This window comes from Cannabis sativa, chromosome 3 (assembly GCF_029168945.1).
Source record: "Cannabis sativa cultivar Pink pepper isolate KNU-18-1 chromosome 3, ASM2916894v1, whole genome shotgun sequence".
Taxonomy (NCBI): domain Eukaryota; kingdom Viridiplantae; phylum Streptophyta; class Magnoliopsida; order Rosales; family Cannabaceae; genus Cannabis; species Cannabis sativa.
The window spans coordinates 57,300,550-57,372,638 of NC_083603.1; the positions used below are offsets into that span (position 1 = coordinate 57,300,550).

The 72,089-nt window shown below is 34.8% G+C and overlaps 2 protein-coding genes across 2 annotated transcripts; both read left to right on the top strand.

The window, feature by feature from the left end:
* The first annotated feature begins 26,897 nt into the window (after nucleotides 1-26,897).
* On the top strand, nucleotides 26,898-27,760 carry LOC133036188 (uncharacterized). Its single transcript, XM_061112698.1, has 2 exons — nucleotides 26,898-27,410; nucleotides 27,506-27,760. The coding sequence occupies exons 1-2, from the start codon at nucleotides 26,898-26,900 to the stop codon at nucleotides 27,758-27,760; spliced, it is 768 nt and encodes a 255-aa protein (XP_060968681.1).
* A 3,770-nt stretch (nucleotides 27,761-31,530) lies between these two features.
* On the top strand, nucleotides 31,531-33,084 carry LOC133036189 (uncharacterized). The gene has a single exon (XM_061112699.1). It carries the CDS (start codon nucleotides 31,531-31,533, stop codon nucleotides 33,082-33,084), a length of 1,554 nt encoding a protein of 517 aa, XP_060968682.1.
* Nucleotides 33,085-72,089: the final 39,005 nt, after the last annotated feature.

Consider the following 72,089-nt stretch of genomic DNA (forward strand, 5'->3'; position numbering starts at 1 on the left):
CCAGAAACCTCAAACATGAAAAATGCCATTGGAGCTCAAGCTTTGAGTTCTAAACTCAAACTTGAGCAAAACCACCTAATCAAGCATTCCACTAGCTTAATTCTACTTAATCAAGCTTATCTAAGCCTCTGAAAACAATTAAAAATAACAGCAACATCACAGAAACAGATTACACAATATTCATGTTGAAAATCAAACTTTTGCATAATAAACCTCTAGCATGCTCAACCTAGGAATCATACTTCACAAGAGCTTAATTACCAACTAAAAAATCATGCTTTAAACCACAGAAAACATCAACAAAACACAACAGCAACAACAACTAAAAATCATGCATGCATCATCAATTTCATCATTTTTTTCCAATAATTTAAAGAGAGAAAGTTAGAGATTACATACCACAACCAAGAGTTCACAATTAGGTTGAATCTAGCTTTGAAAATTGAACAAAAACCCAGCCTTTGCACCCCAAATACCCAGCTGAAATGGAGAGGAAAAGAGAGAGTTTTTTGGAAAATTCTATTTTCTACACTTAGTGATTTTTTTGTAAAAGGCATAAATGAAATCAAAGCCACTATTAATAAATCATTTCAGCCATAAAACACTTAAATAAATATTTATTTTTCAAATAATAAACTCACATAAGACAAAACACTAATGGGGCAAAAAGACCATTTTGCCCCTCCACCATAAAATCACATAAATCATACTAAAGGGTATTTTTGGGACATTCTAAATTCCCGGCCATTCCCGACATTCCCAATGTCTAAAACCCGTCCCCAAACTACTAACATACTAAGTTGTGATTTCTACTGAGCCAAACGTCGAGTTCCAAAATACCGGACACCGAAAATGCAAAATATGCAAGCTACTGAATAACATAAATAACAGTATAATAAATTATTTAAATAGCTATAAATAATTTCATAATTAATCATAAACAACTGCTAATTTCCAAATTAACTAAGCGGGCTTTACAACTATCCCCCCCCTTAAAAGGATTTCGTCCCCGAAATCTAACCTGAATAACTCTGGATAATGAGCTCTCATATCTGACTCTAGCTCCCAGGTGGCTTCTTCCACCTTACTGTTTCTCCAGAGAACCTTGACCAATGCTATGGTCTTATTCCGAAGGACTTTATCCTTTCTATCCAGGATCTGCACTGGTTGTTCCTCATAAGTCATATCTGGCTGTAGCTGAAGACTCTCATAACTGAGTATATGAGAGGGGTCTGAAACGTATTTTCTCAACATTGAGACATGGAATACGTTGTGAACTGCTGATAAGGCTGGAGGCAATGCTAACCGATATGCCACTTGACCTACCTTCTCGAGAATCTCGAAAGGTCCTGTAAATCTAGGGCATAACTTGCCTCTTTTTCCGAAACGTTTAATCCCCTTCATCAGAGATACCCGTAAAAACACATGTTCCCCTACTTGGAACTCAACATCTCTGCGTTTCGGATCTGCGTAACTCTTCTGTCTGCTCTGTGAGGCAAGCATTCTAGCTTTTATCTTTTCTATCGCCTCATTGGTCCGCTGAACTGACTCTGGACCTAGGTATTTCCTCTCCCCTGTCTCATCCCAGTGGATAGGGGATCTACATTTCCTACCGTACAACAGTTCATAGGGAGCCATCCCTATCGTACTCTGATAACTGTTGTTGTAAGAGAATTCTATCAACGGTAGATACTTACTCCATGAGCCTTCAAAGTCCATAACACAGGCTCTCAACATATCCTCCAATATCTGAATTGTCCTTTCGGACTGACCATCTGTCTGAGGATGGAATGCTGTACTGAATTTTAGCTTTGTACCCATTGCCCGTTGCAAACTTTGCCAAAATTTGGAGGTGAATTTCGGATCCCTGTCCGAAACTATAGACTTCGGTACCCCGTGAAGTCTCACTATCTCTCTGACGTACAGTTCTGCCAACTGATCCACTGAAAATGTTGTTCTAACCGGCAGAAAATGAGCAGATTTCGTAAATCGATCCACCACTACCCAGATGGAATCAAATAAACCCGTGGTCCTAGGTAACCCGACCACAAAATCCATCGTAATATCCTCCCATTTCCATTCTGGTAGGGTTAGAGGCTGCAAAAACCCTGCTGGTCTCTGATGTTCAGCCTTAATCTGCTGACAAGTGAGGCATCTCGATACGAATTCTACCAAATTCTTCTTCATACCGCTCCACCAGAAGTACGGTTTCAAATCTTGGTACATCTTGGTGGTGCCGGGATGCAGAGAATACGGGGTAGAATGAGCCTCCTCAAAGATCTCATTTCTAACTTCCACACTGTTCGGAACACAAACTCTGGCTTTATACAAAAGCATCCCACTATCTGACAATGAAAAGTCCTTGGCTTGACCAGCCAATACCTCATCTCGGATTTTCACTAACTCCGGATCTGTCCTTTGAGCGACTTTTATTCTTTCCAACAGATCAGATTGCAGCGTTAAGTTGTGAAGCTGACCTACCACAAACTCAATGCTGGATCTAACCATATCCTCTGCTAGCTGAGGTGAGATTTGAACCATATTAGCTACTTGCCCGGGACCCTTTCTGCTCAGGGCATCGGCCACTACATTGGCTTTTCCGGGATGATAGAGGATCTCACAATCGTAATCCTTCACTAGTTCCAACCAACGCCTTTGTCTCATGTTCAAATCTTTCTGAGTAAAGAAATACTTGAGACTTTTATGGTCGGTATAGATCTCACACTTCTCCCCATAAAGGTAATGCCGCCAAATCTTCAGTGCAAAAACCACTGCGGCCAATTCTAGATCATGAGTCGGGTATCGCTGTTCATAATCCTTTAACTGACGGGAGGCATAAGCGATGACCCGGTCGGCTTGCATCAATACACACCCCAAACCCTGTTTGGATGCGTCACAATAGACTACGAACTTTTCCTTGTCCGAAGGCAAAGCTAGCACCGGAGCAGTAATCAACCTCTGATTTAGCTCCTGAAAGCTAGCTTCGCACTTATCTGACCAAATAAATCTCTGATTCTTCTTGTAAGCTCGGTTAGGGGCATTGAGATTTTGGAGAACCCCTCCACGAACCTACGGTAGTACCCAGCCAATCCCAAGAAGCTTCTGATCTCTGTCACTGTCTTCGGTCTCGGCCAATCCCTGACGGATTCAATCTTCCCGGGATCCACCTTGATCCCATCTTTACTCACAATGTGCCCTAGGAAGGACACCTGAGACAACCAGAACTCGCATTTCTTGAACTTGGCGTAAAGCTTATGTTCTCGAAGTCGTTGCAGAACCATTTGAAGATGTAACTCATGCTCCTCTTCTGATTGAGAGTACACGAGGATGTCGTCGATAAATACAATCACACAGATATCGAGGAAATCCTTGAATACTCTATTCATCAGGTCCATGAATGCTGCAGGAGCATTGGTTAGTCCGAATGACATAACCAGAAACTCGTAATGTCCATACCTAGTGCGGAAAGCCGTCTTCGGAATGTCCTCCTCTCGGATTCTCAACTGATGATAACCCGAACGGAGATCAATCTTAGAAAAGACCGTCTTCCCCTGAAGCTGATCGAACAAGTCATCGATCCTAGGTAATGGATATTTATTCTTCACCGTCAACTTGTTCAACTCCCTGTAGTCAATGCACATCCTCATAGATCCATCCTTCTTCTTGACGAACAAAACCGGGGCTCCCCAGGGTGACACACTGGGCCGAATGAACCCTATGTCAAGCAACCCTTGGAGCTGAATTTTTAATTCCTTAAGTTCAGCTGGAGCCATCCTATACGGGGCTTTGGAAACCGGATCCACCCCTGGTGCCAAGTCAATCACGAAGTCAATCTCCCGCTGAGGTGGTAACCCTGGAAGTTCTTCGGGAAAAACGTCCAAAAATTCCCGAACCACTCTGATGTCCTCTGGCCGAATGGTGTCTGGCCGAGTGGTGTCCACCACCACGGCCAGAAACCCTAAGCACCCGCCGTGCAACAATTCTCTCGCTGACATAGCCGAGATCACCGGGATCCGAGATCCCTGAACTGAACCCACAAATACAAACGGTTCTTCACTTTCCGGTTGGAAGACCACCATCTTCCTTTTACAGTCAATGCTCGCCGAATATTTAGATAGGAAATCCATTCCTAAAATAATATCAAATTCGACTAAGCTCATCTCTATCAGATCAGCGCTTAACTCTCTACCATCTATCCTGATCGGCATAGACCTAATCCACCTATTAGAGATAACCAATTCTCCGCCAGGTAACAGGGTTCCAAACCCTGATTCATATCTATCACACGGTCTATCCAATTTACTAGAGATTCTAGCAGCCACACAAAAACAACCTTGACCCAAGCACTCACCCGGAGGATGCCTCTCACTAATGAGACACTCCAGTAGGAACAATGGGTCTCAACACTACCCTGACGATCGTCTTGATTCTAGTTCCCTCGGAACCTCTTGTTCTGCCTCGAGCCACCGGATGCAGTGGATGATTCCTCTTCCATTCCATGGCCGAACCACTACCTCCCCTGCTGAAACCTGACGCAGGAGGGGTAGGAGCCCCGCCACATTCCGGAGTCCTAATTGATTCCACATACATCTAGCTGCGCCCTCAGCTCACCATGCTTTCTTCGCCATCTCAGCTTAGATGGTCTTATCGTCGGTAGTGTTCATAAGGTCATACTTGATCTTCACATTAAGTCCATCGGGATATTTTCTTTCTTACTGAAATCGGTTGGCGCAAATCCCGAGGCTAACCTCGCCAACCGGCTAAACTGAGTAATATATTCCGTAATGCTCATATTCTCTCGCTGGGTCAGGTGGGCGAACTCTTTCCTCTTGGCGCTTCTGACCGCCTCGTTATAACATTTAACGCTGAAGAGTTCCTAAAACCTTTCCCGGGTCATAGTGATGACGTCATGGATCTGAGATACCATGTCCCACCAGACCAGAGCGTCTTCTTAAAACTGAAAAGTGGCACTCACCACTCTGTCGTTCCCGGTGACACCCATAAAGTTTAGAATCTTGGTGATCACCGTCAGCCACTACTCGGCTTTCATCATGTCCGGACCTCCCAGGAAAACCGGAGGTGCCTGCTTCCGGAACCGTTCGTACAAAGGTTCCAATCTATTGGCCGCCACCACTATCTCGGCCTGGGCAGCAGGGGCAGGTGCCACTGGAACTACGGGCACTGGAACCGCGGAAGCACCCTGCTGTCTCAACCTCTGAATCTCGAGGTCTTGCTCTTCTATCCGGGCTTGCATTTCCGCAAACCGTAACTTCCCAATTCCGGGCTTCCTGATTGACCTGGGCAGCCTGCGGCGAGTTAACATCACTCCAACCGCGAACCCTGCCCCTGGGACCTCTACCTCGGCCCAAAACACTTGAGGGGAACTGAGCTCCTCGACCTTGATCTGACCCGACTGAGATGCCCTGACTCCTAATATTTCGTCTGGCGTCCATCTAGTCTGAACCGCCTCGAAATCCCGAGTTGGCACTTCAGGTCACGATCATCGAGAGCTTACTAATGCCGCTTAATTTGGAAATTAAAAACGAAACATGCGCCTATTCTACTATCAGGCTACTAACATGCTTCCTAACAGGCTTTTCTTTTTCATAACTGAATAAAATAAACTACTAAAGCAATAAAGGCTTACTGAACCGTGAACCGAGCTAACTGCTGATGATGATTGTACATGTCGTGACGATCTTCGGAAGACAACCTGGCGGCTCTGATACCAAATTGTAACACCCTAACTAACTTAGGCGTATTACGTGATTTTTAAACGTACTGTGCAGCTCGTTGCTAATCAACGAGGTTTATGGAAAAACGTGATTAATTAAAATTTTGCTTTTTAATTAAACTGATAAACCATATTACAAAAGACTCGGGATCCCGATTATAAAATCATTTAAAAAAAGATTTAACTATTTAACCATTACATAAAAATAAAAGTCGTCTAACGACCAGTTACAAAAATTCAGCCTTGCTGTCCCGAGGATCGTATGCTCCAGGCCTAACCGCCCCGACATGTACAATCTCATAAGCTCGCTCACGGTCCATCAGCTATAGCCTTGCCTTTACCTACACATGAACGTAAACTGTGAGTCGACAGACTCAGTAAGAAAAGCATAATAATATCATACATAATACTAACTGCCGTGTCCAACACGATACTGAGTCCCGCTACTGCCATGTCCAACATGGTGCGAGCCACTACTGCCATGTCCAACATGGTACTGAGTTCTGAACGTTCATAGGGACGGTACTATTGACACGTAACAACCTGATCGGTCGAACCGGTCATACTTCGGCTGCTGGTCATACTCCAGCCTGTACCGACGTGTTACTATATCCTACTGATCGGTCGAACCGGTCATACTCCGGCTGCTGGTCATACTCTAGCCTGTACCGACGGGATACGTCAATAGCACGTAACCACCAACCAAGTGTCAGCCTGATCGGTCAAACAGGTCATACTCCGGCTGCTGGTCATACTCCAGCCTGTACCGACGTGACAGGGTTGGATGGTTCGAAGCCAACATACAACTAATGTAATCTAATAGGCTTCCTACATGCCCGCTAAACATGTAATCTACATATGCATACTGTTATACTAATCTTACCTGGATTCCGATTTCAGGTGTGCCGTCAACTCGACCGGAACCGAAGCCGAGCGGACATCGGCTCCTAAACCATAAAAATCACAACGCTATAAGTGACACGCTAAATCACTTCCCGGGGACTAAAACTAGGAACTAAAAGTTTCCCTATCGATAAAAAGCATGGCAATACCCCCTAAAACATAAAAACGAGGAAAACACGGGTTCTGAAAAATTCCCCAACCGGTAGACCGGTTGCCCAACCGGAATTCCGGTTCGGGAATTCAGGACCCTCATCCGGAATTCCGGATGCACAACCGGAATTCCGGTTCCTCGCAGGCAGCAACATCAAATTCTCATAACTTGCACAATTCAACCCCAAATCTCCTCAAACTTTCCAGACCTGTTCTATACCTTCCCTAGAACATATCCAAGGCATCAAAACAACCCAGAAACCTCAAACATGAAAAATGCCATTGGAGCTCAAGCTTTGAGTTCTAAACTCAAACTTGAGCAAAACCACCTAATCAAGCATTCCACTAGCTTAATTCTACTTAATCAAGCTTATCTAAGCCTCTGAAAACAATTAAAAATAACAGCAACATCACAGAAACAGATTACACAATATTCATGTTGAAAATCAAACTTTTGCATAATAAACCTCTAGCATGCTCAACCTAGGAATCATACTTCACAAGAGCTTAATTACCAACTAAAAAATCATGCTTTAAACCACAGAAAACATCAACAAAACACAACAGCAACAACAACTAAAAATCATGCATGCATCATCAATTTCATCATTTTTTTCCAATAATTTAAAGAGAGAAAGTTAGAGATTACATACCACAACCAAGAGTTCACAATTAGGTTGAATCTAGCTTTGAAAATTGAAGAAAAACCCAGCCTTTGCACCCCAAATACCCAGCCGAAATGGAGAGGAAAAGAGAGAGTTTTTTGGAAAATTCTATTTTCTACACTTAGTGATTTTTTTGTAAAAGGCATAAATGAAATCAAAGCCACTATTAATAAATCATTTCAGCCATAAAACACTTAAATAAATATTTATTTTTCAAATAATAAACTCACATAAGACAAAACACTAATGGGGCAAAAAGACCATTTTGCCCCTCCACCATAAAATCACATAAATCATACTAAAGGGGTATTTTTGGGACATTCTAAATTTCCGGCCATTCCCGACATTCCCAATGTCTAAAACCCGTCCCCAAACTACTAACATACTAAGTTGTGATTTCTACTGAGCCAAACGCCGAGTTCCAAAATACCGGACACCGAAAATGCAAAATATGCAAGCTACTGAATAACATAAATAACAGTATAATAAATTATTTAAATAGCTATAAATAATTTCATAATTAATCATAAACAACTGCTAATTTCCAAATTAACTAAGCGGGCTTTACATAGACTATGTCTACTTTATGAATTTTCACTAAGCAAGGGTGAAATTATAAAGAAAAGAGATTCTAGGTTTATTTATTAATTAAGATACTTTACATGTCTAAATTAATAAATATATTAAATGACAATATTATTTAATAATTAATTTTTAGTTATTAAATAATTAGAATTGGCATTTAAATGGTTAAATTGGAAAATTGACATTTTTGAGAAAATGGGAATGAAAAATAACAAAATGGGAAAGTTGCAAAGTGAGGCCTAATTTCCTTATATGGCCGCCCACTATGCAAAGCTTTTACCATTTTATTTTTTCCATTATTTTAATGTCATACAATTCTAACCTAAACCTAGAAGGCATTCTATAACTAGAAAGTATTGGCTTCAGGAAACTCATGACTTTGCATATTGTTCCTTTCAGAAAAAGCCATGCACCACCCTCTCTCTCTTTTCCTCTCTTCAATTTCGAAATTCCTTGAGTGATAGAGTAGTGCCCAGACACATCAAGTGGTATCTCAATCATAGTGTGTAAGACTGTAGGAGAATCCAAACAACAAGAAGGAGAATCATCATTAAGGAAGGAGAGAAAGAGATCCAGGTTCAGATCTTGATTATGCTCTGCTACATAAAGGAATCAAGGGCTAGAGATCTGAACGGAAGGAGTCATTATATTCCGCTGCACCCAATGTAAAGTTTACTAAACTTTATGTGTGTTTATTTCATTGTTTTAGAATTCATATTAGGATGTTAATAAAACATATTTGGTAGTAAATCTAGATCCTGGTAAAAGATTTCCAACAGAAGCTATCCTCCTGATAGTCCTAGTCGCCATCGAATGTGTCGCCTCCAGACCCAAGCATTTGGCTGTCCGACAGATCGCTCATCTGAAAGATAGAAGATCTTTTCAGCGTGGTGGATGTGCGAAACTAATATAAGTGACCTCACCTGCATACAAAATTCAAAATCTCCTTCAAGGCTGATTTGGATTCTCGCGAAAAGCCAATCAGCCCACTAAAGCACAAAATCGCAGGTGTGCGAATAGAAGAATCTCTCAAAAAATGGCTGGGTGTATCCCAGTAACCCAAGGGGCATGCATTTTCGAGCATGACCCTGAAGTGACTGGGAAACACCCACTGTTTCGAGGAATCTAACCAATCACAACCTGCAAGTTTGTCACGCATATCCGACTAGCGATGTACCTCAAAAAACGATTGGGGGTTTCCCAGTGACCCGAGGTAGATGCGTTTTGTAGCATGACCCTAAAGTTACTGGGAAACACCCACTGTTTCGAGCAAATCTACTAGTCGAAGAATACGCTTATATTGGAAAAGGAAACATTGGCGTATGTCGCAAATGGCTGGGCGTATCGTAGTACCTCATGGAACATACGATCGCATGTATGAGCATTGGAATACGGCGACACGCCCACCATTTGAAAGACTTAACCAATGTTCCCACAACAAAATATACAGAGAATATAAAACCCTATGTTCTAAACAACGACTAGGAATGATAAAGTCTCTGTAAAATCTAAAGGAGGCAGGTATGCGAGTATTCAAAGTGTTCATCCGAATACCCGCGTGTATTCAGGAAATAAACAAGTAAGAAAGGTGTGAATATTCAAACTGTTGGGTTTTATGCCCTAAATAAAACTCATTTCAATATAATCAGATTTACTGTAAAGCCCGCTTAGTTAATTTGGAAATTAGCAGTTATTTATGTTAATCAGGAAATTATTTATAGCTATTTAAATAATTTATCATTGTTATTTATGGAATTCAGATATGCATGAGTATGTTATCAGTAGCTTTTATATTTCGCATTTCCGGTGTCCGGTATTTTGGAACGCGGCGTTTGGCTCAGTAGAAATCACAACTTAGTATGTTAGTATTTTGGGGACGGGTTTTAGACATTGGGAATGTCGGGAATGGCCGGGAATTTAGAATGTCCCAAAAATACCCCTTTAGTATGAATTATGTAATTTTATGGTGGAGGGGCAAAATGGTCTTTTTGCCCCAATGACTTTTTGTCTTTTGTGACTTGTAAATGGAAATTAAATGTTGATTTTAATTATTTTCTTGGCTGAAATAAAGTATTATATGCATGAAAATCTTTGTTTTCTCTCAAAACTTTACACTTAACAAAAAATAGAAAAACTTGGAAAAAAGAAGCTCTCTTTTCTTTCTCTCCATTTCGGCTTGGTGTTGGCTGCTAGGGCAGGATTTTTCTCTTCAATTTCTTGTGATTTCCTTCTCCTCTAAGTGTGATTCAATTGTAGGTAAGATCCTTGAACTTGTCTTTCTATGTTTTCTTGATTTTTTAAGTGAAAATGGATGAAAATGCATGTTGAATTGAAGTTCTTGCTGCTGTGTTGTGATGTTGTTTTCTAAAGTTTATCTTGCTGTTTTTAAGTAATTTAAAGCTAGTGTATGCATGTTGATTACTTGAAGTTATGTTTTGGGAGTTTTTAGTTCAAGAGCATGATTTTTGAAAATGTATGTGAATCTGTAAATTGCTGGCTGTGGTTGATCATTTTCATTTTCAGAGGCTTAGTTATGCATATTTAAGTAGGTTTGATCTAGCTTGATGGCATGTTAGTAGTTTTTAATCAAGCTTGAGTTTTGGAACTCAAAGCTTGGTCTTTAATGGCATTTTGTGATTCTGTGAGTTCTGGGTGAATTTGTTGCCTTTGAATGGCTATTTGGGGTATATTGATCAGGTCTGGAAAGTCTTGGATGATTTGGGTTAGATTTGAGAGAGTTATGAAATTTTGAAAATTTCCTGCGAGGAACCGGAATTCCGGTTGTGCAACCGGAATTCCGGATGGGTGTCCAGTAATTCCCAGAACCGGAATTCCGGTTGGGCAACAGCCTACCTACCGGTTGGGGAATTTTTCGAACCCTAGTTTTCCTCGTTTTTGGGTTTTTAGGGGTATTGCCATGCTTTTTATCGATAGGGAAACTTTTAGTTTCAAGTTTTAGTCCGGGAAGTGATTTAGCGTGTCACTTATAGCGTTGTGATTTTTATGGTTTAGGAGCCGATGTCCGCCGTTCGGCTTCGGTTCCGGTCGGGTTGGCCAAGCACACCTGAAATCGGAATCCAGGTAAGATTAGTATAACAGTATGCATATGTAGGTTACATGTTTAGCGTGCATGTAGGAAGCCTGTTAGATTACATTAGATATGTATTAGGCTTCGAACCACCCAACCCTGTCACGTCGGTACAGGCTGGAGTATGACCGACGGCGGAGTATGACCGGTTCGACCGATCAGTGACACTGGTTGGTGGTTCAGTGCTATTGACCTATCCCGTCGGTACAGGCTGGAGTATGACCAGCAGCCGGAGTATGACCGGTTCGACCGATCAGGAGGATACTTGTCAATAGTACCGTCCCCTGAACGTTCAAAACTCAGTACCATGTTGGACATGGCAGTAGTGCTCAGTACCATGTTGGACATGGCAGTAGCGGGACTCAGTATCGTGTTGGACACGGCAGTCAGTTTTATGTATGATATTATTATGCTTTTCTTACTGAGTCTGTCGACTCACAGTTTATGTTCATGTGTAGGTAAAGGCAAGGCTGTAGCTGATGGACCGTGACCGAGCATATGAGATTGTACATGTCGGGGCGGTTAGGCCTGGAGCGTACGATCCTCGGGACAGCAGGGCTGAGAATTTGTAACTGTCGTTAGACGACTTTATTTTGATGTAAAAGTTGAACAGTAAAAACGTTTGTAAATATTTTATAAATCGGGATCCCGAGACTTTTTGCAAAATGGTTTATAAGTTTAATGAAAAAGCAAAATTTTAATTAATCACGTTTTTCCATAAACCTCGTTGATTAGCAACGAGCTGCACAGTACGTTTAAAAATCACGTAATACGCCTAAAATAGTTAGGGTGTTACATTTACTTATTAATATAGATCAGAAATAACATTTAATGTTGCATGGTTCACATGATTTATTTCATGATTATATGTACATAATGTATAAATTCATCTGAAACCCTTTTCACATACTTGATCCTGTTTATTGTGCCGTCAACACATTGGAAAGTAAACATGACTATGTGAATAAAGTTTCCTAGATTTATCAGACACAGGGTTTTACTGATATGATAATCTACAACAAGAGTTTACTTGTATTTGGAGAAATACTATGTTCTTTCCAGAACATTGGTTAAAGTAAGGCTCAGGTTGGATGCATGGAGTATGCATCGGAAGGGACCGATATTGAACTTTGACTTAGATTTATTAAACTTACCGTAATATCTATTCAAGTCAATATCGCCTAGTTGATCCTAGATCAAATGATCTTAATCCTGTTATGATTAGGCTCAATCTTGAAAGGCTATTCGTGTTCCTTGAATTGTTAGTTAAGCCTACTTTTAGGTCAGGGTGATACGTACTTTTTGGGAACACGGTAGTGCAATTGAGTGGGAGCGCTAGCATAAACATGGAATCTATAGCTTCTATCTGGCGAATAGTAAGCAAAGGATGATCTCCTTCGAGCTTGACCAAACAAAAATAAATAGTGGAGATCTCATTTCACATAAGTTGAAATATCATTTATACGGGGTCAAGTGTTTTAAGGAATAAATACATTGTAGGGTGTAACGGTAATTTAATCCCTTTATAGTGTAGATCATTCATATAGAGGATCATTGATCACATTAGGATTATAACAATGGATAACTAATGATGTGTCTATATGGTGGAACATATAGAGCATTCTATATACTGAGAGTGCAATTCTAAGTTCTATGCGTGGATTCAACGAAGAATTAATAAGTTAGTGAATTTTAGTAATAAATTCTTGATCTACTTATTGGAAGCTCGGTTATATAGACCCATGGTCCCCCCACTAGTTGAGATAATATTGCTTGTAAGACTCTTATAATTGGTTTTGATTAATCAATTATAATTCTCAAATTAGACTATGTCTATTTGTGAAATTTTCACTAAGTAAGAGCGAAATTGTAAAGAAAGAGTTTATAGGGGCATATTTGTTAATTATGATACTTTGTATGGTTGAATTAATAAATATGATAAATGACAATATTATTTAATAATTATTTATAGTTATTAAATAGTTAGAATTGGCATTTAAATGGTTGAATTTGAAAATTGGCGTTTTTGAGAAAATCAGATGCAGAAAAGATAAAACTGCAAAATTGCAAAAAGTAAGGCCCAAATCCACTTGTATAGGGCTGGCCAGTTTTGTAGGTTTTTAAATTGATTTTTTCATTATTTTAATGCCATATAATTCAAATCTAACCCTAGTGGAATGCTATAAATAGATAGTGAAGGCTTCAGGAAAAACACTTCTTCTGATTCAGAAAAACTGAGCTTTCTCTCTCCCTATCTTTAGCTGCCACTTCTTCTTTCTTCTTCCTTTGAATTTCGAAATCCTTAGTGATTAGAGTAGTGCCCACACACATCAAGTGATACCTCAATCATAGTGAGGAAGATCGTGAAGAAAGACATTCAACAAAAGGAGTTTCAGCATCAAAGATTCAGAGAAAGAGATCCAGGTTCAGATATTGATAATGCTCTGCTACAGAAAGGAATCAAGGGCTAGATATCTGAACGGAAGGAGTCATATTATTCCGCTGCACCCAATGTAAGGTTTCTTAAACTTTATATGTGTTTAATTTATCGTTTTAGAAAGTTCTTATTTAGGATGTTAATAAACATACTTGTGAGTAGATCTAAGATCCTGGTAAAATAATTTCCAACAACTGGCCTCAGAGCCATGGTAATTGATTTACTTGCAAGAAATTTGGACTTTAAAACGATTGTTTGTATGTTCTTTGGATGGTATCATGTTGTATTGAGTGTTATTTGATGATTGATTGATGTTTGTGAAATTTTCGTGAAAAATAATTGCGATTTCATCTCTGGAATTATTTTTAGTGGATAGTATGGAAAAAATTAAGCAAGTTAGCCTTTTACAGAACTTAATTTGGATTTTATTTGAATTAGTTATGATTTTATGAAGATTTGAAAAAATCGGGGTTGTGCTGATATTTTCCTGCGATCGCAAATCTGTCCGTACAGTTTCGAATTTTTTTGTTTTTCTTCGATTTTTCATGCTTTTTCATGGAATTAACTTCCGATTTTTGGTATAGTTTTGTATTTATACTATCACTATTCCTAATTCAATTCTAATTATCATTTTGAAGTAATTTAATATTTTTTAAATTTAATTCAAGATATTAGTATAATTTGAATTTGAATAGAATTAGTATCTGTCTTCTTGCTTAAAATATCTATCTTATTTTAAAATTTGATTATATCTTATCTTATCTTATTTTAAATTTAAAAATAAGATATTTATAATCATGTAATTTTTAAATGATATAAGATATTTTGCTAATTTTTTAAATTTTGTTATTTTATTTATTTAAATTACATTTAAAATTTGAAAAAGATATTTATTTATCTTTTCTAATTTTTTATTTAATTTTTATTTATAAAATAACATTTAAAATTTAAAAGTATCAGCAAATTTTTGAAATGATATTTAGGTTGGTTGAAACCTAATTTTTCAAAAATTGTAGGTTTAATTTTTTAAATTTTTTTATTTAAAAATTTCGATTTTTTTTTTTTCAAATTTTTTTTAAAATTTTTTGAAATATTTTTTTATTTATTTAATTAATTATTTTCGAAATTAAATATTTAATTTAAAAATTAAATAAATCCTACATCCAACTATCCAACTAACCTTGTTGCAGGAATATGTGTTTTAACTTGTGTGTAAGTTTTCAAAACCTATTATTACTTGATTGCAAATAGCCATGGTTACTTTTTGCGAGATCTAATGATCTGATGGCTCCCTTGGTCAAGATAATAATTTGTAACAGGTATAATTTACAATCTTCTTTCATCTGTGTATGACCTAGCAACATGATAGGACCCATCCAAAGTGTGCCTGTGTGAGCCTATGTGTTTAATTTTATTATAGATGCATATAGGTTGTTGTTGCTAAAATAAATTATCATAGTTTTTGATAGAATTTATTTAGGCCCATTTAGTTTTTGGGCCTATTCAATTAATAACAGTTGTTCTTATTAAGGTTAAATTCCTCTCTTTTGGGCCTTGTGTGAGAGTTGGGAGCCATAGAAGTGGGTACGACATACTGAACCCAGCACCCCCTCACATGAACCACCCCAATTGTGAAGGCCCATTTGCCTGATTTGAACAACTGTACTAGGTTAATTACACTAGTTTGACCTAATATAATTGATTAGCAACATAGTTAATTTCATTTACTTTGAAATTAATTTAAGAAAATTATAGTTTAAAGAATTCTTTATTCTAAGCTAAACTATATGTATTTTCTTGTATTTAATTAAATATAGAATTATAACCATCTAGATTCTTTCTGGAACTTAATTTAAATTTTTCATTAAATATTCTTATTTAAGTTGATATTTAGTTATCTACAACTAACCAACTTAAATCTGAATATCTTTTGAATTTCAAATTTCAAAATTAAGTTGAGGAATTTTAGGCATTGGTTATTAAGATTCTTTAGATATTTTTTAAGTTAATATCTTTTCGAATATTAACTTAAAATGGAATATTTTCAAATTAAGTGGTTACAACTTAATTTTTGATATTTAATTAAATTTAAATTTGAAAAATATTTAAGTTCTAGATTTTTTCTAATACAACTTAAATTAGATATTTTTTTTTTCAAATTTTGTGGAAAAGATACTTAGTCAAATAAGATATTTTCTACATAGTTATTTCTAGACTACTTATTATTTCTAATATTAAATAGGAAAATATTATACATTGTGAAATTAATTATTTATATAATTAATTTTGGTACAATTTATTTTAAGTATATTTTTCCTAGTATTAAACTAGAGATTAATAATTAAGCCTTCTCTACACTTAATTATTTATTTCTTGAATTTAATACATTTAATTAATTTGAAAAATTAAACATCTAAGTTGATTTTCATCATGATACTTAAATATTTTTTTTTCATGACACTTAATTAAATAGAAAATTATTTTTAGTTGGAATTTATTTTTTCAACTAAATTTAAATAATTTTCAAAATATATTTTTTTCTTTATTTTATTAATCAATTTTCGAAATTGCATTTCTTAAATGCTAGAATTTCAAATTTTATCTTGAAAAATAGATTAAGTTGTAAATTAATTAATTATTTTAATTAATTCTTGGATCAACTTAAATCAATGATTTTTTCATTTATTGATTAATTTAAAATAAATTGAATTAAAGTATATTATTAGAAATTGAATTAATTAGTCAAAGGAAAATCTAGATAGATGATATTTTTGGTGGAAGTATTTTTCTAGTGTATTTAATGAAATAGAAAATTAATATTTAAGTTGATTTTCATCATCATACTTAAATATTTGAAATTTTTCTTATATATATTTAACTAAATAGGAAAATTATATTTTTTGTTGTAAATTAATTTTATTAATTAATTTTGGGCCAACATTAAATTAGAATAATTTTTCCAGGATTAATTTTTTATTTTAACATGCATTTTCAAAAATTGTATTCTTAAATACTTTAATTTTTCGAAATGCAATATATATTTATAGAAAATTAAATTTGAGTTGTAAATTAATTTATATTAATTTTGTAACAACTTAAATTGAATATCTTTCTAAATATTTATTGGAAATTATTACTAAGATGGAAATAATTCATGTTATTTTTATATCCATCTAAGTAAAATTTATAAATATTAAATTAAAATTTATATTTAGAATTTTTCATTCTAAATTGGAAATTTTAAATAAATATATATTTAAAATAAATAAATTAAATAAAGAGAATCAAAGAAAATACAACTCACTTCAAATAATGAGCTTGATTATTATTAAGATATTCGATCTCCATTGTTTGTCTTACAAAAGTTAAATGTTTTCAATATAACCTCAAGACGCTAGACTTCGTCCCCCTATGGATGGTTATTCGTTGAACGCATTTAACACCGTAAGATTTCATTTGATAAGTGTTTTGTGAGTTTTCGTCTCTATTTAGACTCTCCCCTACGGTGACTACTTAGAGATAAACTCATAAAACATGAAACAATGGTGGAAGCTCATAAAATAAGAATAACCTTGACTCTCGCCTACCGGGACAACGTTGGATTCTTATTTTGATCGAATAAAAGGTTGCTAGAATGGTTTCTATTTTAGATGAGCTGACAACTCTATTCAATAAATGATACTTTGACTCTCGCCTACCGGGACACTGTATCAGTTTGTTGAAAACCTTGGAAATTATTTAGGATTGTATGTTTTAGTATTTTCACTAGTCATTCCTACTTGCTATATGTTTATAATTTTTGAATTGTGTATGAATTTATATTGAACCATGTTATTTTCTATTATTAAGTTGTAGTTTAATTTCGAATCTTCATTGTTGGTCTAACATGTTTGTTTTTCTAATGAGATAAATCCCTAGTGGATTTTCACCATTAGACATACATAATAGTGTTAGATCTCGAAAGATAAATATTGTATATGCGACATCTAGTTGTTCATCAACTGATGACACCTTAGACTAGTATTTTTACGATATGAAACAAGAAGATTGTATAAATAAGATTACTTTGACTTTCGCTAATCGAAGCATCGTTGGATTCTTAATTTAAACGAAATTATCCTAATTCCTCTTAGCTTATTCATTTCGAATTAGCTCAATAACATATCATTGGATGAATGGTCTATAAATCATTTCATGTCATTCTATATTTTCTCTTAAGAAATTAAATGACGCATATGATTATAATCCCGAAATTCTATTCCCAATTGATATAAATCCTCAATCTTAGAAATCTCCTACTTGTATGGGCAAATCTGACTTAGAGTTTGTATTAGTAGTGGTGGTCCAAGAAAGAATTACTCATTATATTTGGTTGAATTTAAGTCTTTGACTTTAATTTTAGAATCCAAACAGAAATTTTCTTATATTTCTAATTCCAGAATACAATACAGTTACACTTTCTCAGGTGTTTAATATCTATCTTCTATTAATGGACTAAAACTGTATGGAATATGAGTTAGGTATTCTGTGACCAGGATCCATTTGTAGTATTCTAAGAACTCTTTGATGTAACTAAACCTATGTCATCAATAGACACTACCATTTTTTTAATCTATGGCATTTGTATCTTGTTCATAGTGGATTTGACAAGATCAATCTCTGCAAAGAGTTAATATGTCTATATCCACTGAAAGTAGTTCATCTCATTCGCAGATGGATGTACATTCAGGGGTGGATATGAGTTTTTCGTTGTATTCTTAAAACGATAACTCTAGATTATACCTTTTAGCAAGAAATTTGAAATGTTTGAAAAATTTCATTAATTTCTAGCAATGGTTAAAACCATTAAGGTAAGTGGTTAAAGATCTTGCGAACTGATAGGGGTGGAGAAATAGTTAGTAGATATGCAGTTCAAAGATCATTAAATTGATTTTTGAATTATATCCAAACTTACCTCCCCAGAAATTTCTAGTTGCATATTGATGATTAGTTACTAGTCGTTGCCTAAATCCTTCTATGGTAATACAATTTCAGAATGATGTAATGGTTGGGTACTTAATGTAAATCATTACTAGATTCATGGATGACCTAATCAAAATCTTAAGAAAAGCTAGAACTGTTAACCATGGTTTGTTAGCTTTTCTAAGTGATTAGGGGTGGACCATCCCATTGTCAATAGATAAGAAAGTGTTTGTTCAAACAAATACTAATTTTCTAAGATAATGACTAAGTCTGAAAACAAGTAGCAAATAAAGGAGATATTTTTCTTGATTCCAAAAGTGTTTTATCATCTTATATAACATATGATGATCCCACTGCCTCTGCTGTCTTGTCACAACCGAAGAGATCAATACCATTTAGTTTTCTTCGACATAATTCACGGTACCTTGTCGTAGTGGGAGAGTTTCTAGGAACTCACCTTCTTATGACTTGGGAGACACTAGTGATTAAAATCCATTGTGAGTTTAAACAAGTAATGGATTGTCAAGATAAGAAACTAAGAAGAAAGCCAAAAGAACTATGGTTTAATCCATTCACATGGACTAACCTAAAGTTTTCTATTACAAGGACATAAAAGGAAATTTTTGTTTATAAGTCCATTCAATGGACTTAACAAAACTTTCTGTTCCTAGTATTATAGGTTTGAGTTTATCTAACCCTATGGCTTGTGGTATACCTGGTAATTACTTACTCTAATGCAAGCAACTTATTTTAGTAAGATGCTGAAGCATTTTCTTTCTAATGGAAATCTATAGAAGCTTCACAACTTCTTAGGTATAGATTTTATACCCGCGTGTATTCAGGAAATAAACAAGTAAGAAAGGTGTGAATATTCAAACTGTTGGGTTTTATGCCCTAAATAAAACTCATTTCAATATAATCAGATTTACTTATTAATATAGATCAGAAATAACATTTAATGTTGCATGGTTCACATGATTTATTTCATGATTATATGTACATAATGTATAAATTCATCTGAAACCCTTTTCACATACTTGATCTTTTTTATTGTGCCGTCAACACATTGGAAAGTAAACATGACTATGTGAATAAAGTTTCCTAGATTTATCAGACACAGGGTTTTACTGATATAATAATCTACAACAAGACTTTACTTGTATTTGGAGAAATACTATGTTCTTTCCAGAACATTGGTTAAAGTAAAGCTCAGGTTGGATGCATTGAGTATGCATCGGAAGGGACCGATATTGAACTTTGACTTAGATTTATTAAACTTACCGTAATATCTATTCAAGTCAATATCGCCTAGTTGATCCTAGATCAAATGATCTTAATCCTGTTATGATTAGGCTCAATCTTGAAAGGCTATTCGTGTTCCTTGAATTGTTAGTTAAGCCTACTTTTAGGTCAGGGTGATACGTACTTTTTGGGAAGAGAAGCTATCCTCCTGATAGTCCTAGTCGCCATCGAATGTGTCGCCTCCAGACCCAAGCATTTGGCTGTCCGACAGATCGCTCATCTGAAAGATAGAAGATCTTTTCAGCGTGGTGGATGTGCGAAACTAATATAAGTGACCTCGCCTGCATACAAAATTCAAAATCTCCTTCAAGGCTGATTTGGATTCTCGCGAAAAGCCAATCAGCCCACTAAAGCACAAAATCGCAGGTGTGTGAATAGAAGAATCTCTCAAAAAATGGCTGGGTGTATCCCAGTAACCCAAGGGGCATGCATTTTCGAGCATGACCCTGAAGTGACTGGGAAACACCCACCGTTTCGAGGAATCTAACCAATCACAACCTGCAAGTTTGTCACGCATATCCGACTAGCGATGTACCTCAAAAAACGATTGGGGGTTTCCCAGTGACCCGAGGTAGATGCGTTTTGTAGCATGACCCTAAAGTTACTGGGAAACACCCACCGTTTCGAGCAAATCTACTAGTCGAAGAATACGCTTATATTGGAAAAGGAAACATTGGCGTATGTCGCAAATGGCTGGGCGTATCGTAGTACCTCATGGAACATACGATCGCATGTATGAGCATTGGAATACGGCGACACGCCCACCATTTGAAAGACTTAACCAATGTTCCCACAACAAAATATACAGAGAATATAAAACCCTATGTTCTAAACAACGACTAGGAATGATAAAGTCTCTGTAAAATCTAAAGGAGGCAGGTATGCGAGTATTCAAAGTGTTCATCCGAATACCCGCGTGTATTCAGGAAATAAACAAGTAAGAAAGGTGTGAATATTCAAACTGTTGGGTTTTATGCCCTAAATAAAACTCATTTCAATATAATCAGATTTACTTATTAATATAGATCAGAAATAACATTTAATGTTGCATGGTTCACATGATTTATTTCATGATTATATGTACATAATGTATAAATTCATCTGAAACCCTTTTCACATACTTGATCCTGTTTATTGTGCCGTCAACACATTGGAAAGTAAACATGACTATGTGAATAAAGTTTCCTAGATTTATCAGACACAGGGTTTTACTGATATGATAATCTACAACAAGAGTTTACTTGTATTTGGAGAAATACTATGTTCTTTCCAGAACATTGGTTAAAGTAAGGCTCAGGTTGGATGCATGGAGTATGCATCGGAAGGGACCGATATTGAACTTTGACTTAGATTTATTAAACTTACCGTAATATTTATTCAAGTCAATATCGCCTAGTTGATCCTAGATCAAATGATCTTAATCCTGTTATGATTAGGCTCAATCTTGAAAGGCTATTCGTGTTCCTTGAATTGTTAGTTAAGCCTACTTTTAGGTCAGGGTGATACGTACTTTTTGGGAACACGGTAGTGCAATTGAGTGGGAGCGCTAGCATAAACATGGAATCTATAGCTTCTATCTGGCGAATAGTAAGCAAAGGATGATCTCCTTCGAGCTTGACCAAACGAAAATAAATAGTGGAGATCTCATTTCACATAAGTTGAAATATCATTTATACGGGGTCAAGTGTTTTAAGGAATAAATACATTGTAGGGTGTAACGGTAATTTAATCCCTTTACAGTGTAGATCATTCATATAGAGGATCATTGATCACATTAGGATTATAACAATGGATAACTAATGATGTGTCTATATGGTGGAACATATAGAGCATTCTATATACTGAGAGTGCAATTCTAAGTTCTATGCGTGGATTCAACGAAGAATTAATAAGTTAGTGAATTTTAGTAATAAATTCTTGATCTACTTATTGGAAGCTCGGTTATATAGACCCATGGTCCCCCCACTAGTTGAGATAATATTGCTTGTAAGACTCTTATAATTGGTTTTGATCAATTATAATTCTCAAATTAGACTATGTCTATTTGTGAAATTTTCACTAAGTAAGAGCGAAATTGTAAAGAAAGAGTTTATAGGGGCATATTTCTTAATTATGATACTTTGTATGGTTCAATTAATAAATATGATAAATGACAATATTATTTAATAATTATTTATAGTTATTAAATAGTTAGAATTGGCATTTAAATGGTTGAATTTGAAAATTGGCGTTTTTGAGAAAATCAGATGCAGAAAAGATAAAACTGCAAAATTGCAAAAAGTAAGGCCCAAATCCACTTGTATAGGGCTGGCCACTTTTGTAGGTTTTTAAATTGATTTTTTCATTATTTTAATGCCATATAATTCAAATCTAACCCTAGTAGAATGCTATAAATAGATAGTGAAGGCTTCAGGAAAAACACTTCTTCTGATTCAGAAAAACTGAGCTTTCTCTCTCCCTATCTTTAGCTGCCACTTCTTCTTTCTTCTTCCTTTGAATTTCGAAATCCTTAGTGATTAGTGTAGTGCCCACACACATCAAGTGATACCTCAATCATAGTGAGGAAGATCGTGAAGAAAGACATTCAACAAAAGGAGTTTCAGCATCAAAGATTCAGAGAAAGAGATCCAGGTTCAGATATTGATAATGCTCTGCTACAGAAAGGAATCAAGGGCTAGATATCTGAACGGAAGGAGTCATATTATTCCGCTGCACCCAATGTAAGGTTTCTTAAACTTTATATGTGTTTAATTTATCGTTTTAGAAAGTTCTTATTTAGGATGTTAATAAACATACTTGTGAGTAGATCTAAGATCCTGGTAAAATAATTTCCAACACAAACTTCCCTTCCTAAAGTTCACGGTTATACAAATTTCATGTCCATTTTTCTAAGATTATCTAGTTCTACACAGGAAAATACAGCCCTATGTGTATCCCCCTCGAACATACATATTGGAACCCCTCAAAATGTCAAAAAACCCAGAAAAATAGTTTTCATCTTTTCAAAAAAACAAGTACACAAATGGATTAGAAACTGACATTGAGCTTTTCTGATAACTCCCTGTAATTGGTTTCGGTCTCTTCTGAAGTCTTAGAAAGTCGGGAAGAAAAGTAAAGTAAATCTGGGTGGAGAATGGATGAGGATTTTTAAAAATTTCAGAGAAAAAAGGGAAGAGGAAGTTAAGAATGAGAGGGAAAATGAGAAAGTTATTTCGTATCAGAGAGCTTAAATACTCATATCCCTCATAAATTGGGATTATGACACGTGGCAGCAGGAATGTCTAAGGTCATCCTATCCAACGGCCAGCCATGGGCACGCCTACACGAAAACGAAAGAGTTTCGTGACATGGCACCATAAATAAGATAAAGCGAAATAATTACAGCCGTCATTTTTCAAAACTCTCGATGGAACAACCAAAGGTCACCTCCTCGTGACAACCTTTCACCTGTCTCTCGCATATAGTTTCCCTCATGACCGCATCTATCAAATCGTGAAACTAGGGGCATGTGTTATAGTGAGATTTCTCTCACCTAGAAACTCGAGACCAGACTCCTGTTTGGAGGACACGTGTACTCAATTTTCCCAAGAAAAGCTGAGATGTCAATGAGAGACTCCTCGAGTTTAAACCTCGCCTGAGCTAGACTCGGCGAGATGATGCGAATATGACCAAGTCTAATCGCATTCGTGTGACTCGCATTATGTAGGACCAAGGAACAAATTTAACTCGCATGTACCAGGATATGTGCGAGTATCCTCTCGATCCTCCTGCGAAAACATAGAGATCGACTCTCTATGATGCGAGCTGGTCTCAACAACCCCACAGCCTCGATAAACTAACATAGACTCGCATGTCTAGGTTCTATCAGCTCGTCATACGATGTCCATAAATGCGACTATACAAGAACGCAGACATTCTAGACTTAATTAAATGTTAGGTCTATCTTGAGCTCGCGAGCTTACACTAGAATATGAACAGTCAACTCGCATATTAGAAGACGCATACGTTGTTGTATTTAGTGGATAGAAACTGTTATTCATTTATTGATGTTTACGTTTTTAGTTTAATTACTGTAAATCAATGTACAAATGGATTGACAATGAATGCAATCCTTGTGTAACTAACTGGACACTTGCTTTGTATATAAAGGAGTGATCCACCATGAAATGACAACTACGAAACTCTTGCAACAGTGGACTAAGCAGATCGTGATCTGACTGAACCACTAGATTCCTTTGTCTTCTCTTGACATTTCCAGTTTTTACCAAGCATCTACGTTCCTAGTTCGAGTATTCGCCGTTCTAGGTTGAATACTCGCAATTGTTCATCATATTGTTTCTTCTTATTATTATTATCATTATTCATTTTTGGTGTTGCGAAATTTGTTCGACAACAGGAGTTCTTAATCTTGTGTGTGTGAATTTTGTTAATTATAAATAAGATTCTTGTTGAAATTTTGGATTGTTTTATGAATAAGATTTTCTTTGAACTTTTGTTCTGTATTGGTGGATGAATTTAGGGTTTAAAATCTCTAAATATTTTTTTGGAAAGATTTTAACAACAATTTCTTTTATATATTTATATTAAACAGGTACTTATTAAAAAATAAATTAATATATTTATTTCGATCATTTTACAAAGATTAAATATATAAATATAATTTTACCACGGGGTGTAAATATAATTTTAGAATATAAATATAAAAGTAAAATAATTAGTATTTTTGTCCTGTAAACTTTTAGCACTATCTGATTTTGCCGCTTCAAAAATACAGCTTGTTAAAAATTTTCCCTAAAATATAACAGGTACATAATAATGTCCCTTCTGTTAGGTTCTATTTTTTACTGTTAAAAATTAGCATCTTTACCCCCTAAATTATAATATTCTATTTTTAAAAGCAATTATAATATTCTATTAATTCAAAAAAAAAAATAAACATTATTAGAAATCGGATAAAAATATTAAATTAATTAAAAAGTATTAATTTTACTTACAAAATCAAACTTATTTATATTTATAAACTCATATCTTAACAAATAAAAAAAATTATAAATTCAATGAAAATATAAAATTATTTTGAAAAAAGTTATAAATTAAACTAAAAAAATGTTATGTTTACTTAAATAAATTTATATTTTTTGATAAAAATAAAATATACTCAAGTTTGTTCTCGTACAAATTAGTTTTTTACGAATTGAATTTTTAATATCTAAATAGATTTTCTAATAAAAAAATAAATAATTATTTATATCGCTTAATTAGTTTTAAAATTTTAATATATTTTTTTTTATTTTCTTAATCATTCAAAATAACTTTTTTTAAGATAAAAATTAATTTTTTAAGATTTATTAAAAAAAATGTTGAATCTTTTTTATTTTTATTTTAAGGGGGTACGATTTGATAATTGTCAAAATTTAGGGGACAAAATTGTTAATTAACAAAGACACATCATCATTTAAACGGAATAATGGGACGCAACCTAACAGAAGGACTAAATTTCTATAAATCAAAAAGTTCAGAAAAATTTTAATAAGCTGTATATTTTAAAAGTTAAAATTAATATTATTAAAAGTTTTGGAGAAGAAATTGCTAATTATTAAAAAAAAAAAGTATACATAAAATTTTTAGGTAGAGAATTTTATTATTTTATATGAATTTATATTAAGTACGTCCCCTATTAAAACTTGCACACTCAATCAAGAAACTTGATATCATCATGTGGATGTTGAGAAAATTTATATAAAATAACATATGTCTGAGAGAAAAACCTTGCCAAAAAAAGAAAAGAAAGAGAAAATAGTGGGAGAAGATATATATAATCAATACACGAAACTCCAACTGGATAATTGAATGTGAAGGGCTACACCTACAACTATGAACTGTGTCCCATACAAAATCAGAGAAAAACAAACAAAATCACCACAAAATTGGGAGAAATATCACTTTTTTGCTTTTTGAGAAATATTTTGGTAAGAGTAGCCAGCCTACCTTTATTTTCTTAATTTTCACTATTTTTTGAGCAATATTTATTACACCCTTATCATTAAACAGATTCGAAATGTGAATGCATGAGATAGTAAAAGAGATTTGGCTTCTTATTATGAAGTTGTCATATTCATGTATTGCATGTACCAATCTTATGAATGCAGATAGTTAGCAATTTTTTTAAATGGGGAGATAATGTTATTCAGTTCTACTATCACACGTTGCACCGGCTAATAAGTTCTTTATGTATATACTATATTTTTATATTTTTATAAAACACCGCTTGAAAGAGGGGTTTATTATAATACAATTTTGATTTGTATGGACTCGTTTGGAACGTCGTATTGTATTGTATTATATTGTTATGTAATATTTTTATATAAAACTATATGTAGTATTAATTTTTATGGACACCTAAATATATAATATTTTAATATAAATTAAAATTTAACATAGTATTATATAAAAATATGATATATAATTCAATTTAATATAATATAATACAATACGACTTAATACGACGTTCTAAGCAAATCATATTAGTACATAAGAGAGTTTTGTATTTATTTTATCTGCTTTATAGATATTTAACATCATTTAAAAAGTTTTCAAAAAATCACTATATACATCTATTTTGTAATTTTTCTCTACTTTTACAATTTTATTTTATTTTATATTATTACAATTTCTTTATTTTATTTTTATTTTAAAATTTTTCTTTTTTATTCATTTTTACGGCAAGATTTTTTTTCTCTTCTATAAGCTTTCATCAAAGATCAACCACTTGAGGCTAGCTCAAGTGGCCATAGGTGGGTGTGTGTGTTGGAGGTCCTGCGTTCGAGTCCCAAATAAAACATAATTGTAATGTATAAACGCTTAAATATATATATATTTATATAAAAAGACCATCAAAGATCATTAATATAATCGGAGACAATCATTGTCGATCTCTACATATTTTCCTTTTTCTTCTCTAAGTTTCTATCTCTATCTCCATTTAAATCTATATCTTTACCCAAATTAAAAATAAATTATGCACCAATTGTTCCTGGCCTTGAAAATTTCACAGTCAACAGCTTGTTCCAAATGCACAGTCGCAACTGGGATGTTAAAGTGGTTAGATATTTATTCTCTCTTGTTGATGCTGCAACAATTCTGGGGATTCCAATAAACCAATCGGCTGAGGGAGACTATTGGTACTGGTTTGGTGAAAAAGACGGGTCTTACTCTGTCCGTAGTGCTTATAAAATGATCCAAGACAACAAGTTTCCTCCTTCGAACTCAGATGACAATGTTTTTTGGAAGAAGATGTGGTCTTTCAAGGTGCCTCCCAAGGTGAAGGATTTGTTATGGAGGGCGGCCTCTAATTGTCTAGCAACAAAGGTAAATCTCTGCATTAAAAAGGTGTTGACTGATAATGTTTGCCCCATGTGTGGAATCTATGTCGAAACAGAATTCCATCTCCTTGTGACTTGCCAATTTGCAGGGTCGTGTTGGGAAGAAGCTGCTGTTGCAGAAGCTAGCCGCAACAACACTTCTCTGCTGCAATGGCTGACTTTTAAAGCTAAGCCGAATTGTCATGCTGTGTTGGGCCTTATGGTCGGCTAGAAACAATCTAATTTGGAAGGACCGTGTTCGAAGTGTAAGTGATGTAGTTGCTTTTGCGTTCTTAAGTCTTGATCAATATGTTAAAGCTCAAGGTAAAGGAAACATTCCTTTACTGTCACCCCTCAAAGATGGTGATGGTTCGGAGCTTTGGAAAAAAACCGAGAACAGGCATCAAGCTTAACGTAGATGCGGCTATATTTGATCGTGAGTCTAAACACGGGTTTGGTTGTGTGGTGAGGAACTCTGGTGGAGAGCTGGTCTCGGCTTTTGCTGGTGTGAAATTTGGTAAAGTCTCCCCTGAGCTGGCTGAAATCATTGGTATAAGAGAGGTTCTTAGCTAGCTTAAGAACCACGGCTACACTTGTGCTGAAGTTGAGACGAATAGCTTGGTCTGCGTTGAAGCTATTTGTCATACTGTAAGCTATAATTCTGGTTTCGGTCTGGTTGTGGAGGATTGTAAAACTTTGCTTAAAAGTTTGTTAAATGTTTCTTTATTTTTTGTCAAGCGTTCTGCGAACCGTGCCGCGCACTTTGTTGCCCGACACTCTGTTACTCTCGCTGAATGTATGTTCCCTATTAATAGTGTTCCCCTTGAGCTGTTATCCATTCTTGTGAGCGATAGCTCCTCTTAATAAAGAACAATTTTCTTCAAAAAAAAAATAAAAATAAATTATGCAACTCTAAATTCTCATCTAAACCCACTTCGCAATATTCTCAAAATCGAAACCCGATTTGTAGAAATCACTACTTACAATTGAAGCCCAAATCATACTATATAAATAAAATATAGTTTAAGCATTTAACTATTATGTTTTGAAAAGTTTTTCTCTCGTTTTGAGAGAGTTGGATAGTCCAACTTGACAGCTTTTGTCTTGGCTTAAGTTTTAAGCTTTTGAAGTTTCCTTTCTGTCTTTAAAAGTTTTATTCAAAGATTCCTTTTTTCTTAAAAGTTTGTTGGTGGCCCTTCACAAGATTATTTTTTCTCAAAAGTTCTTTGGTGTCGTCTTTGCATGGTGATCATGGATTCGGAACTTAATAACCCTGTGGAAAACGTGGGAATTGTGGAAAATGAAGTTAATGGAGGAGTCATGGGGAATCAGCAAGTCGAAGATATGATGGAGGTTAGTAGTGATATTAATGGCATCTCTGAGGGGGGGCATTAATGTGCCAACCAACATTCCAGATGAATCAAATTTGGCAAATGAGGTCAGAACAGTGGAAAGGGAGACAGGTAATGAAGACAAGGAACATTTCGCACAAAGAGGGGATGAGTCGAAGGATAAGGAAAATGATGTGGATGAATTGGAAGCTATTCGCCAGGATTTTTTTCACTCCATGACGTTAGAACTGGAGCCAAATTTTGAGCTGAGTGAAGAGGTAACTAGAACTGGTATTGTAGCATGCTTCTTCGATGGAGTTGGAGTTTCTAGGAACAGGCTGAAAGAGATCTTGAATCACATATGGAAGCCTGAACTTCAAGGTTTATGGAAGTTCAAGACTCTCAGACAGGGGTTATGGGATATTTTCTTTGACTTGGAGGAGGATTGCGTGGAGATATTACACAATAGACCCTGGATCATTAACGGTAAACTCTTGATTGTTAAAGAGTGGCCGGAAGATGGTGCTTGGTTTAATGTTGACATGAGTAAAGCTTTGTTTTGGGTGCAAGCCATTTGTCTGCCGACTCCCTATTTGAACTGGGCTAATATTCGAACAGTGGGTTCAAAAGCTGGTTCCTTTATGGGTAGTGACACAGGTGATCAGAAGTTAATCACAAGGAGGGGATTCTTCAAATTTCAGGTAGAGATAGATGTCCATAATCAACTGTCATATGGCTTTTATCTGGATATTATGCGAGGAAGGAAGGAATGGATTCAATTCAAATACTACAAGTTACCAAGATTCTACTACAACTGTGGTAGAATCGGTCACGAGGCAAAAAATTGTGCAGGAGACACCGTCTATGTTTACCCCCCGAAGGCAAGGCAGTGCGAGCTTTTGGGCCATGGATTAAAGTAGAATCTGCAGTTATAAGTTGTTTTAATACGAGAAATCAATTGAACTGGTTCAGGAATATGGCGAATTCGATAGGCACAACTAACCAGAGGAGGGAGGAGAATACGGTGGAACATGACGGAAAAGGTAAACGACCTATGCCTCCAAAACAACAGAGGGTGGAGCTCCGGTAGGGCAAGCCTATGAGGAAAGTAATCAGAGTTCAGGGAGGAAGTTCAGATGCCAATTCGAGGAAGAATTTGAAAATAGTCAACAAAGTGCCTAGACTGGTGGATAATGAGAGGATTTCTTCAGAACCTATGGTCATCCAACCTGTAGCTCCAAATAAGGATAGGCGTGCTCGTTCCATATCCCCAAGCTTTTGGAGAAGACCTTCTCAGGGTAAGTCTTCGACTATGACAGTAGAGGAAATAATTAAAACCTTTTCCTCAAGACCACTTCGTAATGAAAGGGATAGGGGGTTATTGCTACAATTATGTCCAATAATGGGACTACTTATGCCCAAACGACAGAAGGCCCACATGAAAAGGTTTGCAAGTCAAGACAGCCCCATTGTCATCCTGAACTCACACATTTTCCCTGGCCCGATTATGCAGAGGAGATTGGTTTGGCTGAGGAACTAATGGGCCCAGCCCAAGTAGATAAATTTGAGCCTATTCCCACTTTATTTCATGACCCTCTTGATGTCACTAATGAAGTTCACCCCTGCCCTCAACCAAGAAAATGAAAAACAAGTTTGACTCTTGTCCCTTATGTTCCTAAGACTGCCTTTAACTCGAGGGAGTTTTCACAAGAACTTCCTAAGATGGATCCCTTTTCCCCAAATGCTTCAACTTCGACATTCAAAATGGGCTCTGGAGCAGGCTCTTCTTCGTCTATCAGGAAGGATAAACGTAGGAGGAAGGAACCTAAGTCAGCCAATGCTATCAGGAAGAAGAAGATGACTTCGGCGTGGAAGGACTTAAATGAAGCTGCGAGGAAACTGGAAGGTGAGATGAATTTAGTGGAAGTGCGAGTTGAAAGTGTTTCAAATTTTCATGTGGGTGAGGAGGCGGCCCTTATCAGGCCCCCCCCCCCCCCAACCCCCCACCCTCCCCCCCCCCCTCGTCCCAATGAAAATCCTTTCATGGAACTGTCGAGGCCTCGCAAGGGACTGGGCAGACCAAGCCTTAATGGCTTGGGATAGAAAATACAAGCCTGATTGTATTTTTCTGATGGAGACTACACTGGGAAAGGATAGAATGAAGGGGATTGCTAGACAATTGGGTTATCATGGAGTGGAATGTGTTTCTGCTATTAATTTGGCGGGGGGTTTTTGTTTATTGTGGAAGTGGGATGTTAGAATCAATGTTATTAGAGCTTGCAACAGCTTCTTTGAAGCTCTAGTTTGGGATGACAAAGAAAATAGATGGTGGAATGTCTTTGCGGTTTATGGGCCTCCCTATGAGAATGCTAAGAGGCAGTTTTGGGACATGTTGTCTTCGAAAGTGGATAATTGTGTTGAGCCCTGGGTGGTTATAGGAGACTTGAATTGTATTGGAAATGCGGAAGAGAAACAAGGGGGCCGTAAGGTTATTCAAAGTGATCTTAGGTGGCTGAATGACTTTTTGGATTATTCTGGTGGAGTGGATTTGCGGTCTACGGGGTGTAAATTCACATGGCATAACAAGAGGTTTAAGGGGGGATTGGTTCGTGAACGGCTGGACAGAGCCTTAGCCTCTACTAATTGGGTTAACAATTATCCTAATGCAGGAGTTCTTAATTTTCCCATATCAGTGTTGGATCATGCTGCCATCTTGTTGGATTCGTATATGTTTAAAAGCAAGGGTTTTATTCCCTTTCGCTTCTATGAAGCTTGGTCTAGGGACAATACTGGCAAAGAAGTTATCGAGCAAGCTTGGTGTTCTTCGGGGATGGAGGCTCCGAGACAATTTCTCAGGAATTTAGATAATACCTGTAGAGGCCTTCAGACTTGGAAGAAGAAAAGCTGAAAATCTGATCAATTCCCTAGAACAACGACTTAAATGGATACAATGCCAAGACTTTAATACTGATCTTGGTGAAGAGGAGGCAGAAACTCATGTTAAACTAGTTGATGCTTGGCAGAAAAAAAGAAGATATTTGGAGACAAAAGTCAAGGGAAGTTTGGCTTAAGTTAGGGGACAGAAATTCGAAGTTCTTTCATGCTGCAGCAACAGTTAGAAGGAGAAGAAATCAGATTTGGGCGATCCAAGACAAGCAGGGGAAATTGTGGGACAATAAAAGGAAAATTGGTATTATTGCTACTGAGTATTTTATTGATCTATACTCGGCTCCAAGAAGTGTACCTTTCAGCAATAATGACAGATTAATTGAAGGAAAGGTTAACATGGATTTTAATGCTTCTCTGGTGAGTATACCATCTGCTGAAGAAATCAAAGAGGTAGTTTTCAGTCTTCATCCGCTGAAAGCTCCGGGCCCCGATGGTTTTTCGGGATGTTTCTATAGGAAGTATTGGGATCTAGTGGGGCAGAGCTTAATTGAAGTTGTCAAAGATTTTTTTGCCACGGGAACCATGGATGCCAGATTCAATCATACCTTTATTTGTTTGATTACGAAGATAGATTGTCCTGTCAAGATGGAGCAATTTTGGCCAATCAGTCTTTGTAGTTTCCATTACAAGGTGATTGCGAAAATTTTGGCAAATCGTCTTCGTCCTATTATGGATGATTTGATTTCACCTTTCCAATCCGCCTTTCTTCCTGGGCGATGGATAGCTGAATCTTCTATTTTGACTCAAGAATTGGTACACAAAATTAAAAAGAAGAAAGGGAAAGGAGGCCTTATGGCAATTAAACTTGATATGCACAAAGCCTATGACAAAAGGAGAAAGAAGGATGATTACAAGAAGCTTAAAGAAAGTATGAAGAAGAGACTCAAGGGGTGTAAGATGAAGCTCTTATCGTACGCACGGAGATTGATCCTTATCAAATCGGTGGCTGCCTCAATGCCTGTTTACAACATGTCTACCAACAAAGTCCCTATCTCAATTTGTCGTGATTTGGATGCTTTAGTGAGAAGATACTGGTGGCTTGGTCACATGGAGAAGAATCGTTTCTTGGCTTTGAAGTCTTGGGATAAAATCTGCCAACCAAAAAGTTCTGGTGGGCTTGGCTTAAGAAGATTTGAAGACATGAATAAAGCTCTTCTTACAAAGTTGGTTTGGTGCTTGGGTCAAAATGAGCAAAAGCCGTGGGTTCAGTGTGTTCTAAGAAAGTATTGTCATCACCAGAATTTTTGGTCGGTCTCTCCAAAGAGTAGTGACTCTTTTTTTTGGAAAAGTCTGCTGGGAATTCGACAAGGAGTGCTTCAGAGTTCGATGGCTATAGCAGCTTCTGGTTCAACCATAGATATGTGGACTCAGCCTTGGATTCCATGGATGAATTACTGTGATTCAACGAAAGCATCCGATTCTCTTGTGTCGAGTCCTTCAGGGTATAGCAGGAATTTTTCGGCTGCTAATATTGTTTTAATGACAGATGCCTCTTGGAAGGAAGGTGTAGCAGGTCTTGCTGTGGTGATGGTTAATCTCTCTACTGGTGTGTGGGCTTACAAATTAGCGAAGTCTTCTGCCTACTCAGCTTTGGAAGCAGAGACAAAAGCTATTTAGCTTTCTCTAGATTGGGTGTGCAAAGAGGGTTGGCATAGCTGTTATGTGGTGTCGGATTCAAAGCAAAATCTGCTAGAGTTTCTAGCGATAACGCTATTGTAGTCCAAGGGGAGGGAGCTCCCCATGTGGTTCCCATCCGTTTTGTTGTTTAATGAACTAGTTGTTCTTTCAAAAAAAAAAAAATTGAAGCCCAAATCACAACTTTGCTAATATTGAGTCTCTATCATTGCAACTCATTCCATGACTTCTTCTTTCCCTTTTTAAGGAAAATCTTTTTTTTTTTTCCTTTTTTTTTTTCCAATTTTCTTGCCAAAATCAAACCAATTTTCTTCTCTCATTCTCACCATTTCTTCTATCATTCATCTTTGCAACCTTAAATTGCAACCTGAATCACAAATCAAGTCGCAACTCTATAATCGTAATTCAAGATGCAGCCTAAAAGATATAGATAATGCTTACACCAAACTGTAACCGTAGTCGCAACCTAAGTCGTAATTCAAATTGCAATCCAACTCAATTTGCAATTGAAATCGCAATTTTAGTTTCAACTCAAATCACAATTCGAATCGTAATAAAGTTGCAACATAAAATCGCAATCAAGTCATAACTTGAGCAACTCAAATTGCAATACAAATTGCAACCCAAGCTATAATCTAAATCATAACTCAAAAGAGATAGATTTTGTGATTGTGGAGGGTTCTATAAGTCGAGAAACTTAGATTTTGTGATTGTGGAGGGTTCTATAAGTCGAGAAACTTAGAACCAGAACCATATTTTTTTCTTTTATTTTAATTTATTTAAACTGTGTAAAAATAGTACCCTTTCTAATTTTGAAAAAAAAAAAAATACGCAAACATACATATGTATATATTTATACCATATAAATGGTTGAGTTTATTAGTAGATTATTAAATTTTTAACTAAAGCCGTATTAAGAAAGAAAGCACTAAACTGAACTATTTTTTCAAAATACCTAAACAAATAAAAAAATGTACCAAGTTATTTTAAAGGTGTACTATAATTTTGTAGTGTATACTAAATTACCAATTAAGGTGTGTTCAATTCAAATTATGAACTTATCTCTTAAAAAAAAAAAAAAAAAAAATCAAATTATGAACAGAGGTTTGACTTTTAAACCTATTCCTTAAAAGCTATCAAATCTTGGGGTCAACACCTTTCACCTCTTTGGAGATTAACCGCATTGAATCATTTGTCGGCTGTGGGACCCATCAAACATGGCTACGTGGCAATCAACCACATGGGCTTGATGGAGACACGCTTTATAATTTTCTTATCCAAACTCTCTACCCAAAATTCCGAGCTTAAAAATCATTGAACAGTATTAATTGGACCCAATACACACAACAAGTTCACACTGGAAACCTCTTTATATTCTTTGTGGAATAAGAGCTTGACACCTAGCGTTTAAATATGTTGGAAAATTCTGTATTATGAGTCATTTTTGCTTCTCCTAGTAGTAATATTTTTGTATTCGACACCTACAAAAATTCATTTAACTTTTACATACAATGGTGTACATTGTAGTTTTACTATGTATTGCAAAAATTTTTAATAATTTTCAATGTGAAAAATTAATTCTAATAATGAACTGCCCGCGTACTTGTTTTTTTACTATACCAGCGTAACTATCTATTTTTCCAGTTTTATTTTAGCATTTTAAGTTATTCCTAATTTTTTGAAAACTATCGGATGATTTTATATAGAAAATGAGGACGTCTCCATCAATATTGACACTTATATCATGTAACACCATTATATGTTAAAGCATTCCTATGTGACACTTGTAGTGTTCAATACTTATATTTTGGTTGATCCAATTCAACGCTTGAAATCAACGCAAAAAAATCATTTAAAATTTATTTGTCAGTTCGGGACTTATTTTACGTCGGTTTTAAATCAACATGTTATGACATTTGCATCAACTTATTACAAACACAAAATGACAACGGTTATAAACTGACGAAAGTGACATTACAAAGAAAAAAAACAAAAGCCCAAGCCCAATATACACAAAACATCCTAATATATATACTCACACTCACATTCACTCATAAAACTCTCTCTCTCTCTCTCTCTCTCTCTCTCTCTGTAGTACTAACCTCATGCCAAACTCAAACCCCGACTACAACCTAGGTGACCACCCTGACCACCCCCAAACCTTGATTTCTCAACTCGAGTCCACCCCAAAACGGCAAAATCAAGTGAGTACCCTGACACAAAGGGACCTCGACGACCCACCCACACCCCAACGACAACCAAAGCGTGTTGGACACCACAACACGTGAAAAAACGTGATTACTTTTATTATTAAAAAAGTAATTACATCAAGACTAGACACACTTTATCTTGATCACAACACACCAATCACTCACTCTTTTTATTTACTAGACACTCACACTTAAAGGTTTACTTGCACACTATTTGATGGGACACTCTTTTAGAGTTTTGTTGGGACTTAGTTGAATACACTAGGACACACTTCACTTGAAGACACTTTAGACTCCTTTTCTCACACTTGAACTCTCTTGCTCAAACTTGCATCATAAGCACACACCCCACTTCTATTTATAGGCTACAAAGGATGTATCTAAATGTTTCTAGATTTTTCTAATTTACTAACTAATTAATTGCTTCTTACTATTTTCTAAACAACTCTAGAACTATCTAATCTTAATTTAAGTTATTCTAAGTTTTCTCAAAAACTTTTAAAGTGTTCTTGATTTCTCTTACAAATTTCTTAGAGCATTTTAAAACATTCTGACATATTCTAGATTTGATAATGACTCTTAACAAGGCGACCACCGTAGACCAAATCTCACTCGTTTGGGTGGTTTTGAGTTCTCTCACAGATGAACTCTCACTGAACTACTCTCTCTCTCTCTCTCTCTCTCTCTCTCTCTCTCTCTCTCTCTCTCTCTCTCTCTCTCTCTCTCACTCTCTCTCTCCATGTTATCTTCTTTGCCTCTGAGAACTTTTCTTTCTTTTTTTTCTTCAGGTTCATCACAATCTAATATTGTTCTTGTTGTATTGAATTTGCTAATTTAAATATGATAATGTATTGTCACTTTTGGGTTTGAATAGTATTGGAATCTCAAATTTGCTGCGGATCGTGACCAAATCTAAAATCTTTTATTTCTTTTATTTTTATTTTTAATATGTTGCGTTGGTGCACTTCACTGATGCCTGTTATTTGGTGCAAGTAATCTCAATTTGAATTGCTGATGTAGTATGACATCTAAATAAAGGTGTTGTATATAATAAAGATTATATATGACAAAGACCAATATGTAATTAAGTTTTCTTTATCAAGCATGTCATTTATCATAAAAACGTAATTCATATCATAAAGATTGTCAATAGTAGATCGACATGAATTCTGAGATCATATTCATGTTATTAGTTTCTTTGATTCACTCGTTAAAATTTTTCAATAAAGATGATTCTTATAACTTCTATTAGGAAATCTAATAGTATGGATGGCTAGGAACATGATCTATAATTATGGAATCCTGACTTTTCTAACAGATCGAATGTTGGTTTCCTTTTAAGTGTTAATTCTAGAACTGAAAATTTGTGCACAAATTTACATTGGATCTAAATTATACTCTTAGTAGTGAATTAACAGTACTAAAGGATAAAAAAGTAAATAAAAGGGTATAACACAAATTTGACCAAAACTAATGTTAACTCAAAAACTTTTCTTGGTAACGTGGACATCAATGTTTCACACATGGCAAGAAGGATGACATCTTGAAGTTTAATAGTTCTGAGTCATAGCAGTTAACCTGGGAGGAGTCCCTAGCCTTATGCCAAGGTTGACTTAAAGAACTCCAAAACGGAAGTTTGGACTTTGATAACTCATTTCCAACCCACTATCTTTTAATATTATGTAGCATGAAGACATGAAGAAACCAAATCCAGGTCCTAGGAGCTGAAAAAAAAATACACAAAGTAGCACCTCGAAAGTCATCCTGGGCACCTAGGATTTCACCCAGCATCCATGTTGACATCCTCAACTAGGGTTTTAGTTTTTAGGACCAATTGTAGTGCAAATGGGTCAACCTCTGCATTAGGACATAAACTAGACATACCACATACATATTTGAGGCATCAAAATTAAATCTGGAGAACATTCAATTTTTAGCACCAGATACCCGATGCCCGAGCATCCTAGCGCCTAGGTTGACAATCTGTCAACCTGGGCCACTTCCAAGTGTCAGATCGAATATTTGGCTTCTGCATCTTCTTCCTTTTAATCAAAAATGGAGATATATGTACTTTTAGGAGAGAAACAACACATCTTGAGTGCCAAAATAAGGACTCAACGCCCAGGTTGACATTTTGTCAACCTAGGCCATTTTTGAGGATTTTTTTTTTATTTCAGAAGTCTTCTAGGAATATTCTCTGTTTTCAGCAAAGATTGAGATTCAACTATTTTTTGGGACAAAACGTGTTTACACCAAAAGTAGCCCTAATGACATGGACATCAATATTTGACACGTGACAAAGAAAGATAACATCTTAGAGTTGAATAGTCCCAAGTCATAGCAGGTCGACCTAGGAAGGGTCCCTAGCCCTGCGCCCAAGTTGACTTCGTGAACTTTGGGATGATAGTTTGGACTTCAATAACTTTAATCCAACTCACTATCTTTCAATATTTTGTACCATGAAGACATGGAGCAACTTAATCCAGGGCTCGGGAGGTAAAATCACACGAACTTGTAACCCGAAAGCCAACTTGGGCACCTAGGGTTTCACCTAGTGCCCAAGTTTACATCCTCAATTAGGGTTTCAATTTTTGGGGTCTCTTAGTGCAAGTGGTTAAAACTTGCATTGGGACATCATCTAGACATACCACAAACATATTTGAGGCATTAGAATCAAATTTGGAGCAAGTTAATTTTTGAGCACCTAGGGCCTGAGGCCCCAAGCGCCGTGCGTTCAGGTTGACAATCTGTCAATATGGGCGCTTTCCAAGTGTCTAATCAAAGATCTGACTTTTACATCGAATTTGCCTTCATCTAAAATAGGGGAATAGGTCCTTCATAAGGAAAAACAACAATTTGTGGGCACAAATAACAAGGCCCAACGCCCATGTTGACACCTAGGGCTGGCCTACGCCCAAGTTGACAATTTTCCAACTTGGGCCACAAAAAATGGAATTTTTCAAGAATTCTTTTGAGTATCATCTACGTCTTTAGAAAATATTGAGAGTCAACTATTTCTAGGGACTAAACCAAATTTTTTAAGGGAAAAACTAGGAATCAACGCCTAGGTTGACACCTGGGGCTTGACCCAGCGCCCATGTTGACATTTTGTCAACCTGGGCTGTTTCCAATTCAATTAAGCAAAAAGTACTCTAAGTATTTTTATAGTCATCAAAAATAATGAAGATTCAAGTAAACTCAGGGAGAAAACCACAAACTCGAGTCCCTAAAAATAGGGCCTAGCCCTGAGGTTGACCTGGTGCTGGGCCCAGTGCCCAAGTTGACAATCAACCTGGGACGCTGGCTTCATTTTCTAAAATGCCAAATCCGATGTGACCATTGAATCTGGCATGGTCAAAAATAGGGGAGGAGACCCTGTCCTCAAGTTAAAAAGCCTTAGAAGTATTAAAAAGAGAATCATAAAAGCTCAGTTAAAGGGCCCAGCGCCCAGGTCAACAAATGGCCTGGTTCACTAGGTTATGCTTATCCAAATTTGATGTCGTTTTGACCGTCTGTCTAGTTTTTTACAAGTACAATGACCCATGAAGTCAGAATATTTAAATTCACAACTTCAATTTTTCGACAAATAGACTCACTCACAAATCAAAAGTTTTGAGTCTTCTATTTCCACAAAACAATAATATCTTCGAGAACTGGTAACCAGCTTCGCCAGAGCATATAAATGGACTAAGTAGTGTCAAATTATCACTTAGGCATCTCAAAGGACACCCCTTCGACGTTTCTACACTTATACAACGTCAAGGTTGACGTCAGATGTCAACTTGGGCGCTGAGATGTCAACCTGGGCACTAGGACCTGAATTGCTTTTAGTAAAACGACCATTATTCACTCAACTTTTATTTGATTGACACGATTCAAATTTTGTTTTGAAGCTATTTAAACTCTCTATTAAGTCATGTCTCATACACTAGACTTAATTCTGAAGCTATCATCATCAAAAACCACTCCCAAGAGATTTAAAAAATATAAGCTCTAGGTAACCCGCAGCGGCACCCGTCGGGCACCGAAAATTGGCCATCACCACCAGAAGCTAATTTTCACTGTTAAATCATCATCAAGGGTGGATAACAACTTATTTTTATTTTTCCCTTATTTTTTGGGCCTCCTTCACCTATAAAAGGAGTGCTCCCTTAGCTCATTTTTCACATTTATAAAACTACCCACAAGGTTAGAGTTTCTCTCTCTAGACTTTATCTCTCTATAGTTTGGAGCTTCTGATACTTAGTCTATGGTTGTAATTACCATCTTGTGAGAAATAAAAACTTGAAGTAGACATAGCCCTATTACTATCATGATATAGGGGTGAACTACTATAAATTATTGTGTCTCTCTAAATTACTTAACTACTTTTATTTATTCTCACCAATCTAGCGAGCGGTGTGGCTTAAAAGTCTAGTCCAAATTTATGAGTCAACAAAATAAAACTTCTACGTGGCCTAAAACTGGACCCAGCGCCCAAGTTGACACCTAGTGCTGAGCCTAGTGCCCAGATTGACATATTTTCAACCTAGGTCATTTCCAATCATCTTTTCGAAAAAGTGTTCCTAGAAATTTTTTCATTATCAAAAATAACAAAGATACAAGAAAAATTAGGAAAAAAACCACAATCCTAAGGGTTTGAAATCTGAGCCCGGCGCCCAGGTTGACCTGGTGCTAGGCCAGTGCTCAGGTTGACAATCAACTCGGTGCACTTGTTTCAATCATTCAAATGCCAATTCTGCTCTGAGCATTCTCTCTGAAATGGTCAAAACATGGTAAGAGTCCTCATCCTTAAGTACTAGAACTTTGGAAGTATCAAAATGACATCCCAGAAGCTTCAAAATAAGCACCCAACGCCTAGTTTGACAAATGGCCTAGTGCGCTACTTATCTGATTCTGATTTTGTCTCGATCAATCGTCTAGTTTTTCAAAATAACCGAGAGCCATGAAGTCAGAATAGTCAAATTTACAACTTCATATTTTCACACATCTAACAAGGTGATTTACTGGGAAATCATGTAGTTTCGAGTCTCACATTTCTGTATAATGACAACATCTCTAAGAACTGGTGACTAGCTTTGCCAGTACACAGAAATGGACTAAGTTATGTCAAAATACCACTTAGGCATAAAAAATTACATCCCCAATCACGTTTTCCCACATCACATGTCAACCTGGGGGCTGGATGTCAACCAGGGCGCTGGGCCCTAAATAACCTTCAGTAAAATGACCATAAATCCCTTCATATTAATCTGATTGATGCGATTCAACTTGAAATTCGAAGATATTTCAATTTTCTATTAAGTCATATCTTACACATCAATCTCAATTAAGAGGCTATCGACTCTAAATTTTACCTCCAAGAGAGTTACGAATTTAAGCTACAACTTACCCGCAGCGTGTCCCGCCGTCGCAACTGGAACTCTGAAAATTGACGATCAATCTCAAAAGTTAATTTTAACCATTATATCATCATCTACGGTCTAAAGTAGCCAGCATGTATTTTTCCATATTTTTTGTATTATTTTATTCACATTTAAATGACCTCCTTTACCTATAACAGGAGAGCTCCTTTAGCTTATTTTTCATATTCTATAAAAGTAGCCATAAGGACAGAGCATCTCTCTCTAGAAATTAGAGCATCTAGACTTAGCAACTTTTTATAATTAATCTCGTGAGAATAAATAATCGAAGCAGACGCAGTTTTATTACTGTCGCGATACAGGGAGTGAGCTACTATAAATTATTGTGTCTCTCTATTTATACTTAGCATATATCTCATTCTCGCCAATCTAACGAGTAGGTATGGCTTAGAAGTCTTTATCTAGATTTCTAAATCAACAACTAATTACGAACCAACAAAAGGAGGATTAATCACTGGAATTGATTATATCAATGAACTTCTGTAGTAAAACTTAGTAAATGTAATTCTATAATTACTACGAGTTCAATTCTATATTTATAATAGAATATTCATGAAATTAATAAACAATATTACTTGATTGATAAGATTCAATAAATAATCTATTTTATTGGAGTTTAAAATTAAGATCCATGGTCTCTGGATTGCCACATCGAAACACTGGAAGGGTAGGGATAAAAGTTGTATATGAATGTTTGGAAAAGACTATTTTGATTTGTCAAAATAGTAATTATTTAATTTTGTAATAAGTAATTAATTTTCAAATTTATTAATTAAATAAATTGGGAAAAAGAAAAAAAAAATTGTTTGGACAAAAGACACCACCAATATCTTGTTAAGACATAAGTGGCGTCACCTACATTAAGTTAAGACACAGTGATAGGCACCACCCATTGAATTTGTTTTTGGGTTAATATTAATTCAAAAGATAAATATTTATTTAAATTTGAAAAGTAATTATAGATATTTAGTTGGTTAAGAGATTCTCTCAAAGTAGTTGAGAGATTCTCTCCAAGTGATTAAGATATTCTCTCAAGTAGTTGAGAGATTCACTCAATCAGTTATTAGAAATAAATATCTATAATAGAATGATTATAAATATTTAATCAAATAATTAAATATGATTTAATAATTAATGTGAATTAAAATATTTAATTAAATAAAACTTTTATTAGTTTTAATTTTAATATACTGTATAAACCAAAAACAAATTCGTGTTATTTTTGGAAAGCCATAAAAGATTAATCAAACTAATTCCTTTTCTATCATCATTCTAAAAAGGTGTTCTTCTCATGTGTTGATAAATAAACTAAAAACTCTATATACACTATATCCTACTAGTTTATACTAGTCCACTACTATAATTTGGCCTTTTAGTGATCCGCACAAAAATTGTGGGTCACTAAAGAGTTAAGAGTGATTTTTAATGACATGCACAATTAGACTGTAAAATATTTAGTGTTAGTCTCTTATAATACAGGTCACCAAAGATATAGAAGGTCACTAAAGAGTAAAACTCAATATTTTCTAATTTTTGTTAATTTAAAAAATATTGTTCTATAGTGATGTGTCAGGGATGATTGGGTAAATATGTACCGACCTACCTGGTATATAACTATATCATAATCTTAAAATAAAATAAATAAGGAAAACATAGCTGTAATAATTAAAAAGATAAAAGATAAAATGCATATTTCTAAAAAAAGCATAATATATACTAAGTAGGGGTGGGCAACAATCCAATCTAATTGAACTGAACCGATTCAATCCAATCCAATTACAAAAAATTGGATATCCAATTACAATTGGATTGGATTGGAGGCTAAAAGTTAGATTCTAATTGGATTTGATCGGTTATTGGATGTCAATCTCAAAATCTAATTAAAAACCAATCCAATCCAATTACATTTATATATATTAAAAAATTATTTATATTTATTTATATAATAAGAAATATATTATATATTAATTATATTTTTATTTCATTTTATTTTTGTGATAAATTTGTAACAATTGGTTGTTTTGTGTATTTATTTTTATGATGTTTTGTTCTATTTTATTACTTAGAAATATTGTTGTTTTAATTATTTGAAACTTTTAGTTGCATCACATTGTAATGATGGTATGTTTATGGAGTATTAAACTTAAATACAAGATGATATTTAATTTTTACGTATTTTCTTCATATTTTTATGTTAATATTAAAATTTAAGTGTGTAATTGGATATCCAATTAAAAAACCGATCTAATCTAATTAGTAATTGGATTGGATTGGATTTTGAGGTATAATTGGATTAGATTGGATGATGATTTTCCAAATCCAATTACTAATTGGATTGGATTGGATAAGAAAATAAAAAGTTAGATTGGATCGGATGCCCACCCTATTATTAAGGATACTTTACATGGAAATCCTATCAGACCCATCCCCTCTTCTTCCACCATTCTTTCTTTTTCTTTTTTTTTTTTCTTTGCAAGTTTTGTTTCACCATTATTTCTAGAAAAAGCCATGTATCCACATAGGTAATTGATGTTTATAAGGTTCCTAGTTAGATGCACTTCACTGATTTCATTTTTTTCTTTTTGGAATTTTAGTGGCTTATTTGAAGAGGGTTATGGATTAGGGTTTTACAATCTGCTTCAATCTGAATATTGAGTTATCATTTGCAGGGAAGTTTTCTTAAAGGAGTGTTTTAAAAGGATTAAGTGTTACTGATTGGTTAATCTTGAAGAACCAAAGCGATATTTGGCCTTCTTTTTATTTATGGCATTGAGGAAGATTTTGAGTTTTAATGTGTCTAGAAAAATCAATATATTATTGTGGGAGGAGTTTCAATGGAGGTCTTACAATACCGCAAAGAAGAATTTAGTAGAAAATTGGCCCATGATATAGAAGAGAATTGAAAGTCGGGCTAAGGATTACCCGATTCGGGGAATGATTCCAGTGGCAGAGGAGGTCCTCAACTCAAGAAGGATCCTTATTGTCTCTGCTCTTCTTAAACTTTATCAGCATCAATTACCAAACCCTATTAGATTTTTTCTGTTTCAATTTGTTTTGTCGATCGAGAAATGATATATTGTTTTGTGTTTATTTTAATTTTATGTTCATATCCATTAACTCACTTTTATTCAAAGTTTTGTATTGTGGTTATTAAATCATCTTTGAGATTTAGGTTATTAAAGTTTATAATTGAAATTTATTTTTAATTAATTAAAATTATTATTATATTTAATTCTATTAATATAATTAGTTAAATTACTATTTAATTTTTATAATATATAAAATTTGAATTAAAAAATTTAAATACATATAGTTTTTTTTAAAAAAAAATCAAATATAGTGGCCCTTTTGTGGGTCACTATATCTACAGAATAACAATAAAAAATAAAAAAAAAGAAAAAAAAACATAGTCACGCTTTTTGTGGGTTGCTGATACTTTTTCAGTTTGACTAAACCTGACTCTAAACACCTACAGTGACGAGTAATGAGTGACTATAAAAGGATTTAGTGACACGTGTTGAAGGGTCACTAAAAACTGACTTTCCAGTCTCCCTCATTAGTGACGCGCAGTGAAGAGTCACTAAACAGTATTAGAGTCACTAGCATGGGTCACTGGAAGTAATTTTTCTAGTAGTGGTTCTTGTGTATGGTGGACGATCTGGAAGACTACAGTGTGAGTTCTTTTTCATCATCCAAGGATATAACATAAGAAAAGAAACAAGAATACCCTGATAGGCTTCAAGAGGTAATTTTTTTTTTTTGTCTATTTTTTCAGATTTAATATATATACATATGGTGATCTTGAGGATGTAGTACGTTGATAATCATAAATTACTATTTCGTTGCATACCTGATTTAGTTCCATAAAACTAATTAATATTATACATTACAAAATTATTAAATATTAGTTATATGAACTAATATATCTCTCATATTTTCAAAAAATAAAAATAATAATAACAACTAAATTATCTTCCATACTCATACTTCATTTTTCTTAAAGATTTATTACATATTTTTAAAATTTGAGATAATATGAATGATATTCTATCTTCAAACCAATTGTAAATGAGAGGAGTAGCTCATTCATGTTATATATGATAATTTATTTCCACACTTTAGCAATGTGAGACTAACTCTAATACACTCTCCTTACGTTTGGGCCTGAAAAGTGTGGGTATAACGAACGATCTTTAAGAGATCACAAGGCCGAACGTGACATTTGAAAGAATACCACAATGCCAAATATTAGGAATTTTATGGGTGTACACGTCGAGAAATTTATAGATTTTGAAATAAGTCAAAGATCCCAATATTGGAAAATAGCACACATTGGCCGAAAGGTCCAAATGGAGGTTAAAGAAAAAACAGCGAAAGTTTTTTAGTTTGGCTCGTCTTTTTTGAACTGGTAGCACTTTGATCTCACCACAGATCACAAGTGGCTCTGATACCATGTTAGAATTTGAGATAAGATGAATGAGGTTTCATCTCAAAACTAATTGGCAATGAGATGAGTAGCTCATTCATCTTAAAAATATGACAATTTATTTCTATACATAAGCAATGTAGGATTAACTCTAAATAGTTCTTTTTTTAATATATAAAATAAATAGTTTATTTTAAAAGAATTATTTGGTTTGAATGGTTTTTAGGATAATGAATTAAATATTACTTTATTATTGATTTATTATTAATTATATTTTTATAGTGAATTTTGATTAGTGTGAGTATATATAATTTAAATTTGTAAATTATTTAGTATATATTGAGATAAAAATGATATGATATACAGTGTAAAAAAATAATAATGTATTTAACATTTTTAAATATTTTTAATTCTAGACTAGATGAGGTATTAAACACATTATTTAAGTGATAAGTTTGAATTTTTGTTTTTGATGATGTATGATTAAGGGACTATTATAGTCGTAATTAGATCTTATAGATATGTTAATGAAAATATTTACAATTTGGGATAGAACTTAAGATTAAGATTGAGATTTAGAAAGAACAACAATGGTGACTACAATTTAAATACGATGATGACAATGAATAAGATTTAGCGGTGACAACGAATGAGATGTGGTGAGAATGAGTGAAATACAGTGAGAACGGTGGAGATAAGGTGATGACAATAGGTGTGATACAATGACAACAACAGGAAATATAATAATGACAATAATTTTAAATGATGATGATATAAAAATAATACTTATCAGAAAAAGTAAAGAGTGTGCTTACTTAAATAATAATAATAACACTCTAATTCATCACCTTATATATTTATTTTTTTTAAAAAAAAATGAAATTTAAAATTCTATTCCACATTAGTAGTATAAATTTTACATATCTTAATAAACAAATAATATTACACACTTATGAATTTTTCCTTCAAACAATAATAATTTAAAATAGGGTAAATAAATTTAATTTTTTTTCTTATTTTATTAAGTTTTATGTTTAATAAATAAATTATTGATAATAATATGTAATTAGATAATATAATTTTAATATTATTTTACATCACAATTATTTTAAATTACTATTTATTATATAATATATCATTAAATAATTATTTTTTATTATAATATTAAGAAAAATTAAAATAGCCTCGGGTTATATGGGCTAGTTTATCCTAAGCAATTGCTTAGTTTACCCTAGTAAGCAAGACTTATAAACCCACTTTTCTTTTATAATCGTAATCTCTAACCTCTGAATCTGATATGAAAATGGATCCCAGGTCCACATAATACGATTAAAAAACTCCTTTTTGAATTTAGTTGTGGGCTCCGAATTGCACCTACCAAGCCCAATCATAGTGCTTATAATCTTTTGCTGGTACTGGATGGGGTCTTCTTTAGCTTATGCTCCATGCCTTCTATTATTATTATTATTATTATTATTATTATTTATTTATTTCTCAATGTGTTCATTAAATGGAAGTGTCTCCACGTTGTTAGCTGATGGCCATACATGTGTACCTCTTGGGCATGTTTCTGAAAGTGACATTTACAAAATGGAGAGTGGGACCCACTAGCACAACTGTGATCCACCATTGCTCGACAAGTGGCGAGCCTATTTATTTCTTAGATTATCCTAGAATTTTACACAATTTACAGGTGTTACCACTCATCAGCTGACAGAGAGGCTTTGTTAGAAACACATTTATTTCAGTGAAAATTTTGACCTTTGTTATGAAATATTAGTATTATGTAATATTATAATTTAGAGAAAGAAAATATAGAAGAGATGAGAATTTTCTGAGTGTTTTATTCCAATAGGTGATCTCCTATTTATACACATACAAGAGTCAAATATTAAGAAACTAAGAGAAAGGGAAACTAAGAAAAAGGGAATGTTGATTACATTAATGGTAATAAATAAAAGATTTGGACATCCACATAATTAATACTATTTATAACACTCCCCCTTGGATGTCCATAATAACTGCCTCATTAAAAACCTCGCCGAGAAAACCCAGTGGGACAAAACTCGGTCAAGGAAAAAAGAGTGCAGTATGAAATTACTCCCCCTCATTTTGGCATTCGTGGAGATCCTTTAATCGACGCATTCCAATCTTGTGAACCATCTTCTCAAAAGTTGATGTTGGTAATGACTTCGTGAATAAGTCTGCAAGATTATCGCTTGATCGAATTTGTTGAACATCGATATCACCATTTTCTTGAAGATTGTGTGTAAAGAAGAATTTTGGTGAAATATGTTTAGTTCTGTCTCCTTTAATGTACCCTCCTTTAAGTTGAGCGATGCAAGCAGCATTATCTTCATAGAGAATTGTTGGTACTTCTTTATTAGATGTTAATCCACATGTTCCTCGAATATGTTGTGTCATTGATCTTAACCAAACACATTCTCGACTTGCCTCGTGAATTGCAAGTATCTCAGCATGATTTGAGGAAGTAGCCACCAGAGTTTGCTTTGTTGATCGCCAGGATATAGCAGTGTCACCGCAAGTGAACAAATAGCCAGTTTGAGATCTGGCTTTATGTGGATCAGATAAATATCCTGCATCTGCGTAGCCAATAAGTTGTGACCCACAATTATTAGAATATAATAATCCTTTATCAATAGTACCCTGGAGATAACGGAGTATGTGCTTAATCCCTTTCCAATGTCTATATGTTGGAGCAGAACTAAATCTTGCTAATAAATTGACAGAGAAAGCTATATCAGGTCTTGTACAATTAGCAAGATACATCAATGCTCCTATTGCACTAAGATATGGTACTTCTGGACCAAGGAGCTCTTCATGTTCTTCTCTAGGTCGAAAAGGATCTTTTTCTACATCAAGTGACCTAACTACCATTGGGCTACTCAATGGGTGTGATTTATCCATATAAAATCGTCTCAAAATCTTTTCAGTATAAGTTGACTGATGAATGAAAATTCCACATTTTAAATGCTCAATTTGTAGACCAAGACAAAATTTTGTTTTTCCTAAATCTTTCATTTCGAACTCTTTCTTTAGATATTCCACAGCTTCTGAAAGTTTTTCAGGAGTTCCAATAATATTCAAATCATCAACATATACAGCAATGATAACAAACTCAGGACTTGAACTTTTTATAAAAACACATGGGCAAATAGGATCATTTTTATATCCTTCTTTTAATAAATATTCACTAAGTCGATTGTACCACATGCGTCCTGATTGTTTTAATCCATACAATGATCTTTGTAATTTAATTGAGCACATTTCTCGATTGCTTGAATTATATGCATCAGGCATCTTAAATCCTTCAGGGATCTTCATGTAAATATCACTATCTAGTGATCCATATAAATAAGCTGTGACTACATCCATTAATCGCATATCGAGTTTTTCACTCACAGCCAAGCTAACCAAATATCTTAATGTTATTGCATCCACCACAGGAGAATATGTCTCCTCATAATCAATACCTGGCCTTTGAGAAAAACCTTGAGCTACAAGTCTTGCTTTGTATCTCACAACTTCATTTTTCTCATTTCTTTTACGTAAACATACCCATTTGTATCCAACGGGTTTCACACCTGCAGGTGTTTGGACTATAGGTCCAAATACTTTGCGTTTAGCAAGTGAATTCAATTCTGCTTGAATTGCTTCTTTCCATTTTGGCCAATCTTTTCTATTTTGACATTCTTTGATAGATTTAGGTTCAAGATCCTCGTTTTCATTCATAATTTCTAGCGCTACATTATAAGCAAAAATATTGTCGACAATTACTTCGAGTCGGTTCCATTCTTTTCTTGTATTGACATAATTTATTGAGATCTCATTATTGCTAATATTTTCAGGTACCTGAATCTCTTCAAGAGATTTGTTTATGTCAACATCTTCCTCGAAATTTTCAGCCTCTTCATTAGGGCCATCTTGATTATTTGCTCCCTTTCTTTTTCGAGGATTTTTATCTTTGGAACCGACTGGTCTACCACGTTTCAAACGTGCTTTAGAATCATTAATTAATTGTCCTTCTGGGACTTCAATTCGAATTGGAGCATTTTCAGCTGGAATTTGTGATTTTGTAATTTTCTTTGGGTCAGTGAATGCATTTGGTAATTGATTTGCAATATTTTGCAAACAAATTATTCTTTGAACTTCAAGTTCACATTGATTTGTACGAGGATCAAATTGAGATAATGATTGTGCATTCCATATAATTTCTTTTTCCAGCTGTTTCTTTTCCCTCCCCTACAGCTGGGAAACTTGTTTCATCAAAATGACAATCAGCAAAACGTGCTGTAAATACATCTCCAGTTGTGGGTTCGAGATATTTAATGATAGATGGAGATTCATACCCAACATATATTCCCAGCCTCCTTTGAGGACCCATCTTTGTTCGTTGTGGTGGAGCAATCGGAACATATACTGTACAACCAAAGATTCTTAGATGGGAAATATTTGGCTCCTGACCAAAAGCCAATTGTACTGGGGAGAATTTGTGATATGATGTTGGCCTAATACGTACAAGTGCCGCAGCATGTAAAATAGCATGTCCCCAAGCTATAATTGGGAGTTTTGTTCTCATAAGTAATGGTCTTGCGATTAATTGGAGGCGCTTAATAAATGATTCTGCTAGACCATTTTGTGTATGTACATGAGCAACAGGATGTTCAACATTTATCCCTATTGACATACAATAATCATTAAAAGCCTGTGATGTAAATTCACCAGCATTATCAAGGCGGATTGTCTTGATTGCATAGTCTGGGAATTGTGCTCGTAATCGGATTATTTGAGCAAGCAATCTTGCAAATGCTACATTACGAGTAGATAATAAGCAAACATGTGACCATCTAGTTGATGCATCTATCAATACCATAAAATATCTGAATGGTCCACATGGTGGGCAAATAGGCCCACATATGTCGCCCTGAATTCGTTCAAGAAATCCAGGGGATTCAATTCCAACCTTTACCGGTGAGGGCTTAATGATTAACTTTCCTTGAGAACAAGCAGCACATGAGAACTCACTGGATAAAAGAATCTTTTGGTTCTTCAATGGATGACCATGTGAGTTCTCTATTATTCTACGCATCATAATTGAACCGGGATGGCCTAACCGGTCATGCCAAATAACAAATAAATTTTTCTGGTTTGCGAACTTCTCGTTCACAATTACATGAGTTTCTATTGTACTTATACGTGTAACGTACAAACCTGAAGACAAACCAGGTAATTTTTCTATTATGCATTTTTTTCTTGAAACAATAGATGTAATGCAAAGATATTCAAAATTATTTTCATCTATTGTCTCAATATGATATCCATTACGACGTATATCTTTGAAACTCAACAGATTCCTTTTTGATTTGGTGGATAATAAGGCATCATCTATAATAATTTTTGTTCCTCTAGGCATCAATATAATGGCTCTTCCAGAGCCTTCAATTAAATTTGCAGTGCCTGATATTGTATTAATATTTGCCTTCATTCTTGATAAATTTGAAAAATATTTATCACTTCTGAGTATTGTATGAGTGGTTGCGCTATCCACCAAACACATATCATCACCATTATTTGTAGAATCATGTATAGAATGACAAATGTCCATTACTTCATTAACAAAAAAAAACATAATAAGTTCAAAATATAAATGCTTAAATAATAAAAGTTCATTACATAAATATGCCAAATAAAATAAACACCTTAAAGTAAATAAATGATAATAATAAAAAAAAAAACATAACAAAGAAAAGTGACTAATTGTGGACATTCCCATCTCCATTATCGATATTCATGTTGTTATTAATGAGATCTTCATTAAAAAAATCTGCAACATCTAAGTGCGTAATATCCAAAGGCTCTTTGAGAAAACCATCATCTTGATAGGCAAAATTTGCTTCTATTTTCTCCTTTCCTTTCACAGATGCTTGATAAAGATCAGCAAGGTGTTTTGCCGTACGACAAGCACGTGCCCAGTGTCCTTTTATTCCACATCTGGAACATAAATTTTCAGAATTTCTATGATTATTATTTTGAGGACCTTTTCGCTTGTTCTCAGTAGTTGTGCTTTTCATTGGAGTATATGAATTTTTATTTTGACCATTACGATGCCAAACATTGCTTCGACCGCGATCGCGACCTCGACCGCGACTTTGATTATGGTCACGACTACGTCTATTACTTCGATTATGATCAAGACTACGACTATGATTATGATTGTCAGCAATTGTAGCATTCACTTCAGGGAATGGAGCAGACCCAGTTGGGCGAGATTCATGATTTTTCATCAAAAGTTCATTATTCTGCTCAGCTACTAGAAGGCATGAAATCAATTCTGAATATTTTTTAAAATTTCGCTCTCTATATTGCCGCGCAGGAGCACATTAGAGGCATGAAAAGTAGTATATGTTTTTTCTAACATTTCATAGTCAGTAACTTTTTCTCCACACAACATTAATTTAGAAGTGATATTAAACATTGCAGAGTTATAATCACTTACTGATTTAAAATCTTGCAACCTCAGGTGCAACCAATCATTCTTAGCCTTTGGCAATATGACAGTTTTTTGATGGTCATATCTTTCTTTCAAATTTTGCCAAAGCACAAGAGGATCTTTTACGGTTAAATATTCAGATTTTAACCCCTCATGGAGATGATGGCGAAGGAAAATCATAGCCTTGGCCTTATTTTGTTTTGTTTCAGTATTTTGATCTTTGATGGTGTCTCCAAGAGCCATAGCATCTAAATGGATTTCAGCATCAAGAATCCATGACAAATAGTTTTTTCCAGAAATATCAAGTGCCACAAAATCAAGTTTTGCAAGGTTTGCCATGGATAAAACTATAGCAATATAAAGTGTAAATTATTAGACATATACATAAACTTTGAAAAAATACAACAAAATATAGTACAATATAAAATAAGATAATAAGATTAAACAATATAATATGATAAACAAATCAACACACATATATAATATATAAGCATCTATATAGATATATATAAGCATAGACATATATTGTATAAATATTAATTCATTAAAAAAAATAGCTAACTCGAATGTGTTTCAGTCAGATGAGTATATATATATACATATATATTTAGTGTATCATGACTTTGAAGCAATTCGAGATCACATAACAAAAATATTGTTATACCTTGGTTAGAGGCTCGTGCTGATAACGTGTTATGAAATATTAGTATTATGTAATATTATAATTTAGAGAAAGAAAATATAGAAGAGATGAGAATTTTCTGAGTGTTTTATTCCAATAGGTGATCTCCTATTTATACACATACAAGAGTCAAATATTAAGAAACTAAGAGAAAGGGAAACTAAGAAAAAGGGAATGTTGATTACATTAATGGTAATAAATAAAAGATTTGGACATCCACATAATTAATACTATTTATAACAACCTTTATTTTTTAACTTAATTTTGATCTTCAATTTAGCATTTTTAAAGATGTCAAATATGTTCATATCAAAAATTATTACATAAAAAATATAAATTGATATTTTATTTATAAAAATACTTCCATAAGGTAAAGTCAACATTTATATTTTTTATGTAATTTTAATTACCAAAAATACCACTTACACTATCATCACTTACACAATTAGACGATAGTTGCAGAGTGGTTGCTGCGTGGTTGCGCGGTGGTTCCATCAGACGAAGGTTTCAATCAGACAATGTTGCTAGGTGGTTGGCCGAAAGTTGCATCAGACAAAGGTTTCAATCAGACAAAAGTTTCTAGGTGGTTGCTGGGTGGTTGGCCGAAGGTTGCATTAGACGAAGGTTTCAATCAGACGATATAACTGTTAGCAAAATGTTTATGCAACAGTAATGCAACTGTTGTGAAACATTAAAAAACAAAACAATATTTTCACGTACGTAACTCTATCTACATGTCTCTTTATGATTTAATATGAACAAGTTCACCATTAGAAATTTAGAAAATAATAAAAATACACCAGGATAAATATTTTACTATAGTATTGATGTATTTTTTTTTTTTTGGATTATACTTGAGTTGGATTATTTGGGAACTCCAATTCAACTTTTTGACATATGCCTTTCATAAAAATTCAAGTCAGGACATTAGTTTTATGCAAATTAAACTGAATTTCTAGTTGAATTTTAGTTTCGTAGTAGTTCTTCTACTTTTTTTTTTTATGAATTCGAAACAACCCTTATTTTGATTGATTCTGGTCGTCTTCTCAGGAGAAGTGGCAAGAATTAATGGTGGTTCTCTTTCTGGTTGAATTTTTGTTTCGGTAGTTGCACTATGGTTGTGCGATGGTTGCGTGATAGTTGCCCAAGAAGCATGGATCTTGGGTTAAAGGTGTGTCTAAGTGGTATTTGTGTAATTTTTTTCTATTTGGGCTGTATATTTGTTTATTTGGCCAGCTAGAAGTATTTTTATAATGTTGTTACTTTTTTTTGGTTAAAACTGAAAAAAGCCCTATTTAAAAACTAAGGATCGAATTCCCGCAAGCGCGATTACGAATAATTTTTATTTTTTAGGTGGATTAATTTTTAAAGTAAAATGTAGCATAAATATTTAATATTTTAGACTTTATACACTTAAATACTTAATGTTTATTTTTGGAAGTAAAAATACATAATGTTACAATTCTCTTACACCGTTACTACCACACTTCCGTTAACTCGTAAATATATATAGACACGTGGAAGGTTCAAATGCATTATATTTTTTTTTATTTTATTTCAAAACTTAATATTCTTAATATCAGAAACTAAATGCTACTTGTTTCAAAAAAAAAAAAAAAATCGATTCTCATAACAATTTTCACATGACATTAGCACTTCAATTTAATAATCATGTTCTATATACTGCACTGGTTCACTCAGCTATGGTAATTTTGTATTGCATCACTCTTATTATTTTTTTTAAAACAAGTAGTATTTATTTTTTGATATTAAAAATATTAAATTTTAAAATAAAATAAACAAATATAATACATTTAGGCCCTCTACATGTCCATATTTATGAGTTAGCAGTAGTGGTAGTAATAGTGTAAGAGAATTGTAACATTAGGTATTTTTACCTCCAAAAATAAATATTAGGTATTTAAGTGTATAAAATCTGAAACATTAGGTATCGCACAAGTTAAGGGTGGATCTGAACTGATTAGAAGCGGGCCTGAACAAGTTAAGGCACGTTCCCCACCTTTGGTATTGCACACGGAGACCAAAAGGGGCAGAGACATGCTCAATCACTATGTGAGCTGGACGGTCCCAAAGGTGAACGAGCAGTTAGCTGGAGCGGACAATGACTTTTCTTTAGAGCTGGTTATGGGAGGAGTCTTGAAAGAACTTTTGAGGGTAAGTCTTTTCTGACATCTTTTTTTTTTTATTATTATTACTCTTCTTTGATTAATTAAGATTTTTAAGGCCTTTTTTCTGCAAAGATTGGTTTGAAGATGGCATATGCCTATTCCCGAGCTAAATCGGCTGCTGCTAAGAACCTTGCCATTTCCAACACAATGCGAACGGAAGTAGACTTGGCCAAAAAGGATGTCGAAGACACACAGGTTAAACTTGGGGCTGTGCGGATAGAGCTGGGAGAGGTGAACAAGAAACTTCTAGTGGCTGAGGTCAAAGTTACCGAGCTGACCAAGGAACTGCAGGATACGCCATCAACCGAACAACTTGAGGCTGATATTGCTTCTTTATCTCATGAAGTGACCAGTCTCCAAGATGAAAGAGAGGGTCTCCGGACCCTTCTTCACAAGTTGGAGGATGAAAAGAAGGCCATGGAGGAAGAATTCAAAGATGAGGTTAATAACCAAAAGTCCGAGGTGGGGAGGCTTGGGGAGAAGGTGAATGCCTTAGAGACAGCTAGTCTCGAGATATTTTATGACTTTTGGAAGGCCAATCCCAAAGTGAACTTTGATTATCTGGGCGCTTCCAAAGACATGTTTCTCGACTATTGCGCTGCTCAGGCAGCCTGCGGGGAACCCGAGACAACCACTTCCACTTCTCTTGCCAACCAGAATGTTGAGGCCCCTTTCGCCCAGAATGATGATCCTCTGGCTCTTTCAAATCCAGCTGACCCGTACAAGGAGCCTGGGACTCATGCTATTTAAGTGCCTTCTTTTTATTATTTTTTTTATGTCTGTTCGGCCAATAGGCCTTTTTTTTAAGACAAGGTGACTGGCCAAGCGGTCTTTAAACTTGGAATATATTTTTTATTTTTGAACAACTGGCTGACCGGACAACCTTTAATCCAAGACTTGAATGCTTTTGTTATTCTTAATGAGTTTCGTTCCTTGTTTACAATAATCGTGCAATTGTGTTTGTTTTGTTTTTTACCAAATGCTTTGTATAGGTATAGGTGTCCCCCAAGTGACCAAGCAGACTTATGACTCTTGGTCACTTTTTTTTTCACAAGTATGCTTTTTTGTTTGTTCGAGGTTTCGGGTATGACTAGACCTTTTGTACGCATTGGATAGTAAATTTATAACATTCTAATGAACTCGACTCAATTTGAATTTAAATAAACATCTTTATTCATTTATTGGTCAGAAATATGTCTGTTACTGTAGTAACTTACATCAAAGCTATTATGTTGATCTGATCTAATCTTTAGCTTAGCATAAACAAAACAAATTGCAGAAAATAAAAATCATACTTTCAAAGGTGGTCATTTGACCTGAGTATTTGATAATTTTATCTGAACCTTTGGGCGTGGTCCGCCCAGAAGGCCATTCACTTAAGAGAAAATGTTCTTTTATTTCGTACTTGATATGGTCATCTGACTTGGTACTTTTACTGGTAGTATTTTCTTAAATTTTCCCCGTTCCAATACCTTGGTACTAAAACGAGTTGCATCTTTTCATCATACTTACCCAATTTGTATACTCCTGAGTCTAGAACTTCGACCAGTTGATATGGTCCTTCCCAGTTTGGTCCGAGCACACCCGCTGTAATGTCTTTGGTTTTCAAAAATACTCTTCTTAGGACCCTATCTCCCACAAAGAATTTTCGTGCTTTCACTTGTTTGTCAAAATACCGAGCTACTTTTTGCTGATGGGCTATCAGTTTTAAGTTTGCTGTGGTTTTTTCTCTTCAACTTCATCAAACAACTCTGGGAGGAGTACATGATTGGCCTCTTGCCTATATATTAATCTTTTGTGGGATGGTGGTTCGAGTTCTACGGGCAGCATAGCTTCATATCCATATGTCATGGAAAATAGGGTCTGTCCGATCACTGTTTTCTCAATTGTGCTGTATGACCATAGAACCTCAAGAAGTTCTTCCGGCCAGTTTCCTTTAGCATCTTCAAGTTTCTTCTTTAGGGTGTCTTTGAGTGTCTTGTTGACTGCTTGACCATCTGCTTGGGGATGTGCCACTGTTGAGAAATTTTTTATGATTTCATGGTTTGCACAGAAATCAGTGAAGGACTGACTGTCAAATTGTTTGCCATTGTTTGAGACTATCTTATATGGTAATCCGAACTGAAAAATTATGTTCTTTACAATACAGTCTTGCACTTTTTTGGATGTGATGGTTGCCAATGGCTCGGCTTCCGTCCACTTAGTAAAATAATAAACTGCAACCACTGCGTATTGCCCACCGCCTTTGCCTTTGGGTAGCTGTCCAATCAAGTTGATTCCCCAAATGGCGAAAGGCCAAGGACTTTTCATCTGAGTTAGTTCATTGGGCGGTGCTCGAGGTATCTTTGAAAATCTCTAGCATTTATCACATTTCTTAACGTAGGCCTTGGAGTCTTCAATCATTGTTGGACATAAATAACCTTGCCTTAGAATTTTCTTCGATAAACTCTGCCCGGCTACGTGGTTGCCACAAAATACGTCATGTACTTCTAACAAGAGTCGTGCAGCAGCAGATTTGCTTTATCATTAACGTTGGTACTTGCAAGTCGAGCTAATGCATTAGCAGTCGTGTTTTCTTCCCTTGGAATTTGCTTGAGAGCATAGCTTTTGAATTGTGCGAGCAGATCGTGTATTTTGCTCAGATATGCTATCATCTTCTCCCCTCGAGCCTCGTACTCTCCGGATACATGATTTACCACCAACTGTGAGTCACTACAGATCTCAATGTGTTCGGCTTTCATTTCCCGGGATAGTTTTAGGTTGACGATTAGAGCTTTAAATTCAACGTCATTATTGGATGCCTTAAATCCAAATTTGACCGCAGCGTGCAGGTGTTGCCCCCAGGTGTGACAAGGGCGATTCCTGCACCGAACATTTGATCTGTAGCTGACCCGTCCACATTTAGCTTCCAAGTTGGCTTGTCCTCACTATTTTGCTCAGGTTAGGTACTTGTACTGGCTCTTGGTTGTTTTCTGAAATGCTCTCTTTTTTACCCGTACATTCAACTACAAAATCTGCTAAGGCCTGTCCTTTAATCGCTGTTTGAGGCTGAAAGATAAATTCGTACTGGCCCAACTCCACTACCCACTTGAGCAACCATCCAGAGGCGTTCGATTTTTGCAATACTTGGCATAATGGTTGGTCAGTGTATACCCGAACAAGATGAGCTTGAAACTAGGGCCTTAGGTTTCTCGTTGTTAAGATTAGGCACTACGTGAGCTTTTCTATCAATGGATATCGGCCTTCAGCTTCAATGAGCCTTTTGCCGATGTAGTAGACCGGGTGTTGGATATTGTTTTCTTCTTTGATAAATACGACACTTACAGCATGTTCCGTGACAGCCAGGTATAACCCTAACTCTTCTCCGTCCAGAGGTTTTGAGAGCACATGAGGTTTTGCGAGTTGCATTTTTAGCTCTTGAAAGGCTTTGTCGCATTCTTCTGTAATTGCTTGTTTTCTTGCACGATGTTGAAGAATGAGACACACTTGTCTGTTGACTTTGAAACAAATCTATTGAGTGTGGAAATCCCACTAGTTAAACTTTCAACTTCCTTAGTTTTTGTTGGCGATTTCATATCTAGGGGGCTTGAATTTTCTCTGGATTGGCTTTAATTCCTCGGGCATTAATGATAAAGCCCAGAAACTTACCCGAACGGACTCCAAAGGAACACTTTAAGGGATTGAGTTTCATATTGTATTTCCTCAGGACTTTGACGCACTCATCCAGGTCATCTATATGCCCCTCAGCCTTTCTGGATTTGACGAGCATATCATCCACGTACACTTCCATATTTCGTCCGATCTCGTCTTTGTAAATTTTATTTACCAGTCTTTGGTATGTAGCTCCGGCATTCTTGAGACCAAATGGCATGACCTTATAACAGTAGATTTAATACCCGGAATTAAGAAATGGATTAGCAAAACCCTAACTAGATAATTATGAGTAATTGATGGAATTATATTATTATGTAGTTCAATATATGTGAAAATATATGAATTTTATTATGTTAAGACCCCGTTGGTGAGCCAGGGGCATTTTGGTAATTATGCCCCGAGAAGGGTAAATTGATGGAATTAATTTAATTACGTGCTTAATAGAACTATATTATTATATAGTATGCCTGTGTTGTCTTTTCAGGTGTGTTCTGACAGGTTGGCGCGGTATAGTCACAACTGGGAATTTTGGGCCGAACCGAGTTCGGGCCCGAAATGCAAATTGGATTGATTTAAATGGCATTTTATTTGATGAGTGATAATCTGAAATTAATTGTGAATTATTTATGCATGAAATGACTAAATTACCCTTGTGAGGGTGTATGTGTGAATTTAAGCCATGGGGGCAAAATGGTCATTTGACCATATTTGATTTACATTGATTAAAAGTGATTTTTGGAGAAAATCAAATTAATTTTCTGGTTGTTTTCATCCTCTCACCCGAACCCTCTCCCTCTCTTACCCTCTTATTTTTTCAAAGTTTGATTTGTGAGAAATAGCTTGGAATTGTTTGTTGATTGGAGCTTTGGAGTTGAGAATTCTTGAGCTTGGAGTTGAGGTAGCTTCTTGCTAAGTTTATGTGAAATTATTGTTTAGATTCTTGCTGAAATTGTTATGGTGAAACATGCTTAGGTTGTTTGAGCTTGATTATGCATGCTTTGTGAAATGAATGTGTAATCTTGATAGTTTGAGTATGTTAATCTTTGGATTTGAGTTCTTGAGCATGAATTTTGATCATAGGGTATTTCTAGTATTGAATCATATGTTATTGTGATATTTTCATGGCTAGAATGGTTTGAGTTGTTAGAGATGAAGCTCTTGTTCAAGAGCTTGAAGTGCCATGTCAATGCATGATTTTGAGATGATTTTTACAAACTGAATTTTGGTATTGTTATGGGGATTTTGATGCATGAAGTGCATTATTTGAGCATAAATTAATTGCTAGTAGTCCTATTTGTTAATTTGAAAGTTTGGTTGAGAAATTGGAGTGAAAAGATTGGGGTTATTGCTGAATTTTTCGTGTTTCAGGCTGCTGGTTTTGGGTTTGGAACCCAAATGCCGCGACATGCTCTAGAGCATGCCGCGGCCTGCCCCTCTTGGTGGAACCTTGGTTTTGTCCCAGGTGCCGCGGCATGGTCTGGGCATGCCGCGGCCCGCCCTCGTGTTTTTGGGCAGTTTTGAGTTGATTTTTGAAAGTTCGTAACTTTTGATTCCGAACTTCGATTCGGGAGTTCTTTATATCGTTGGAAAGATCCTTCCAAGCTCTGTATGATTATCTGAATTTTAAATGCCATGATTGAATTTTATCAGTATGGAACCAGGGGTTAACCCAATGTGTGAAATATCCCGGATTTGTGTGACTAGGATTACCAGCACCTGATCAGGAGCACCCGGGGATTCAGAATCTCTTTCTATTGCTAGACAACAGGTAAGACAGTGATTAGCACGTAGAGTATGCATAGTGGCGCTTATATTGTGAATGATATGCATGAAAGTTTAGTAACCGGGATTAGGGTTATTACCCTAACATAAGCGGTTTAATAGCCTAGGGTTATTACCCTAGTGATATATATTGTATAAATACTGTGCCATGTTGGATGAATGTATATGTTGAGATTATGAATTATGCGCTTAAGACATAATTAAGCTAGACTCGGTAAGTTGGTACCTTGAGTTAATTTTAATGCGGTCTAGGGTTATTACCCTAGAATATTATGAATCCAGTGAAAGCATGAGTTAGAGTTAACGCTCTTAGTAAATATTATCTGAGTATATAGAAGTGTATTGTATGAGTGGTTACTTGTATGTAAGTTAGGGTTATTACCCTAAGATTATATATGTTGTAGTAAATGTTGAATACACGCATGTATGTTAAAAGTTATGTGTATGAGACATAATTGGGTTAGACCTGGTATATATCACCAGGATAAACCATTGAAAGAACGTAATGTATGGATTACGTATATATATAAGAATAGGGTTATGCAAGCAAGGCATAACCAGGTTAGGCTCGGTAATCAAAACCGAGGTAAGCCCTACTAAGGCCTTATTGTATTTAGACGTGTGAGCGGAACACGTAGGTCTACGTCATATAGACATAAATAGGCATGTGAGCGTAACATGCAGGTCTACAGTAGGTAGACCAATGGTGCAGTGACACCATTAATTATGTGTTATACATATTGAGATTAAAGGTTATGCGTTCAAGGCATAATCAAGTTGGACTTGGTAATCAGAACCGAGATGAACTATTCTAGGGCCTTATTGTAATTAGACGTGTGAGAGCAACACGTAGGTCTACGCCACGTAGATATAAATAGATGTGTGAGCGCAACACATAGGTCTACGCCACGTAGACATAAATAGGCATGTGAGTGTGACATGCAGGTCTGTGACACACAGACATATATGAATGGCATCATTGTTTAAACAGTATAATGAGCATATTATTATTGTTATGTTATATACTGTCTTGCTGGGCTTAGCTCACGGGTGCTCTACTGTGCAGGAAAGGGTAAGGCATTAGCTGATCAGCCATGAGTTTCAGGAGCAAGGCGGAGGATGTACATGTTCATGCCATATCAGACCAAGCGGATTATGGGTCTATCAGTGTTGAACTTTTGAATTCTGTTTTGCCGCTTAGGTCAGCTAGAAAGAAAAGACTTGTAATAAAGTTTCTAATGATTTTTTTTGGGAACCCAACTATTTTTAAAAGTTTAAATATATTACAAGTTTATTTTCATTCTGTTTAATATTAAAGTTTAAATTCTGCGCTATTTTGATTAGTAATCCCGATTAGGGGATTAGGGTTTCATAAGTATTTTGGGTAGCGTGCCTAATTATTTAGGGCGTTACAGTAGAGACCCATATCTGTTCGAAAACTTGTATGCTCTTGGTCTGGTGGATGCATCTTGATTTGATTGTACCCCGAATAGGCGTCCATGAAACTTAATATTTCGTGTCCTACTGTTGCGTCAACAAGTTGATCTATTCTTGGAAGTGGAAAGTAGTCCTTTGGGCACGCCTTGTTGAGGTCGGTGAATTTAATACATACTCGCCATTTTTTGTTTGGCTTGGGTACTAGTATGGGATTAGCAACCCAGGCCAGGTAGAAAGCTTCAATTATAAAATTGTTGTTGCGCAACTTTTCTACCTCTTCTTTCAGCGCTAGGGCTCATTCTTTGTCCAACAATCTTCTTTTTTATTGAATAGGCCGAAAATTAGGATTAATACATGTGAAATTATAGAAGGATCGATTCCAACCATGTGACCATGCAAAAATGTCCAGGTTTGCTCTCAGAAATTTTATCAATGTTGATTTTACTTCGAGCCGCAAACCTTTTCCGATTTTGAGTTTCTTGGTCGGAACATGTGGGCCGATTCCGATTTCTTCTAGTTCTTCCACTGGGCCAACATTTGTATTTGGTTCCCCAAGTTGGGGATCCACATCTTCATCCCCGCCTTGGGCGGTTCCCTATTTGGCAATGTCTTTTCCCTTGTCTGAACTCTGACTAGAGGATACTTCCTTTTTAGCCTTGGTTAGGGCAAGATTGTAACAATCCCATGCAACTTGTTGATTTCCTCTCAGGCACCAAACCCCATTCTTCATTGGAAACTTAAGGGATGAATAAAATATCGACGTAACAGCCTTTAGGTCATATAAATTTGGTCGGCCTAACATGACATTAAAGGCTGATAGAATGTCCAATATCAAAAATTGTGCCATTACAAGTATGCTCTTCGGAGCTTGCCCAATAGTGAGGGGTAGGGAAATTTTCCCTAGAGCTGCAACAGTCTGGCCGGAGAAACCATACACGGGCTGGAGACAGGCAGTAAATCTTTGAGCTGCAACCCCATTTTTTCATACGCTGTTTTGAACAAGATATTGATAGAGGCTCCATTATCTATCATAGTTCGGGCCACCATCTTTTTGGCTATCTTGACTTCCACGACCAACAGATCGTTGTGCGAGAAATTAATCTTCACAGCATCTTCATCATTAAATGTTATGGTGGGTTCCCCTACCCGTGGTATTTTCGACTTCATTTCTTCGACGGCCAGAACCACCTCTTCTTGCTCGTGCTATAATGTTCGGGCATACCTTTCCCGGGCTTTGCCTGAATCTCCAGCTATGTGTGGGCCTCCAATAATGACTTGTAAATGCCCGTCCACTAGTGGCGGCAGCCTTGACATATTTTTGCACGTGCGGGTTATTCTTTCTTATTAAAAATTCAATTTCCCGCTTCAGATTGTTGCATTTGTTAATGTTATGGCCATAATCTCCATGAAAATGTCAAAACTTGGACATGTCCCTTTTACTTACATCCTTTTTCATGGGAGGAGGTTTCTTATACGGAGCTAATGACTGAGTAGCCATGTAGATGGTTTCCAAATCCTCTGTCAGGATAGAGAAAGTAGTAAACTTGGAAGGATTTTCTTTGGGAGCCTGTTCGGTTTTGCCAGCAAACTTTCCCTTTTTCCCATTGCCTTGTCTGTTGTTGTTGTTAGACCTTTTACTACCCGAGCTTGAATTGCTTGGGTACTGAGGGGGTTGAACGTATGTTCTAGCAGAGGGAGCTTGTTGTTGGTTTGGTTTAAGCTCGACTTCTGCCTGCTGAATGGCCTCTTCAAGCTTGATGAAGCCATCTGCACGATCAAGGATGTCACTCATAGAATCTACTGGTCTGCCTCTTTTGATATCCTTCCAAAGTTCTTCGAGAACTTCGATGGCCCCAGTATCGTGGTCAATTCCCCTTCTTCGGTTAACCGTGCAACTTTCGTCGCCTCCGTCATGAATCTGCTGATATAAGCTCGGAGAGGTTCTCTTGGTCTTTGCTTCACTTCGACTAGGTCTTCTAAATGCAATGGAAGTTGGAGAGAAGAAGAGAAATATGCATTTAATTCCGAGGAGAAAGCCTTCCAAGAATTGAACCTTCTAGGTGTCAACTTGAAATACCATTGCTGGGCGGCTTCTGAGAGTATGGCAGGAAAAACTCTACAACATACATCTCCTCGTACTCCTTACAGGTCCATTTGCATTCCAAAATATTTAAGATGTGATAAGGGATCTTCCTTCCCAGTATACATCTTCCAAGTCGGCATCTTGAATTCATGAGGTAACTCCAGGACATTGATCTCTGGGGAGAAAGGGGATCCACGTGCTCGGTCCAACTCAAGGTCATTGTTCTTCTGACCGGCTAGACCTTGGACCATATTTTTTAGTTTGTCCAACTGTGCTTGCACGAATGGATTAACTTGTTTGGTCTCTTGGCCGACCAGAGTCACGTCAGGATCTCTTTGAGTGGGATTTTGAACACGAGCCCCGGGCTGAATGGCTGGTGAGACATACTACTCATCTAGCCCTCCCTTCTGTCTAGATAATCTCGGAGATCATGAGCTATTCCCAGTCTATTAAATACAGATGCATTAGGTTGTCTTAGCGACTGGTTGATTTGACCGATCATTTGGCCGGAACCGTTAATCTGGGCAGAGTTATTAGGTATAACTTCTCCTGACGAAATACTAAATAAGGTTTGGCCACCTATCGCTTGGCCCACAGGCGGAACCTGTGACTGGGGATTGGGCGGCAGACCGTTTAAGGTTTGAGAAGCATTCCCAGCTAGATCTTCGTCTGACTCGCCCAGCGGGATGATGGTCACAGGTTGCTGATTAGTAGCCTGATAGGCTCTTCGTATCAGCACGGTGGCCTGTCTTGTTCGGTCGTCAATGGCTGCTTGCTGAGCTCTCAATGTTTCCACCTCTTTATCCCTCCATTCAGCGAACAGATGCCTTTGCTCTTCAAATGCAAGGTTCACTGCAGCACGGAGCTCTTCCTGGTTATGATGCTTAGTATGGCCTTGCATGAGTCCAAGAGCAACACAGAGGTTTGGGATCTCGGTGTCATCTCCAACGATTGTTTGACCATTTGTTGCTGGCGGAACTCTAGTATTGGGAATACCCAGATTGGCTGCTGAACTGATATTTCATGTAGTGTCCATTCAGAGGAGACGTCACACCATGACCTACGGTCAGAGGTTGTTCAGGATTCGTGGCTGGTGGAACCCCTGCATTTCCTGGATTCTACAGTGGGGGATCCACTGCCGATGGATTTGCTGGATCGATCACGCCTCTATGAGTGTCTACCACCATCGTGTTTATGATTAAATTTGAGGAAAAGAGCGAATTTATGATTCTCGCTCTCAATGAAAGCATTAAAATGTTGACCTCGCTGTTAGCCAACGATAATGAGTCTTAATTGTAAGCGACAAGTAATATAATATAGATATATTATGATAAATAAAGAACAAAGAGTTTTTAAAGGGGTTCGACCCCAAGCAGTTCGGTAATAGCCTACTCCCCTTGATTTTTATTGACTTAAGAACAAAGAATACAGTGATTCTTCTCTTAGAGCTCTTACAATGATATCTTTGAGTATACTCTCATAGATAATTCTCTCTACCCCTTGCCCAGTGAGAATAGATCACTATTTATAGGACTATGAGCTTGAGGAAAAATTTTCCTTTTGTTTACAATGTCTATAATTGGTAACATTACACAGTAAATATAGAAACACTGATTGAGGGACTTGGAGAGCTTGCCATATCTCTTTGATATGATCCCAAAGTTATATGGATTGCTTCTGTGACTCATGATGCAAGTGCTGAAGTTGCTAAGTGTTGGTAAGTTGTTCAGAATTCCCACAGCTCGGCTAGGAGGACTTCATCCGTGCAAGTGTATGCGGTGTTCTGTTCAGCATACCTCCTTCGGGCAGATATGTGGAGTTGATTCCACGTGACACCGGCATGTGAGGCCACATCAGAGTGTCAAAATTGGGATAACAAAACCGAAGTAAAACCTTTTTTTTTCTTCGGTTCATAACTGAAGCAAAATAACATTTAGCATCATTCAAAATTGAAGCAAAAAAATCAATATTTACGCCTACGGCTATAACATCAGTTACACAAACCGAAGCAAATTGTTTATGTGTCATTTTAAAACTGAAATAAAAGACTCTTTTTGTAGTAGTGCACCTTGTGTAGAAATTTCAATAACACGTTACATATCCACATTTTATATAAAATATATTATATATAAATAAATGGTCAAGCCACAATGACCGACTTTTGATTAGATATACATACTTATTGAGAAACGTTAGGGGCAATATAAGTTGTCAAACACTACAAAAGGTGTCCTATTGTAATTTGGTGCAATGTAATATTAGGTCCTATACATTTAAATTAATAAATAACATTAAGGCCCGTTTGAGACAACTTAGCTTTTAGAAAAGCTAAAATCTGCTTTTGTGATAAAAATGTATTTGGTAAGCAGACAAAAAATAGTTTTTTGAAGAATTTATGGAGAAGCTACAGCTAAAAGCTAAAGCTGGTATATATATAACCCAACTTTTAGAAAAAGCTTTATTAATTAAAAGACTGGTAAATTTATTTGTACTAAAACTATATTTATTTATTTATTATATATTAAAAATAAAAATATTTAATATAAAATAATTATAATAAAATAAATAATAATTAAATTTATTTTTTTTTAAAAAAATATTTAATATTTTACTTTAATATTATTATTAACGAACCACATCAACTTATAATTTTTTTTATATAATTGAGTTTCTAATTTTTTTTACGTTGGATAAAATATTTTATAAAAATACTATAAATCAAATGCATATAAATTTATACTTTGAAAAAAAAAAATGAAAATATATAAAAAATAAAAATATTATATAAAATAAATTTTTACATATTTGTAATTATAATAAACTAGATTATAATATTATCATTATCATTATAATAAATTTTGACAACTCAGCATATTATAAAATTTATAATTTATCAAACACTAAACTCTGTTTTTTTTCTAGAGTTTTGCTACGCACAACTATAACTACTTTTCTCACAACACAAATGTGCCAAACTTGCCTTAAGAACCACTAACCATTCGCTACACGCTACATCAGTGCAACATTAAGCACTTTAAAATACTTAATAGCAAATACTTATAATTATATATTACTTCACTATAGGCTCGTTACAAATAAACAAAAATGTTATGTTTAATATAACAAACAAAACACATATATCAAATACAAAAATTCACATAATATATAAAAAAATAAAAATTTATAAAAATACTATGGAAAATTTTTCATTTTTACTCTGAATTTTTTATTTACAAAAATACATTTTTAGTGAAATAATGAACTTTTTTTAGTTGTTTTTTAAGAGATTATTTTTAGTTATTTTTTTAGTTAATTTATAATTGTGATGAGATTTATATCATGTTGTTTTTTAGTTTTAGTTTTTTTTTTTTACATTTTACAGAATAAAGTATTTTTTTTGTAATTTTAAAATTTTATAACAGTATTTTTATAATTAAAAATTTTAAACCGTAAAATTGTAAATAAAACATAAAAGAATAAAATAATGATATTTTTGAAATTTTTTCAAAAAAAAAAAATAAAACATAAATAAATGTGAACGCAAGGGATAAAAAAGTGAAGAAGAAAAGAAAAGCTTGCATGGAATGCGATTTGTATTGACAAAAAATAATAATAGTAATAAAAAATTGTATTTATAAACAAATTAATGCAATGTTGCTGTCTTGTGCAAAATCAACTGTACTGATTGAACAAGAAATTAATGTTCACAAAAAACCAAATATATCAACCTTACGTTACAAGTTTTGTTCTGTTGTGCATGCCGTTGGCTTGGAGTGGACATGTATCATGTATGTACACAAAAAACTGAAACATATATATATGAAATGTGTGTGTGTGTGTGGATCAATAATATTTTTCAGTGTACTTTTGCGTCCACATCGGTCTCTCCGGCCAATAAATTCTTAAAATACTCTTCCAAACCAATAGTCAAACTCTTCTGCTTTATGTGTCCAAACCAGTTTATCTAAAAGAACAAGTATGATAAGATCATCATACCATACAAAGATCATATATATTTGCCTCTTACTTAAAATCTAGAATTTTTAGGGTTTTTTTAAAAATAATTTTTATATTAATATCTTATATAAGTTTCACTTGATCAGAAAGTTAGTACAGTTAAATAAAATATATGTGAAAAGTTATTATACATAATTCATGTTGTTGAATATTCATATAAATCAATCATCTTCAATAGATTTCATGCCTTGAACAAAACACTTAAACAAACTCACACACATTGTTTAATCGAATCACATTAATTTAAAATTAAACTTTAGAGGCAATTTTTAAAGCATTTCATCAACATTGATTTTGATAAATTCGCTACCAGCACTGTTTTAAGCAACGCTATAGGTGAAAAATAATCGACGACATAAAAACTCTATGACGTCAGTTATTATGAAGTAATCAACTCCATAAGATCTCAATAGCGTCGGTTATTATAGAGTAATGGGCGTTGTAGGAATCCTATGGAGTCGGTTATTATGAAATAACGGACTCCATCTATAGGGGCTTACTATTGTATTTTTTCAGCTTTAAAATTTTGTATTTTAATATAATTATTATTTTTTATTTTTTTGTGAAAAATCTATTTTTATATTTTTTTCATATATATTATTTTATTATTAATATAATTAAATTAAATATAACTTATATATAATATGAATAAATAGAAATTAAATTGAAAAGTTAAATAAATACACATTTACATTACTCTAAAGTGTTTGTATATTAACTTTCTTTTTATTAATATTTTATATTTTATAATATGTGTTAGTATTTTTATTTTAGTATTATTTTTATAATTTTTTAAGTTATCTTTTGTATAATAATTTGTATATTGAATAATATTAGATAAAAGATTTCACTTCGAGATAGGACAAATCTCTGAAATGCACTCTTTGAGAAAGTGTCAATCTCCCAATTGAACCGAACTTCTTTTTTCTCATTCCATATTCAACAATAGCTATTGTTATTCAAGTTTTCATCAATCAGACACGTGGCATAATCAGAGGAGAGGATACGGTCATAACACGAGTTATTCGTGGTAGCTACGGATAAAAATGACTCCCGGACCTGGAGAGAAATAAGAGACGATGGCTTCCGGGAGTAACTTCCCTTAAGTAAGGAATCTGAAAGACGATGAGGGTTTTAAAGACGTTGGCCATGTCAACATCTTGCAAAATATCACCCCATAGACGGTTAAACCTTTTTTTGACAAAGGATCATATCTTGTCCCCTGCTTTAAGTCGTGGTAGTACGTGTACGCACCCTTGAGTATGCTTTTTGTCTAACAGCCTGGTTAGAGATTATTTTGTAAAGGACAAACCTTTACACGACATGTGTCCAAGGGCATGCGAAAGTCTCTACAAACAGTTGTACACCACACGATGAAGAAGGCTCCTACTAGCCAACAGTCAGATGATCCTCTCACACGACACGCCTCAATGGCGTATGGAGTACGAAACCCTAGATAGGTAAAGGGTGTGCCCTTTGCCCCATGTGCGCATATAAATAGCCTCATTTTTCTTGAGAAAAAGGGAGAACGATCCTTCAATTACAGCCACTCTGCAAAAAAACAAATTAGATATTTTTAATATTATTTTCAAATCTTATAATTTAATAAAATTAAAATAATAAAATAAACCAATTTTAAAATAGATATTTTTAGGCAATTATTATTTTAAGAATAAAATAATAAACAAATAATAATTTATCAAATTATATGTCAAAATATCTTAAATTAAGCCTTTTTTCAAATTTCTACAAAAATATCTAGATTATTTAAGTATTTTAAATATTATTTATAAATGTTTGATAAGTAAAATGATATAAAATATCATTTTTCTAACTTATAATTTATAAAGAATAAAATATTTAACAAAATAACCAATTTATGAATTTGAAAAAATTATGGTTAGGATGTCTATAAAAATATCTAGGTTAGTTTCTAATTTATTAATTATTTAATTTATCATATAAGATAATTTTAATATAATATTTCAAATTAAAAGGATAATGCTATCATTTAATTTAAAATATGTCTAATATTAAATTATCTAACCTTATAATTAAATAATATATAAATATTAAAGAAATTAACAAATTTTTAAAATCTGACCATCATTTAAAAAATAAAATAATCAATTTTTAAATTTGAACATCAAAATATCAAAAAATTAATAATAATATATTAAAAAATTAAATATTATTAATTTATAAATTTGATATTTAAGTTTAAATATTAAAATTATTATTTTATTTTGAAATTTGTGGGTTGAAATTGGAAAATTCCAAAATTGGGTGAAAAATCTCCAAAAAAAATGGATTTTGGGCTGAAACTATTCAAACTGCCCACGAGGAGGCTACATGCAGCCTCCTACGCACGTGTGGAAGGAATTAGCGGCCTCAGATGTGCGGTAAAACACAACGCTAGCAGCCTCCGTGTGCACGAGATGCAACATCTCGTGTTTGAAGTCGTGCGTGCGTACGAGTTCAGACAAGGAATTGTCCCCAGCCACGCTCGGGGATGCACCTTCTTATTGGAGTGCTTGGTGCACAAGATGCACCATCTCGACACCCATATGCATCTGATTTTCAAAACACCATATCTCTCTTATTTTTTTTATCGAAATTGAGTTTCGTAAAAACAAAAGTTGCTTAAGTTTTTACAAGGAATTCAAATAAAATATTTTTCAGAATGAAAATAAAATTATTTTCATGGAAAATTTTTGCAATTCACATAACATCATCAAATAACACATAAAACAACATCAACACATCCAAATCAACACAATTAATATATTCATCGTTTTAAATCACTATTTCATGAACGTAAATCATTACCATGGCTCTGAGAACAATTATTGGAAATATTTTACTAGGATCTAGATTTACTAACAATTATGTTTCATTAACATCCTAAATATGAATATCTAAAAAACAATGAAATTAAACGCATAAGAGTTTTAGAAAATCTTACATTGATTGTTGCGTAATAATATGACTCCTTTTGCTCAGATCGCTAACCCTTGTTCCTTTCTGTCATAGAATATTATCAAGTTCTAAGCCTGGATTTCTTTCTCTCCTTTGGGTTTGATTACGACCGTCTTCTGCACTATGATTGATTACTTCACTTTCTATGTGTGGGCATGACACTCTATCACTATGGGAAAATTGGTTGAAGAACAATGGAGGGTTCAAATCACTATAGAAGGTGTCTCTCTGGTAGGATTTATGCCCTAAATAAAACCCATTTCAATATAATCAGATTTACTAATTAATAAAGATCAGAAACAACATTTTATGTTGCATGGTTCACATGATTTATTTCATGATTATTGTTTAATGTATAAATTCTATTAAGTTCAGAACATATTTATTTGTTAATGATTATAGTGTCGTCAGTACAGTGGAATATAATCATGTTTATATGTTCGAAAGTTTTAATTCCCTGATTTGTCAATTCACTGGATTTAGACTGGCATGACAACCAGCGATAGGTATTCTTACACCTCGGATAAGTGTTATGTCCTTTTCAGGGCATTGGCAAAGTTTACCAGTATCGGATGTATGGAGTATACATTGGATGGGACCGATATTGAACTTTGATTAGATATGTTAAATTTACCGTAATGTCTATTCAATTCAATATCACCTAGTTGATCCTAGATCAAATGATCTTAATCCTGACATGATTATGTTCGATCTCAAGAGTATTATTCATGTTCTTTAATTGGTTAGTTAAGCCTACTTTCGGGTCAGGGTGATACGTACAGTTTGGAACATGATAGTACAATTGAGTGGGAGTGCTAATCATAGATATGGAATCTATAACTTCTATATGAATTTAGAAGTGAAAGACGATTTCCTTCGAGCTTGCTAAATAGAGATAAATGATTGAGATCTCATTTTAGTGATTATATTATTTCACTAAAATATCATTTATGAGGGGCAAGTGTTTTAAGGATAAAATACATCGAAAGGGAGTAACGGTAATTTTATCCCTATGCAATGTAGCTTATCTATAGAGGATCATTGATTATTGGGATTATAACAATGGATAATTTATAGCGTATCTATATCGTGGAACATATAGAGCGTTGTATATGACTGAGAGTGCAATTCTAAGTTCTAAGAGTGGATGCAATAAGGAATTAATAAGTCAGTGAATTTACTTGGTAAATTCTTGATCTGCTTATTGGAAGCTCAGTTATATAGGCCCATGGTCCCCATACTAGTTGAGACCATACTGCTTGTAAGACTCAGTTAATTGATTCTAGTTAATCAATTATAATTTTAAAATTAGACTATGTCTAGTTTATGAATTTTTCACTAAGCAAGGGCAAAATTGTAAGAAAAGAGATTCTAGGTTTTATTTGTTAATTAAGAGACTTTATATGTCTAATTAATAAATATATTAAATTAAATATTATTTAATCATTAATTTTTAGTTATTAAATAATTAGAATTGGCATTTAAATGGTTGAATTTGAAAATTGGCGTTTTTGAGAAAATGAGATGCGAAAATGATAAAACAGCAAAATTGCATAAGTGAGGTCCAATATCCAAAGCCCATGGGCGGCCACAC

Bases quoted from the DNA above. Each gene is read 5' to 3' on its own strand.
- LOC133036188 (XM_061112698.1), top strand. From the start codon at position 26,898: ATGCACAGTCGCAACTGGGATGTTAAAGTGGTTAGATATTTATTCTCT. The intron at 27,411-27,505 runs GTCGGCTAGAAA...AATATGTTAAAG, and splicing joins ATGCTGTGTTGGGCCTTATG to CTCAAGGTAAAGGAAACATT.
- LOC133036189 (XM_061112699.1), top strand. From the start codon at position 31,531: ATGCTTGGCAGAAAAAAAGAAGATATTTGGAGACAAAAGTCAAGGGAA.